This window comes from Tympanuchus pallidicinctus, unplaced genomic scaffold (assembly GCF_026119805.1).
Source record: "Tympanuchus pallidicinctus isolate F22 unplaced genomic scaffold, pur_lepc_1.0 scaffold3, whole genome shotgun sequence".
Taxonomy (NCBI): domain Eukaryota; kingdom Metazoa; phylum Chordata; class Aves; order Galliformes; family Phasianidae; genus Tympanuchus; species Tympanuchus pallidicinctus.
The window spans coordinates 44883279-44944226 of NW_026294747.1; the positions used below are offsets into that span (position 1 = coordinate 44883279).

Below are 60948 nucleotides of genomic sequence, written 5' to 3' on the forward strand. Positions count from 1 at the left end.
GCGTGGACTCAATTTTATTTACAGTTATCAAAATACACAACACGTCCTAACGATAATTTCAAATCCTACTTCAAGAAAAATTCTAAATCTTAGCAAGAGCTGACTAAAGTAACTATTGCAAAAGAATCACAAATAGAAGGATGTCACTCACTGCACAAGAACAGGAATGGCATGCAACAGCAATACATAACTGGAAAGGGATTATGTCAATGAAAGGAACAACCCAGCTATACAGCTTAACTATGGGTACTGCTGCTGTCTGAGTATCTTCAAATGCGTACAGTTTCTATAACATTAAGAACCCAGCTACCTGAATATTGAGTGATCTATCAGTTTAGCGTGTAGGTATAGTATGTTAAATAGTGTGCTTTAAGAATTGACCCGAGTCTTCCATGAAACAGATTTTTCAAAATGAATAGGAAAACATCAATCATACTGCTATTTTAGAAATAAATACTTAAATGAAGAGAGAAGAAACAGCAAGACTTAGGTTATCTTTGGAAGAACATATGTCTCTCCCTTAATTTTCAATCAAAATCCCTTTTGGCAGCAGTGTGTCGTTTAGGTGGATCAACTATTCTTTTATTCGGGGAAATAAATGACCTCCTGTTATGATGGTAAAAATGACAGAAGATACTTGCATTTCACTTCATCATAGTGTGCACTGTTAGATTGTGCATTTGTTTTAATAAAGAATTTCATTTCAAAACCTCCTTCCACATACAGGACATGGTGTCGGCTGTGGATTTCTTAATGCACATGGCTAACAACCATTTAAAAATTCCCTTGTTCACTAGTCCATGCAAGCTTCAATTCAGAGCTCTAAATGTATCCCTATTAAGGAAAAGTACTTAAGCATGTGTTTAATTCCCAAAGTCCCAGGCTCAAATGCTTTCTGCAGTAGAGTTGTTGTAACTGTAATTGTCTAAAGAGACTGTTTTCCAGAACAGAGGTGTTTTTTCTGAATAAAGGCCACAGCTCATTTTAGAAATATGTGCCTGTCTTACTGAAATAAATGGCACACTGTTAGAGCCAATGCTCCCACACTTGTGCAAAGTGAGTACGCTTCAGCAGCACAGTTAGTCCTTGTGCTTGCTTCTTGCAGCAACACAGTAATGAGGGATTGTTCATGAGTTGAGAATCTTTGTTTTTTTTTTCATGTCATCTTTCATCTTGATTGCACAATTTTGAAATAGAAAAAACTCTACATTCCCAGCTCTCAGATTTCATTGGATTTCAGTGTATCTGGGAAGAAGTACGTTTTTATGGAATGGCAATAGTCACTCTTAATTTAAAATGAATATAAAAACATATTTTACAGCTAAATTACCTTTTTCAGAACAAATGTTGCATCATTTTCTAACTATAATTTATACAATTTCAGATTACAACTCGGGGACCTGGAAGCCAATTTTTTTATTATTATTCTTTAAGTTACAGTAAAAAAACTCTGCATTAACAGCATAGTTTCTGCTCATCAAAGTTCTAATTTCCATTGGTTTTTTTGGTTTTCAACTCTATAAATCCTAAATGTGCCTTTCATTTAATTTTTCCACACTTTAAGTACATCTGTTCAACATTTGGTTCATGAAATACTAGGAAGTATGCTCTGAAGAAATACTCACTTTACTTGTCATCCTACAAAGAAAATGCAACAAATCTGTACAAAAGCTTTTCTTTTCAGTAGCTCACACTTAACCAGCTAACTCCCACACTTACTAAAAACACATCTGTAATTCACTTGGCACGAGGATAGTTCTAAGGCTGTAACATCACTAAAATGGAAAATGGATTCCCCTTTCTAGAATCTTAAAAATTATAGAAGGGAATAAAATAAAAATTATATCTACTTATTTGAATAGAAATTGCTATCTTTTCTTAGCACTCTCTGCAACTCTCTCACATAAGCAGTGTAATATTTGCTCTCTGCAGCATCAAGCTCTATCTTGGGAAAAAGGCATTCCTACCTACTTAAAAAAAAATCTTCTCCAAAAATAAAGAAAATTTAAAAATTTATTCCTGTCTCATAAATAGAGACAAAGAAAGTTTGTTTTTTTTTTTTTTTTTTTAAAAAAAAGTGAAATTTACCACTATCACTTTGCTCTGTTAAAATCCAGGGAATAACACTGCAAATGTTCTATATGTTAGTGGGAACCATACTATTTCAAATGAATGAGAATGCAAAATGGCAATAAACATACTGTACACTGCATAACACAAATCATGTCATTTCCTCAGTGATCTACTCCAAATTATACCAAGGGAACAACAAAAAAAAAAAATTGAGCTGTTCTGGTGTAAGTTCTGATTTCAAGTGCTTGTGACATCAGTATAAGCTTTTAGGAGCTGCTTCTCCAGTTACATGACAGAATAGCAAAGTTCAGTGTCTGGTCAAGGCACTGACTTTTCTGCAGGTTGATGATGTAAAATAGACCAGGGTACAAAACTGCAAACCAAATATTTGTACTTCATCCAGGCATCCAGGCTGATAATACTTGCTGACCAACAAAGTACAGAAAAGTTTTTTCCTATAAAATTTGTATACCTTCACTACGGCAAAAATTTAAGACTTCTTTGAAACAAATGCAATGCCTCCCTCCAAATGAAAACTGCCTGCTATCCATAAAAGCCACTGGAGTCTCTGGAGACATTTCTATCCAGTCAGCGAGATGACCCAGTATCTTCTGATAACCTCTTTTTTTACCTCCAAGTTCAGCATCTGCTGGCCTCAGGCTGATTACCTTCATACGTGGGCCTTAGAAATAAGGAGGTGAAGGATGGATAGAACCATATACCTACTTGAAGTTTCAGAAGGGTTCTTCAAATAACTGCACTTACTGGTAGGTGTTACTCAGCTGCTAGACCCCAGCGATAACCGGTTTTCTCACAACAGGAAAGTCTTGTTGAGATTGCAAGTTTTCAGAGGAAGATAGAGTATCTACCAATAAAATAAGGAAACCCTATGTTTTCTGGAAGAACAACTTGAGACCTTACTACTCTTCAAATACCTGAAAGGTGACTGCAGTGAGAGCAGAGCTGGTCTCCTCACTGGTGAGGTGACAAGGGGAAATGGCCTGAAGTTGCTCCAGGGGAGGTTTAGGTTGGATATCAGTGAAAACTTCTTTACAGAAAGGGTTGTTAAGCACTGGAATAGGCTCCCCAGGGAAGTGGATTAGTCACCATCCCTGAATATGTTTGAAAACCACTTGGATGTGATGTTCAGGGACAAGATTTAGTGGTGGGTGGTTAGAATTATGTTAGTATGATTTGGTTACTGTTGGACTTAATGATCTTGAAGGTCTTTTACAACCTGAGCAATGCTAAGATTCTATGATGTTTCAAACACTGAAGGCAAAGACTGCACTCGTGAATTGTCTACTCCTCTCTTGCCTGAAGAGAGTCTCCTTTATCATTACGCTGTGTTTCATTTGCAGCAACTTGTAAGAAGTGGAAAACAGGCAACTATGGATTAGAAACAGCAGAGATTTTCCCAGTGTTCTACATTATATCATTTTATCACTAGATATTGCTGCTTTCTTACTGGAAAAGATGAACCTCATCAAGGAAATAAAAATTGAGGCTGTATGAGTACTTGAGGAAAACATAGTTCTCTTATCAAGAAAAGTACATACTGTACCATTAAATATTAAAATTAGAAGAAAATACATTTCCTTCAAATTCTGAGATTCCAATATTTAAAAAAATTAATTTCTCCCTCCTGGATGCAAAGCTGGAGTAACCAATATATTTTGCACCAATATATTTTGCTTTATTTTGATGTGCATGTGTAAGTGCTTATAGTAATAAGAGTGCATGCTTCAAGCCTGGTATTAAGAAATGCCTGCTGCTAGCACATACCAGAAGCAGAAAGCATCAAAATAAATTTGAATAGTTCTTTCCCAATGATTACTGAGAACTCCATTGGATTGTGGCTACTTGTTCAAAAGGTGGATTCTGAGCATCAAGGTATATTTTCTTCATTGGATTTGGCAACAGTGTGCATTCAAGAGATTGATAGTTTTCCCTAATCTCTTTTTCCACTTATTTTGGCTTCACAGGTTCTCTTATTAAAATTACTCTATCCATTTGCTAGCTTATAGAAAACAGGATTGTTTCTGGATAGAATTGGTAAGAAGTGCTAGAAAGTTGGCAATCTGAACTCTAAATGAAATAAAGTTTGCAGACAGCTATTGATCTTAATATTTCAATATGAAACTATTTTTATAATACGCCACCAAGCATTGCACACTCTGTATCACGGGGTATTCTATTGCCAGGTGCAACCTGGGAAATAATGAAGAACACTCTGAAAAACTCAAAGAAACTGCTCTGGAGAGGTTTCACAAAAGCTCAGGAGCCTATTCATCTGCCTCCTATCTTAAATATATCTTTATTATGTCCCCAAAAGGTTATGCTACTGGCACACACAGTCAAACAGGTCATTCACCTATCTACTTTATGAGAACTGGCTTTATATGCATGAAGGTCTAGAAGAAAGGGTTTATCTACCTTATCACATCCTCAAAGCATACACTTTGGTCTTTATGAATGTCATTGGTTCTTGATAGCAACCTGTGTATTTATATTAAAAAATCCTTGAATTTTCTATACTGACCAAAGTGCCATGCTGTAAAAGCTGCAGGGAAAAAAAAAAAAAAAAAAAAAAAAAAGCTCTCCAGAGGTGTCTGCTCACATGAACCAGCAGTAAAAATGCTGATTTACTTCTTTAAAAAAAAAAAAAAAAAAAAAAAAAGCCATACGGGCAAACAAGCTGCAACCTAGGAACTATTTAGGACTGCTCGACTGCTTTAACTGTTTTCTGGAATAAAAGATTTCTGGATGATATAACATCCTAAGCAGCTCATACTGAAGTCCCGCCTGATGTTTTTCATGCCCACGTCCTTTTCCCTTAGGCCATTCTTTCTTGGTGCCATCTATGGCAGCAAGACCACCTAAGTGGGAGGTCCATTTAATTTATTATTCAAACATTTAGAAAGTTATAGGTACAGTTTGTACTGGTACTTGGTGAGCCAACACTCACACCACTTCACTGAAAACACTAACATTTTAATAGTCAATATTTAGCTCCACAGAAAGTAATCTTAGTAACTTTTGTGTGTTCCTTATTGCTTTAATTTTCTGTTACCATTTAGCCTCCAATACCAAAATTTTCTGGATTACAAATTACTGAAAACCACAACATTTAATGACATTAGATTAAACTTACTAGATTTTTTTTTTTTCCCCTGCAAAGTTAAACATAGCATAAATACTTTTAAAAATTTTTATTGCACATTTTATGCTTTGAGAAGCACTGAAAGTACATGGTTTCCAGCAAACACACGTGACTTAGATGAATAAAAACTGCAGTTAGGCTTGTAAAAAGCATATTATTTTTAAAGCCCTAACCCAATGTAGCGGAAAAGTCTTGTATGTCTTTACCTCTTTTATAGGAGAATATTAAGTGCAACCCCAACCCTTTATAACAATGTATCATCTGTTTCAAATTGGAAGGAAATCAACTCTCTAATACGGTAAAATAACATATAAGTTAATTTTCTAATTGAACTCTCTGGTCTTGAAGTGCTTGCAATAAACCTTGACAATCTGAGACCCAGGTAAGCTCTAGTATTTTGGAGAGCAGATTGAATGTTACTAATTATATATAGTTGACTATTTCCACTAGTATAGAGAGCGAGCAGCTGCCAGCATGCTCAACATTCAGTGCAAAGAAACATATTAATGACACGTTATGGTTGCGAACTAAATCCCACAGTAGTCAGGAAACTCTAAACCCTGGTTCTCCAAGTAATTACAGCTCAGCAGCATCTTCCCATGTAGTATTACAAATGAGCTAAATACTTACCAGGAGCATATGCATGGGACAGGACTTTACAGACACAAACTTTTGGTTTTTCTCCTCCAGATATCCTTAATGGAAAACCATTACAGCATTCAAGTGTTGGTGAACAAGCAAGACTTTGGATGATATTTTGGGAAAGAAGAGTTCACAACACCAATTATAGCCATAGGATTATATTATGGCTATTCAAACATGATCTCCTGAGCAGTGAGGAAGTGCATGACACCTTCCTCTTCCCTGAATATTTTTTTATTATTGGATATTAATAGTTATGGAAACTTCACCATATTGTACAAGAAGCTGTACACAAATATATAGGTATAATTTATGAGGTTTGAAGTCCTGATTTTCAGAGATTCTGACATTAAAATTCTCTCAGAGATAAGGGTTCTTAGTACTCATCATATCTGACAAAAAGGACAGCAGTATTCAAGTCATATAAGGATGAAAACAAACTATTCCTTTCTGGAAGATCATTCCTATCTTCATTCAACAACCACCCAAGCTGTAAACAGCACTACCTCATCTGATGCTCTTATCTGTTCACTGAAACATGTATTCAAGAGAGAACTTCCAGCAATAGAATTAGTCCTATAACTACTGGAAAGAAAAAAAAAAAAAAAAAACCTACACTGAATAAAATAACATATGTATGCAAGTTACCTTTTGTATAGCTGAAAAGAAATAGAAACTTTATTTTACTTCTAACCACAGCATTTAACTCCGATAGTAGCCAAGTATATGTTACCAATTTAAGTCCCTCAGTAAGCAAGAAAGATCTCATTAATATTGTATGTACATATGGAGAGCCTCACACTGGGCTTACTGTAGCCCAAATCTAGGTCTTTTTTTGTGCTTTTTTTTGTTTGTTTTGTTGTTTTTTGTTTTCTGAGATCAGTGATCTATGGTTATATCATGGTCAAGAGCTATTATCACTTTCCATTCCAGCATTAATCTAACAAATCCAGACTTCAATGGTGGCTTTTAACAAGCTTCAACCATGAGAGAATGCCCTTAATAAAATGTGAATGTCAGCTTGTACGATATACAGTTTGGTTTTCCAAAACAAAACTCATGCTTTCTCTACAAAAAAATGAGACCTAGAATTAGTCCAAGAAAAATATGAAAGAGTTCAATGATACAGCTGGTAATCTGCTCCATTCTTCTGAATTTCCTATTGTGGTTCAAAACAATTACCTCTATTTTGCAAGAAATATATACAAAATGTATTACTTCTTCATCCAAGTAAAGAAAAAGATGATCAGATTTTTTTAATAAAAAATAAAATCTCACTGCTCTCTTCAATTCTTCAGAATTAGTCTCCTGAAACCCTAACTTCTCTATATAAAGCTAAGTAAAATAAAGTATGATTTTAGTTGGACAGGCAAGTAGAAATATTCTCTGAAAGTGAAAAGAAGAAAATAAGTATTTCTCAGCATACTACCCCTGAGTTCAATTAACCTTTAAATTTGTATGGCAGACAGCAAAGTTCAACAGCAAGATTGTCCATACTGAGGCTTGAAATACACAAAGAATCAAGCTGTGGTGGTATGGAATGCATGTACTCAGAGATTCGTACTTTTAAGATCATGAGAATATTCAGAAACTATGTTATTATTCACATTTGGTCACAGTTTACCACTGAGATTTATTTAAAAAAATAATAATAATAATAATAAAATCTATAGATATTCTACTCGCAAGCAAAAGCTTGAGGCATTTGAACAAGCAGCTCTAACGCTCTCCAAGCTGGAGTGTGATTGAATTGAATAAACCATCTAGAAAACTTGCATCGTTTCATTAACTCTGAAGCAACTTCTAGCCCCATGGCTGAAGCTACTAAGCTGAATGTGTACAAGGATGAACTCAGCCAATGACACTGGAAAGCACCAAGATAAAAGTAACGTCACTTTCCAGTTATGAATGATGGAACAATCCTCACAATTTCCCCCCCTTCCCCCCACCCCTCACTTTCTTTTTAGAATTTTACATCTTAAAATTCAACACAAATCACAGTCCTCTCCTCAAAATTCAAACTTGAGTTAATAGAGTCACTTCTGAGCTAGTGGATGGGATAATATAGAACAGCGTACTCGCTGTCTTTAAGTATATATATAACTGTATAACTACAGCCAACACAACAGTCTTTACAATCAACATAAACAGCATCCCTGTTTTGAACAGTCAACAATATTGCCGCTCCTCACCTCATTAAAAAAAACAAAAAAAAAAAAACAACAAAAACCATACTTGTATGGAAGTATAGATATTAAAGGGATTCACTAAGGAGTTGAAAACACATTTGCATCATATCATTAGTAACTTCGTGGTTTTCACCAGACCCACAAAAGGGCTCCGAGTGCTCAGCAAGAAGGATCTTCTTTCCAAACCCAGAAATTTCCACAATTTACAAAGAAACCACAGAAATGTCTGTTCTAATGCTTACTGAGAAGGAGTACATAAGCCAAACTCTGTTTTGTTCTTAGAAGGGTAATTTCGTCACCAGTACCAGATTTTGACTATCACAAGATGCAGGTGAATAGTCAAAGCTGTTACTGTCATCAGCAATTTCTGTTAGTGAGGCGCATGGTCAACTTGTTTGTTCACGTGGTGGCACCTGATCTTTAATCTACTGAGACTACAGTTAACAGTCCTTTTACATCTAGTAACCGTAAGCTTAGCCCCCTAGAAGTATAGCGCTAAATTTAACACAGTACAGCATTCAGAAACTGTAACAGCAGTACAGTAGGGAACATCAGCAGGAACTTACAGTTGGAGAAAGGAAAACAAAAAAGCATTATATGGCTTAACATATCAAAAAGATTGAAAACAGAGTTCTTTTTAACTAAGCATTATAATCTGGGAGGTCACCTCTGCATGAAAGTTTCTTTTCTTTTAAATGAGGGAAAACAAATCTGATCCTAGTATATTCATGGCTGCAAACACAAATAAAGTTTAGTTGTGCCAAACTGGAAGGACAAAAAAGTCTAGGTGCATAGCCAGTTGTAACGCACACCAGTTGTGACCTCTGGTGAAGAAAAGCTGCAGTTCAAGAGATCAATTTGCTTTTAAAATTTTATTGCATGAGATTTTCTTTAAAAGCTCTGTTTAACTGGACAATTTTTCTTCAGTGACAACCTTGATATCTATACTAAGTCTGCTGTAGTAATAACCACATACAGAAAACTGAATTTTGAATATACTTTCAATAAAAGCAATTTACAAGGCATCTCGAGGCGAATCTTCAGTGAGCTGTACAGGGTATTAGCCACCTGACTTGCATTAGCATCAACAAGAAACCTCAGCTAAATCTCTGCCCACTGAGCTAAAAAAAAAAAAAAAAAAAATCTGAATGTACTGAATCATGGCATTTCAAGTGTGGCTTGAGGAAAAAAAAGTTCTTACTTGAAAAATGAGAGCTTATAGTGCTTGCAGACAATCTGAACCTAGAAGATCTTGTTAGTACCTCACATATTAGGTACGAATGGCTCAAGAAATGTCCTTAGATTTATGTGTAACAGCAGCAGGACCAAGCATCTATCAGCAGTAACCTCCGCTGTTTACCGTCTGTAAGAATGAGCATTACTCATGAATACTCATGAATAACTTTGACAATGGAGTAAATCTCAGATAAGGCTAAAAGTATTCCTGGTCACAGTAGCTGCTGGTTCTGTTCTGCAGTGACATCTTTTACCCTAAAAGCACATAACCACACTTTCCACATCCCCAAAGCATCTTCAGACCAACCTTCTCAAAACCCTCCCATTTGCAAATACTGCATACTGCTAGCATTTCAGGGGAGAAAAAAAAAAAAAAAAAAAAAAAAAAAAAGGGAAGACACACAGGTCTGCTGATGCAACCATTTTATTCACACTGTAGTAGCCAAGCAGAATTTTTGAGATCTGTACTTCTAATTATACAACCAAAACTTTAGAATGGAAGTCCACACATGGCCATTTCTCAGTAATGAAGTTCAGTCTGAATTTCTGCTATTAGAGACAGTGGGAAAATATCATATTCTACATTCATCCATTTTTGTCTAGATTAGGCATTCTACTGAGGCAAGATGTTCAAATGGAAAGACATTTTAACCTTTATAAACATATTCATCACTGAATTCTTTCTACCTCATAGAACATGGAACTCACAAGTTTTAACTTTCCTTTTAAAGCATTCAAGATACACAAAATACTGAGTTTTTATTATCCTAGGGAGCTTGTGACTTTCTTAACTGATAGATGATCTTACTCAAAGAGGGACTCACAATTAAAAATTTGGAACTGAAATTCAATCAGTATGTTGAAGGAACTAAAACGTCTTGTTCATGGTGTAGAATTCAAACTTCATAAAACATCCTCATTACTGACTTCCTCAGTAATATCTTAATGTCTTATTCTATCTATTTACCTAGATGTCTAAGGTCTAAAGACAACAGACTCTGAGAAAGTTATTGCTTGATTTTTTTTGTGTGTTACAATTACTTACCTTTTTAGTTCGGAATAAGAAATACGTTCTGACCTCTGTGATCAGTTCAAATGATTACTGCTCATTTGAATAGAGGAATGAGAAAAGTACAGAATACAATTGTCAAGGCAAAAAAAAGTTTTGAAACGGTTTGCTAAGAACCAACAAGGGAGAGTGTAGAAAAGAACAAGTCTACCAAGAACAGGTGATTGAGTTGATTCAAGAAAATATTTAGGAAAACTAAAACCAGCTCACAAGAAATCACTTCTGCTATTGGTCAGCACATAACAGACATCCTACAACCTGAATGATCTACCTACCTATAATACATCCACTGTATTTCTAGTTCTTAGTCTGTTTCTCAAAGTTAGAGATTGGAACAAAGATAAGCCTTATTCCCTCCTCCTCTTCCCTCTACATGAGCATTGTTACTTGAAGAGCCGAAGTAGTTCTTACATATTACCATGTTTTCTTCCACTGCATAAAATATATGAACATATATATATATAAATAAATAAATAAATAAAACGTTATTTATTATTTAAATACGTAAGTCGTGCCTTCAACTTCTTGCCTCTCACCAGCTCAACACAAGAAAAAACTTTGTCCATAGGCTGACATGCAGTACTAAACTCAGTTTAGTTTCATCCAGTACAGGGTCAAGGTAGAGACTATAGGAGAACGATCCTTACACACTACCTACTACTCAACACTAACTTAAATAAAGCATTTCTTCCTCCTCTTTTTGATGGTGTGAATGGCTGGATTCTCCACATAAGACAAGAAAATACACCAAGAGAAGTTAAAATACACTTTATCCAATTATTAGAAAATTTCAGCATGCAACTCTTCTAGACCTGTATTTCTAACTTAAATGCTCAGCAACATTTCTCTCTTCACTGATATTCTTCTAATGTCTCCTGAGCCTTGACTACACCAATCCACAGCAGATGACTGCAACGAAACCAGGATTTAGAGGTGGCAAACTGAAGATACAACCTCTATTCCACTTACTACTGATTTTTTTATTTTTTTTTAAATCTACACTGTGCCTTCATGTAGTTAATAAACTCTTCTGTTTATATTTTACTCCTGTTAAGACTTGGAAGGCATTCACCATGCAGTTGCAGCACCTCACAATAAGGAGAAGAAAAAGTAAATTTATACAGTTGTTATAGTGCTAGAGGCCTAGAGATCTCAGCAAAATAAACAGGTTTTGAAGGTACTGTGAATCTTCCACTTGAAAAACAGATTCTCACTGGAGTGTGCAGCTTGCTCAGGGTTAAAAGAACGGACCCACCATCTTGTATCATGGAACGTCTGTATATAAACCAGACATTAAAAAAGGCTATCTAAACAGTGACATCACATAAACCATATCCTGCTCCCATTCAGTTTAGAGAACGATAAATTAATCGTCACCATGAAATATTACTACTTTTTAACACCTTGCTAAAATGGCCTATTAATATTAAGCTTATTTTGGTTGACTGACCACATACACCTTCTCCTATCAGGATTTTCATCTGGCAATTAAAATTAACAATCATAATGCTGTAATGCAATAGAAAGCTCAGCAATGACAGTGTGGTAGTGTTGTCCTAGGTTACAGCAAGTGAGAACATGCACAAATATAACAGCTGTAGACATGGGGCGGGGAGGGAAGGGGAAGAAAAGAATCTGCTTACCTTCAGAAGGCCTCAGATATGCAAAGATCTCTAAACAGGATTCCCTTGCCTCCACTCCCAACCCTTAAATGAAGTGTGGGAAAGGGTGGATCCTGGCTCCACCCTTTCTGCCTTTCTGGTCACTCAGGTGCATTGCATTCTCTGAGCTCCCCTAGGTTGGCCCTGCCTTCCCACCAGGTGCTCAATCACTGGTTCAAGCCATGACTTAATATTTCCACTACAACAATCAATTATTAGAATTATTATTTGGAAACCACAACTAGACGTTTGTAATGGCGTTGGTGAAAGTCACAGTCAGTTTTGCAGGTTTTTTACTCCTTCTTACACAGAAAATGTTGAAAAATAGCCAGAAAATAAACATGATGTATTATTTCTGATCAAGCCTCAAAATTGTAAAATGTTACAATCAACTAGAAAGAAAGTAAATCTAAAAATCACGTAGTAAATAACTTTAAAGTCCCAGTGCAGCTTTTACTACAATACACCAGGTCTGGCATACTGAATGTTAAATACTAATAATTTTAGGAAAACAAAAATAACAATACTATTTCCAGTATATTCCAGGCATAGATTTTTCCTCTTCTCTATGGATTTAAGGCCAGATGAAGCTCCTCACAATAAATAAATAAATAAATAAAATTGCATTTTGAGTTTTATTAGAGCAAATGACAGTTAATTAAGTGATAGATGGGACATAGTAGTAAATTCCTACAGTGAATGGAAACCCATATAGTATCAGTCTTTTTGTCATCCTTGAGTAGATCTAAGTGTTAGAGAAATCTGCATCCAACAGCTCTGGGCACCCTGTAGGAGAATTTGCCATGGATCACGAACACCAATTAGTAACACAGTGGTGAAAGACGACTTGTCACACAGTTGTATTCAGCCTCAGCCTGGCCAACCATGTTGTAAGTATGGCTGAATATTGCTGTTACTCTTTGGAGAAAGACCAGAAAGGGATTGAGTCTTCACATTGAGTCTAGAAGGGTTCTGAAATCAACTAGCCGTATCTGGTCTACCCAAAATACCTCCTTGGGAATATAATGGCCACAAAAGGTGGTTATCCCCACTGTGCATGCCAAAAATGGGTCAGCCAAGAGACTGTGGGATATGTGGCAGCATCCCAAAAGTTTTCAAGAGTCTGCTAGGCCAGTTGTCATGTGCAGCATTTCTGCCTTTCAGACAGTTCAAGGTTGCTAGGTACAGAACATTCCAGTTTCAGTCTGGAGATGCTGGGATTTGCCTGACATTACCAAGCTGTCTGCTTGGTAATGCTCTATAAAAATAACCAATCTCAAGCTTTCTTAAGAACATCTCAGAGCTTATGACAGTAAAACTCTATGCACCATTAGTCGGCACAAGCCAACTGGCATTTCTGCACTTTAAAATGCCTGTTAAGTAGATGAGTTTGAGACTAAGATAGTGCTCTATTGGCTAAGAGGAACAGGTTAGCCCTTTATTTATATTTATTAAGCCAATTTCAGATTCTCCAGGGGACAGAGATTGGGGCTGGGATCGATGGGTTAGGTAAAGCACTTGTTTTAACTAAGTATAAGTTCTCATGCTAATGTAAACCACCTAAATTGCCCTACAGTGGTGGGAAAAGTATTCTGTATTTCAAAGTGCCATATTGTCATAGTCATTTATCTTCTCAATTTATGAGCAAATGTATATTAATATGCAGATTTAATAAATCTAATATTTGAGGATGAAAAGGGAAAGGCAAGGAGGTTAAGAAAGACAGAAATAGATTGTGGCTTAGGTATATGAAACAAGGTCAGAAGAGAACAAGAACTGAGATTACAAGAAGCCAGAAGCTATGATAGAACAAATTAGTAGCAACCAGTATTTCAGAAGGAAGGCATGGCAATGGAAAAATCACTCTCTGAGGAAAAGAACTACACCAACCAAAGGTAAAATTGGGAAGTAGATGCACACAGCAGAAATCACAAGGAAAAACAGAAAGCACAATGTAGAAACATTCGAAAAAATGCAGAATATCTGGTAGGATTCCCTCATATACTCAAGCGTGCGACTGGCACTGTACTGTTTCTTCCACTCACCAGGTCATGCTGCAGGCTTGCTAGCAGAGATGCTGGCTGCTTCCAGCTGCAGCTTTGATGGTCTCAGCACAGCTTGCTAGATATTGCTACGTCAGGTGCTTTTCTGCAAGCAAAGAAATAACTGTTATACCAGGGCTTCCGTCATGCTTGGAATCCCTAGGATCCAAATTATTAGTAACCCATAAATCTTAATAAAAGCAGTAGAGTCTGTAATGTAAGGTCTGTAATATCTTCTTTCACATGATGTCAGAATTATAGTTGCCAGCAGATTCTTAAGGTCTAGCTTTGAGTAGTTTCTTTCTTTATTTTCTTCTAGCAGAAATACTATGAGGCAATCCAAAGCAATGTGCAATTTGAGTGTTCTCACCTGGCAATATAGTGCCAAATTCATAATACTGAAAATGTCAAAACAACAAGCCAACTGTCCTACCTGTAGCAATCAGGACTTGTACTTCATTTATTTCAGAGCAAGTGCATGTGCTGGAAGGCTGAACTCTTCTGTGACATGGCCTAATATTTCCTGTTGTGATCTTATCAAATATGGCCTTTCTGTATTAATCCATATGTATTTATTTTTGCCTCTGTTTAACATGCACAATGCCTTTATTGCTTACAACTTCAAGCACCATTCTGAGTCCCAAGCATCTGAAAGAGTCATTAGTTCGCAGTTATGTTAGCTTTCTGAGTTCTTATTGCATAGACAGACATAGAAACTGAAAGTATAAATAACGGATACACCTCCAAACTGTAGTAAGAACAGGAAAATAAAACAAAACAAACAACAAACCGCTGCTATGATGCAACAGGAATTCCAATAGTCAGCAATACATGAAGTATAAAGTGTTCATTATCTTTCTATTTAGACAGTATTTAAAAGTATGCTCTACAGTTACTTAAAATCATGAAAGAAGGATAACTGCACAGCACACAAGCCCTATCTCCTGCCCACCAGGCCAATCCCATTTGCCTTACTCTCTTTGAATTAGTAAATATTCCTTGCTAGCAAAGGCAGCAGGCAGAAATCCCATAATTCACACAGCCCATCTTGCTGAAGACAGTGAGACATCCAGTACAGGCTGCAAATGGGTAGGTTCTGCCCCACCGTGCCTTGTCAAAGATGGTCATATATATGGTGTGTTAGCTAGATCAATAATGTGCTCCATGAGATAAAGGTTATTAAAATTCACTTCTGAGGTTTTTCAATATTCTTTGTGGACTTCACACCCTATTTGCACCAGAGAAAAACCAGATTAACTCACTTGTAAACATTCCTCTCCTATAGGTAAATGTTATACAGTATATTAATAAGGTCAAAAGCGATAATCTTCTGTAGAAAGGAGGAATGAAAACAACTATCAGCTAATCAGGGAATGCAAGCTGTTTTTCAAAATACTAATATAAAGATTAATAGCTCTTCTTTGGCATCCAAGAGCCTTTGCAAACTCTTCATATTAAAACACTTTGTAAATCACTTTCAGAGAAAAAGTATTCAGGGAGCCCTACTTAATCAAATTAACTACTAGGAAATGTTGATAACATTCAACAAAACTTCACGTCCTTAGAATTCTCATCGTTGTTCCTAGGATATGCAATTATTTATGTTTCTTTATACCATTTTGAATTGCTGTGAAGCCTTAAAATAGAATTAGAAATGGTCAAGATGATTGTTCATTCCCTCATGTCTGCTCATCTTGGATCCTGTCCTGAACCCAGTGAAGTCACATGATTCCCAATGAATCTGTGGCAAAGCTCCCAGACTGCTCTAGGAGTGAGAACAGACATATAAGGATCAATTCAAGCCCCACTAAAGCTGGTGCGGGACCATTTCCTTCTAATAGGCTTTGTATCAGGCCCCACCTGCAAAACGTATTTAGAATCACCATTTCAAACAATACATAAGGAGGCACAGAACAGATTTCTGTCCTGTCCAGATTTCATACTACTGACAGACAGAAATTTCTACTCATGTTCTGTGTGGTTTGCGTCACCTATCACATGCTATGGGTGCAGTAGACAGGCCTTGATGCACTGGGCCAGGAACAAAGCTTGTGCCTAAACCAGTCATACAAACAGCAACAGAGCAGCTCAGCATGGAAGAGAGCTAAGCCTGTAAGGTGCATCACACGCCCAGAGCACACAAGAAGAGGACTGCCATTTTCTCCTCTTGTTCAGCTGTTCTATGAACTCTCCAGCATCAGGAGAACACTAACAGATGCATTCCAAACTACTGCACAGCCCCCAGGCTCTCTAGCATCATTTTCCAAAAAAAGCGTTAGCAGTTCTCCCTCAAGCTCTATGCAGGAGTGAGCCAGAAGCTCAGCAAGTGACCTTCCAGCTGTCTGAAGTCTGCATTGCTGGGATGTAGAATATTTTTCTCATATCCAACTCAGTTTCTCCCATACACTCTCTCTACTTTATTCCCTGTGACTTAAGGATTCAATCTGTAAATTACACCAACAGTCAAACTGACATCTTATTTGAGAATATAATTTACACAAAATGGTTACAACCTCAGTTGTTCCTAAGAATCACAGAGCTATGGAAATCCCAAGCTCTCATAAATTTGCCGCTGACTCATTGTGAAATGCAAGTACACTTTTAGCTTCTCCATGACTCCATTTTTCCAGCTGTAAAATAGGCACGCTACCTAAGCATGTATCAAAGAATTTTCAAGATGACTGAAAAGCTATTTAGAGTATATAAGGTTCTACTCACAAATGCTAGGCTTCAGCTTCAGTCTTTGAACTTAGATCTGGACTGGGATACTGAAGTCCCAAGGCACATTTGTATCTCGAGTTTTGCTTTGGCCAGGACCAAATGCTGGGACACAGAAGTAAAGCTCCACATTGCTGCAGGAGTACTTGGGAAAATACAGCCAAAAATTCAGAAGGATGAAAGGTGACAACAATATTTCACTCTATCGGCAATTTTCACAACTGACATTAAAATATGCAGTGATGTATTCTTTACCAGTACGCACATAATCATTTTGGAGTCTGATGTTCCTCCCACTGAAATACAAGAGAGAAATTATATATCACGTATAGTGAAGATCTTGACATTTGATTCCTCCCACATATTCGAATGGGAGGAAGGCATTAAATGCCAAAACCAAAAATGAGTATACAGGACCTATCCCTCAAAACTGTAATGCATTCCAAGGCACGACACTCATTTTGTGCTTACACTAACCTCCATCCCACACAAAGAAAACCTAGTGGTTACCCCTCAGAAAACAAGACAAATTTTTGCTATTTAGAATAACATCTGCAGAATTGATATTCTAGCACAGCTTCTACAAGCGCATGGAGATTGAAAAATAATTTCCATTGTTTCAATTTCCCTCCAATTCTAGCATTTTTTTGCATATTATTTTAACAGTAGAATCCCTTGTTTCAGGTTCTTATCACAGACAAAAACACTAAAGAACCCCAAAATTACAGATGAGTGAGTATTGATATGGGCTCCTACAATATCTCCAAGTACATTATACAAAGGCAAAAAAACTGCGTATGAAATACATCAGGTACTTCACATCCTACATCTGTAATCTACAAGAGGAAAGCATTTTTATTGGTATGTGTAAATCATTCTAAAGAGTAACAACATGAACAAAAAAAAGCAAGTTTGTATTTTATTGTTTTCAATTATGAGAATCTTGTATGACATTGCCCTCTTCTCTCTCAGGTTTGTAGTCACACAAAGAATATAGAAATGCTATGCACACCAGGTATCCCTTCCATTGTGCTCTCATAACATCCAGTCTCAGAAGCTACATGGAACTGGCAGTCCAGGATATAATTTATAGATCTCCAAGAATTGCCAAATGCAACAACAGTTCTGCAGAAGATTCCTGTTAGGTCATCTGTGAGTTGATGTACACAGCAGTTGTGACACTACTTCAGTTTTAACTCTCTTTCCAAATAACATTTATTCTCTTGGAAGGCTCTTGAAACATTAATACAAGTTCTGAGTATACAAATTTTGCATCAGTTGAATATATTAGTTATGACAGTAGTACCTTTACCACAAAAAGTATCTGAGGAAGGAGCAGTTTGGGTGTTTCAACACCTACTGACCGTGCTGAAACTGGAGCAGAACCTGACTCAAAATGCCATCAACAGGCTTAGAATGATGCTATAATTTGAAAAAACTAGATGGTTTTGACACTCACACTGATCTACACAGATGTTCAGCACTTCTAAACACCACCTCTTACACTGCTAACTAATCATCAACTAAGATGATAAGTCCAAGTTACGTGGATTTAAAAATTTAGCCAGAACTTGAAAAAGTTGGCTATACTTGCTCAAAATATATATATATATTGCTGTATTTCTTGTCTCTTCTAAAATATTAGGCAAAGGGTGTAATTTTCCTTAACATGTCAAAAAAGTCTAAGACACCATTTGTCTTGCAAGTTAGAGTTCTACTAACGATTCTCCCCCACTTCCTCAGTAAAGCTTCCAAACCCCATGAATTTCATAGGTACAGATGTTTATGAAAGGATCACTACACCAGCATGTGTATCTATACAAACACATGTAAGCAGCTGGCTTTCTTAAATCTGCTCCACATCAGAAGTGGGTGAATTTCTCCACCACAGGAATAAAATATCTTGCATGAGTAAACTGAAACTCACTGAAGTGGTTTTGGACAGAAGAAATTTAATGAGCAAAGCACTGCACAAAACATGCTCCTTAGGCCAAATCATACCCATTTCTGGAGTTCTACTGTCTGAGAAAAGAAAAATGTGGATTTGAATCATTTCATAGTTTGGAAGAATTTCTCAGAATGAGTTGAGTTCTGTAACCACAACCAGTGTCCTTTCAGTTTCTTTATAGGAGTAGCTATTGGAGATGTAACCAGAACATCCCATGAAAAGAGCTCATTTATTTATCTGCAATCAGTGCTGGATTTGCAATATTTGTACATGCAACAGAAAAGTGAAAATATAGGCACACATGAATATAAGTTAGCGGAAGAACAATCATTGAAATATATATGCATCTCCATTTCCAAAGGAGGTAAAGTCAGTCATCATTAATTCTGTCCTTTCACTTTCAGATGTCTGGGTATGAGAAGAGCTCAGGCAGTAACTAATCTTACCAAGTGTATGCATACTAAACCACTAATTACTTTTTATTTGTTCCTCTCTTCTCTTTTCAGATTCACACACGAAACAAAGCTTCCTAAGATGACTCAGTAAACAGGTACAGCTGCAAAAACTGAAAATCCAGCACTGTAAAGCTCTGCAGGCAACAAAAAGTAAAGACACTCAGCAAATCTGTGACATTATAGCAAAGGTACAAAAATTCAAAGCCTGCAAATCGGAAACGATCTGAAATGCGATTCAGCCATAATATCCAACTGCACTTAAGCAGGACTGGTAACGAAAGCTTTTAGCACTCTTTGCTTTTTCCAGATTTCCTCTCTTGACAAAAAGATTTTATGGATCATCCATCTTCCACCAGAACATAGTATCTGCCTTGAAATCTCAAAGATATTTTTTCACATGCACTTCTGCCTCACTTCTTTCCCCACCACTTTTCAATTGCTCACGTTTAGAACTGCTGGTAACAGAAGATAAACATTCAATATGTATAAGATGCATTCAGATCAAATTCTGCTATAAAATGTCTTCTATAGATGCATAAGACTATTATTTGTCAAATTGAAACCAACTTTCTGGCCACCAAAAGAACATAAAGTGACAGAATATGTTATTCTTTCCACTGTTTCTCTACGTATACAAGACCTTATGAGAAAAAGCATACTATAAGAGCACCACACAGTGGGAACGTGAAGAGTTCAGAAAATTATTTACCTCCTAAAGAGCAGCAGAGTTTCAAAAATAAGTTTCCTCACTGTATTGGAATTTGGAGATTTAAGTTACTACATAAACTCAAATAGCAATTGTAAGTACTAATCGTTTTTGCCTCTTAACTTCATGTGGGCTCATACCTATGAACAAATGTTTATAAATCTTATCTTCAATTTTTATAGCTTATAATCTCAGAAGTGAAAATTGTGCTAAAAAAGAAAATATCCATACTATTATGGAGAAAAGCAGTATTTTACTTAATTCAATCATTAGTTATAGCATTAGACCATGTATGTTATTGTGAAGCTTGTTTAGTTTAGTTACTTTCATAGGGACTTCTCTGGCTTGGGGAAGTCCCCAAAGGGAATGGGGTTGATCTCCGGCTAGCAGTGTAAAGGAGACAGTAATGGCATAAGCAGGGTCACCAAGTTGTGAATTTTGGCCAAATCCCAACTGTTGGAACTCAGACCTTGTATCAAGAACCCACCTGTTCCAGAGAGCTGTCAGCTGAAAGGTCATGTGCAGCCAGCCTTGCAAGAGCCCACCTTCCTTCTCTTTACCATGTAATCAGTCCAAAGGGGCTTCACTCTTAGATGTTGATCTGCAAGGAGGGAAAGGATGGGGCACATGTTGGTCAGTATTGATCCATCCCTCTAACAAGAATCCTCCTACTTGGACAAAGTGCCCTGTTGATTCTGGGGCAAAGCCTCCTCAATATTTCATATACTAATAGATTAAAACCCAGTGATCCAAATGGTTGCTCCGAGGCTGCAGTAATTTTCAGCTCAGTTCAACACCTGCCATGAAGTGGTTATCCACCTTACCACAGTAGAGCATTACAGCCTTGCAATTTATTTTGATAGAGAGTAAGTGACAAGCCAGAAAATCTTCCATCGTATTAATGAAATTACAATGCATAACGATCACATTTAACTTGCTGTTAATGACTACAAGATCATCTGATAACTGCGCACTGTAAGACCCCTCAAGGGGATACTTACAATATTGAAATAAAAGCTTTCTATTTGAAAACACACAAATATGAAGATGCAATGCATAACCAATCAAAATATCACTCGTAGATACAGATTAAGAAGATGTCAAACTCATTAATCAGTGCCTGCACTGGCAAAGTAGCACAGATCAATGAGGTTAACCTCCAACTTTCTGCCTCTACTCAACTGATTAACCCTTTAGTTCCCATCCCTCTCTTTAACAGTTCATTGGAAACAGTTTGTAAAACAAACTACAGTAAGCTCTCATTGTGACAAAGCCCAAAGATTTATATGCCTCAATTCCCCCCTTATTTTTTCAGTCTTTTGTTCTACAGCTCCTCAGTGTACTTTCTCCTAGAACTGCAGAATGTGGCAGAGAGACAACCTACAGTATTTCTTCCCAGGCATCTCTCACATGTTCAGATGCCTCTATTATGAGTTCCAAAGTCATTTTATTCCTCCTTCAGGATGGATTTTAATATAAGATTTTAGAGGGGAAAGTAAATTTCAATTTACAAGCCCAGTGCTGGTGAGGTCAAGCCAGGTTTTGCAATATTTCATTCTCGATACTCAATTTGATTTGATATTACAGACCCATCAGAACATTTTTATTTTTTGACCTAAATTATGGTTCTAATTATCTGTAGTGAATGGAGGAAAATACACAGAAGATAACCCAATGGAGGTATAATACTTAGTACCTGGTATCTGTATGTATTGTATAGAAAGGCTTCCATATTCCTGATGAAAACATATGTAGCCTAGCTGAGATCATAAGCCTCCACAAGTTTCAAACAATAGCAGAACTACGGATGATGTCTCCTCTATTACTTTCATACTTACATTCCATATACTGAACTGTACTACAGACTCTCAGTTTGTGCTATAAATACTGTCTTTTTTTTTTTTTTTCCTTGAAAAATCTCTGCCTAAAAGTTCTCAGGAAGGCTTTGCCCTGAAATACTGCCCTTCTTGTCCTAAAAAGCTTCCTGAACACTTCATTGTTGTTTCTTATTTTATAAGACACTGCTGTGTCTTATTTTATATGTACTAGGTATGAGTTCAAACTTGCTGAAATAAGTAAAGAACGACTCTAGGCCTTGTAAGTACAATCTAAAATAGTCATGTATAATAAGCTTCAGTAAGATCTTCGATTTTTTGTTTCTTTGCTTTTCGGCTCTTTAATAACAAAGGCAGATTTTGTTTTCCATTTTATAGTAAGCAACATGCCACTCTCTTCAGGTTTTCTGAGCTGCCTGACAAATGACTTGTCTGAATGGAACCCTATCATTTGAACATCACAGGTGCATAATCATGAGATATCAGAAAGCCCTGGAGTTTCTAAAATGCGTCAGAATGTTTCAGTTATTTACAAGCATAAATTCCAGTCTTCACAACGTATGCTGCAGCAACAGTGGAAGGACTTTCAGTAGAGGAAAATAAAAAATGAATAAAACAAAACAAAAACACATGATGACAAACAAAACTGCATTTCATTTTTTTTTTTCTAAAAATAAACATGAAATGCATCTCATATTGTTTAAAAATTCCCAAAACATCAGTTGTACAAATGTACTTTCAAACAAACTTTAAATGGTTTTAATCTTCAGCCAAAATCCACAGTGACTCTATCGGTTTTATCTGCAATCCAAATCCTTATAACAAGAGTCATGCCTGCTCATAGCCACAGTGACTTTAGATCTAGTGATGACTTGGAAATGCAGGGAAGCAGCTCTTACCTGCTCTTCTTTCTTCATCCAGAGCCAAGAGAGATTTGGCAATGCACCCAGCAAGAGTACTTCTTCCAGGTCACATCAAGTCCTTCTTTGTCCAGAAATGTCCTCAGACACTTTTCTAGGACAGCTGTTTCTACTTGTGCTATTGGGATCAGTGGACTAGTTCTAAACTTGCATCTAGTCATTATTTACGTGTCCAGCAGTATTTAACCAAGCTTAGACTTGTAACGAAAAGAACAGAAAAAAAACATGTGGAAATTGTGAAGAAGCAAATTAATGGGCTTTTTAAAAATTTTATTTTTAACATTGGATTTAATATAGAAACTCTTCCTTATTCTGTTTTAGTTCTATATTCACTTGATGTCCATCCAGACAAGACCAAAATTTTCAGAACACAACATAACAGGCTGTGAAACTGCAATGGAAACTGATTCTGTTCCTAAGAAAGAGACTTCAAAAGGGGAGATATGAGAAAGAATTATTCTAATGCACCTAATGTCTTAGCTCTTAGCACTCAACATGAAATCTACCTGCCTCTTAAATGCAATGTGTCTGGCAAATGAATGGTATTCACAGTGATCAGTCAGCCATAGCATTAAAACATCATAAGCAATATGGCCATAATAAGACCCTGTTTCAATGGTTGTTGTTTTTTGTGCTTTTTTTTTTTTTTTTTTTTTTTTTTTTTTCTCTAATGTCAGAATAATTTAGATGCCTGGATATCTGAAGCAGCTGAATATGTGAGCAGTGAAAAACACAGCTGCTTTCCAACTCAGGAACACTGTTCTGGATTATTTCTTCAACATCTGGTAAATCAGATGTTCCTCTGAAGGCAAGTACAATGGGTGTCAATGCACTTTACCTTGCCTTTGTGCAGATCAAGGTTACCCTACCACAAAGTCTAAGAACCTGATATTGATCGTAGATCTTTGGGCTGGGTCCATGTTGTTCTTTCAACTGGGCTGATGGAGAACAGTGAATAAGTTTCCTGTGAAGAGCCGTTTCCTTAGCACTAATGTCAACCAAAAGAAAATGAAGGTATGGTCTAAAAACTTGCACAATAAATAGAAAGAAAAAAAGAAAGAAAGAAAGAAAGAAAGAAAGGAAAAAAAAAAAAAAAAAAAAAAAAAAAAAAAAAAAAAGTTAAACTAATAAGATACTTTTTAAATGACAGGAAGCTCCAAAAAAAGATTCATGTCCTTCTAAACCATTACAGTTTCCACAGAAAACATCAGCCTCCTTGAAACTCTTAGGTTGGGGAGATTTATCATGATAACAACAGCGGTAGTTTGAGACAGTTAATCAAAATTCTAGCACTTACAACCCCTCTGTGGAAACTACAAATTTAAGAAGTTGAAGGCTAAACATTCAAGAGTAAGCTTGCAGTGTACATGCAAACAGTAAATTTTGGTTACGTGTTTCATTATCCTGGTGCCTTATAGCTTTTTAGGGGGTTATAACTTGACTATAATTACACACTATGTGGTAAAATCTGGCATTAAGAGAACTCTTTTCCATTCTCTGTTCTTAACAGAACATTACACACTGCTGGTACCGCATTTCTCACACAGGCAAGATTCTCAGTGAGTTTTTGGTGTGCAAGTGAAGCAGGCCAGGGAACCCATTTTGTAACTTTTAAAAACACTGTATTTCATACCACAAAACCACACTGCCCTTTCCTTCACTTATCTTCCATTAATTCAGCTTTTAGTTTGAGTTCACTCACATGGCAAAAATTGAGTAATTTATTCATGAACCAACAGAAATTATATACATAATTACATAAAGCATGACTATGAATGCTTTATTTCTGCCAGAAAAGCAAAATTTCACCAGAGTAAAAGGGAATCATGGTGACAGCATTAAAATTCATCACCAGAAACATGACATCACTTCCTTTTCTCCACACTGTGCCAAAAAAACTTCCCATGTAACTTTTTGAGGAAGAGGTACGTAAGCTTCTCCAACAGTAAAACAGAGTAATGCTAATAAAGTAGCGCCCAACCTTGGGATCACTCTGAAAAGTCACAGCTCAGTTCTGTGGCAGTTTCCCAAAGGCCTTAGATAAAGGAAATAAATAGTTATATTTACAGTCAAAGTTCACAATTCCAGTTTCCAAAACTCCCATCCTGATTCTTAGCAACTCATTCCAGCACCATAATTTGCTGTTGCAGGATCAATGGTCTGTGATAACACATGGTCATTGTGATATTACATGGTCATAATGTGGCTCTGAATTCTCTTGATATTTATTTTTTCCTGTAGAAAACAATGTATTAAGTCTGCCATGTCCACAAGTCCACCTGCATTGCACAGAAAGAGCAGCCAAAGCCCTGCTGCTTGATGCTGTGCTCAAGAAGATGGTCTAGTGAGGAGAGTGAGGAGAGGGGAATCCATATATACTCTTGCCAAGCTGCAGTCGAGGTCAAAACACAACACACGGTGTTAACAGAGCACTCTGCAGTCACTGGATAGCAACTGCTGACTAAATCCCCTCAAAGACTGAAAACCATGAAGATTTACTGTAGCCACTGTACCTGTATAAATAAACACATGTAGAATCTGGTGGAGATTCACTGCTCAGTTCAGAATTAAAGGGAATGTTCCTTCGCATGGATGTAATGGGAAGAGGCAATTAGAATTTCCAGGTTGGCACATACATTAAGTATGTTTTGAGGTATACTAATTAGGCAAAGCTGCAAATCTCCCAAATTAGAAAGCATGCTCAACAAGGAGTGGAAATGAAATGCAAATACCAGTATTCAGACATCATGTAGAAGACAAGGGTGACTTTCAGCATTCTATTACACAGGCACTTTTAAGCTATACAATGTCTCCTGGCCTTTCTCGTGCTGTAGGTCCATGTTGCATTCAGTTGTGCCATATTCCATACCATTATAGCTCAGATTTGCTTTATGTCCTTGAGGGATATAGTCTGTGCTTCTCTGCAAACATTGATTTTATCTCCACCCCTCCCTACCTCTCCCCCACAACCCCCCCTTAACCCACTCCTCCTACCCAAAAAAAAAGAAAAAAAGATGGTTGGTTGGTTGGCTGTGGTTTAACATTTTCTTTTTCTTCTTCTTTTTTTTTAATTATTACTTTATTTTACCTTTCAATTCTCTCTCTCTCTGGAGAGTTTCAGCACAAAGCAGAGTACTGTAGCGACACAGGGCTCTACATTTGAAGCTATCAGAGTTTAAGCAATTGGCCCTTTAACTTTGTATTAATTGCTTACAAGGTAAAATATTGCAGCTACAGTTATTACCTTTGTATAACAGACTCTGTGTATCAAATCAGGGTAACCGTAACCCCAGAGAAACAATTCAACTGAACTGCTCTGTCTAGATTTAGTCAAGACTCACCAGGTCTCTGAAGTAGGAAAACATAAAGTATAAGTGGAATGAAACCCTAAGGGAGTAGAACACAAAACAAGAACTCTTTGGGTTTTTGTTCCTTTATGCTCCACAGTGTATAACCCCAGAGAACCAATAAATGCAGATGGAGCACAAAAATTATGAACTCAACATTGCCTTTTTTTTTTTTTTTTTTTATAACTTCTACTAATCCAACTGTTTGCTTCACGAGCCATGTAAGAAGGAGTTTGCGTGGTTTATATTCCCAGAGTCCCATTATGGTAAAGCTCAAAACCAGCTCACCAAAGTATTTGTAAAACTGAGGGGGGAAAAAAGTATAGATTTTCAACTGATAATAAATCACTTTGTCAGCCAAAATAATCTGACTCTGCTCTCCAGTATTACTTACTACAAGATGACAGGAATAAATACAATAAACAGGATATTAAATAAAAACATGAGTTAGGGTCATCTAGATACAGATGGCACAAAGGGAGATATGTATCAGACTGCTCAAGCAGACTGCGTGGCAGAATGCATCTGTGCTCCACCTTTACAAGTCTGCTCTTCCTAGCTTCAAATGTCCCACACAAAAGAATTTCATAATCCTAAACCACTTACTGTCAGGAAGATGTGTGTGGTGTATGGTCCTATTGTATAATTATTCAGTTGTTACTCCTATAATGCATAACATTATCTGGAATAATTCTTCACTACAACAGTGAGCCTCTGTAAGTAGCTTATGTTTCTTCTTCCAGTCCACCCTCCACCCTATCTCTCCTGTGAGATCTGAAAGGAATATTATTCATTCTACAAACAAGTTTAGGAAGGAAAGTCCAACATTTCACAGAATGGCACACAAACCAATTACAGCAAGAAATTGAACCAAAGTTCTAAAACCTTGGTAGTATGTCAATATCACAAACCATAGAGCACGTGTATATATATATTTAAAACAAAACAAAACAAAACAAAACAAAACAAAAAAAAAAAAAAAAAAAAAAAAAAAAAAAAAAAAAAAAAAAAAAACAGCAGCACCAAATGAGTTTTTCTGGCTGTAAATTATGGTGGAGATAGAGGAAAAAAAATAAAATAAACTAAATCTGTTTTGGTCTCCTTCTACAAGAATTAACATACAGCACCACAATGAAACCTTTCAAAGTGCTTTTGTTGGAGCTGAACCTGTTAGAACGTAGTGGGTATTCAAATCCCTCACGTTGCTTTTCCCTTAATGCACTAACAGAGAAAATAAGGAAACTGTTTTTGTAGGATTTGCATTTTGGCACATAGGAATTCTCCTAATCTAGAAATTAAATAATAATAATAATAATCCATCTGATAATGTCAATGAAACACAGCAATTTAAAGAGAGATTTTACTACTGCCTTCTTCACACCTTCCACCATTTCTTTTTCTACATTCTTGATACTTCCAATGCTGCCTTCTCACTGCCTTTCAGTTGTTGGTCTATTCCAGACCCAATGGGACCTAATTTCATAGCATCCAAAAGGGAAAGCAAAGCCACTGGGTTTCTGCCACACACTACTGAGAAAAACAATAAGATAGATACTTCTATCAACTAATGGTATAGATGCCATTTTTAGATCCAGATTAAAACTGCTTTTCAATTAGACATAAAATACTAAAATATAACTTTGAACAAAACATTTTTATCTCTAAAAGACCTTCATTTCCATATAGGATTAAGAACACATACCACTGACTGCAGGACCAAGCTCTGGTGATCAAGACTTTAGAGAAAATGCAGATACTAACTCAGGATAGGGCACAACATGATTTAAGAAGCGATCACTGGTGATTTCATCACAATCCTGTGCATAGAAAGTTTGTTTTGGAACACGGTTTTTGGATTCTTATGAAAAATGACATGATTTCACAGAACAAATGTTGTATATAAGGACATGTTCTGTGACCTGGAGCTTCCACAGTACTTGAGCACTTTGCTCCCACTGTAGAAGTCTGAAAATCTCTGAAGCTGTGAACTATAATATTAAGTTAACTGGTGCTGGTTATCAGAAATGTATTCCGATCCCATCTCTTATAGCACCATTCAGTTTAACACTCATATTGAAGTGAACAGGCTGAAATCCTCAATTCCAAAATTCAACTTCCAAAATTACCATTCCACTACACTCACACACATAAAATCCAAACAAAACTCTACCAAGTCCCCAGTATAGCAGTGAGGCTAATTATACATGAGAAATAAAGAAAATATATCCATATTTGCAACACCCTTGACAATATTATCCTTAGACCTACCTTTTTATTTGGCAAATTGAAAACAGGTTTAAAAAGGTAACAATGACTAAATACAAAGAAGATGATGGATTAAATATCCACTCAGTGAGACTTCTTGAATACAACTTGGGAGAAAAAAAAAAAAAAAGGAGAGAGAAAATATTCTTTTGAAAAATAATTTTCAATAATTTGAAATCTAATTTTCTGCTGGATTGCAGTGAATGAAGTCCAGATACGTATCTATAGCAGCAGGGCAGCATCTCCAAAATGCAGTAGTTCCGAAGTGCCAAACCATGGTATGTGTCAAAGAAGAAGAAACTAAGAACTTTGCTATTCACCTTCCTTTCCCTGAAGGAAAAAAAAAAAAAAAAAAGAGACTACAACTCTTCTCTCTGAGAGAGCAGTAGCTATGAAACGATAAGCCCCCTAAAGGACTAACTCATACAAAACCTCAGTTAATTTCTTCCACAGCAGCTATTCCTTCTACCTGGTACAGGGTGAGTTTGCTTGGAGAGAAATACCACATCTACGAAGAAGCACACAAAATGTTAGGAAATGTCACCTGAGCAGACAGCTACCAGGATCCTCCCTGTCCCACTGACACCTACGGTACGCACTATGCTACACTGCCCATAAAAACTGAATGTATCCTGAATGTGAGGAAAAGCATGAGGACAAGAAACACAGTTGTAAACTACTTCTAGCATCACTGGAAACAATGTTTGGAGCATTCCTATATGTCTTGTCTAACCCAGACAAGCTGCTGTATACAGGTGAGCACAGGCATTTAAGGTAATTAAGAAAAATTATGGTAATTAACCTTAACTGCTGATTGAAACACACAGTATGGAGGTTTCCTCATTGACTTCATACCTTCAAGTCATTAGCGTTCAGTTTATAGAACTCTCACAGAGGAGAGGGAAGGCCCTTCTCAGCAAAACAATTTGAGGAAATTGCCATCTCAGAGAAGTAGCTCTGCCTTGAGATTTTGGGAGAGACGAGAAAAAAAGGCCTAAGGAAAAAAGAATACGGATTTTACAGGGAGAATAGATGCTTTTGCTAAGAGGGCCTCCTCGAAGGAAGAGCGAAAGGAGAGCTGCTTTCCTAACAGCGAAGGTGCTGTTAGAGGCCAAACATCAATTTGCAGCTTCTTAGCAAGCATCCCCGAGAGCAACATACCAGGGCTGCGCTTCAAGCTTAACGCAGCTGATAGCGGCTGAAATTTATTAGGAGAGCTTTCAGATGCGGATATAGTGAGATAGCTTTTCTGTCAAAGGCAAACTTGTGGAAACTCAGCGGGACAAAGCTCCAGAAAGCAGAAAAGAGAGTGAAAAGTGCAAGGAAACACAGCAAAAGAACAAACGGGATGCTGGATTTGCGCTGCCTGCAAGTATTCCAGGTTTACGACCAGGGAGTACAAAGGTGGTGAGGGAGCAATAAATGGCATGGGAGAAAATAATAATAATAATAATAATAATAATAATAATAAAAAGGCATTTTGCCGCGGCCCTAATAAATTACCGGATCGTTATGACTGCGGCCTCCGCGCCTCACCTCGGGGAACGCGCAGGCAACCGCTCCACCGCCGCCCCTCGCCCAGGTTCGGCCCCGTCCCCCTCCGCTCGTTTCCGGCCGTGCCCATCCCGCTCGCGGCCACCTGCGGCCCGGCAGCCCTCGCCCGCGGCACGGACCCGGCACCGGCTGCCTGTGCAACACCTCCGCAACACATTTTATTTACACGAAATCGACTAGGGGTATTGTACATTATATACAGATAGTTTTCCCCTCCGACAAGGCAGAGCTTGTGCAAGATAGTAGCATCCTCTGGAGCGTATCCTACAGTCCACGGGGAGCATCCCCCTGCGCGGCATCAGCTGTCGGAGTCCAAATCGCTTTTCCCGTCTTCTTGCCTCTTCTCCGGAGACGTTTTAGATGCTTTATTCCATTTTTGTGCATTTTCCGATTCCTCAGAAGACGACCGCTTTTGCCTCCTCCATTTCGCCCGGCGGTTTTTGAACCAAACCTGTTAAGCGAGGCAACAAAGTTAGAGAAAGGAAAAGGCCCTTCCCCGGCCCTCCGGAGCCCTGGGCCCTGCCCGCCTGGAACCGCACGGACCCGCGGCCGCCCCCGTGTTCGGGGCTGTGCCAGGAACTTCCGCGGTGCGGCCGCCTCCGCGTTCTCTGCCCGCTCGCAGGAACGGAGACGTTCCCCAGCCCCGAACCTGTTCTCTCTCCGCGGCCGGCGGAGCCGAAATCAGGCATCTCCGCGTTTAAAGTGGAAAGGAAGAGAAGGGAAAGAGGGGATCGGAATACCTCCACTTTTTCCTCTCTTAAATGCACCCTCCTCGCTAGCTGTTCCCTGGTGCCCACGTCCGGGTATTTCGTTTCCTGGAAGAGGTTTTCCAGCGCTTCGAGCTGCTCGTCAGTGAAGATAGTCCGGTGCCGTCTTTTCCGCCGGCAGTGCAGCTGGTTGAGTAACTGCAGCTCCGTCCGGGACAAAGTGCCTACGTTCATGTAGGGCAACATCTGATGGGGAACAGGGGACATCAGCACCGACCCAGCGCCCTCGTAACCTACGAACAGACAGACGAGACGACGGGAGGCTTCGTGCGTGAGACCGCCGCTCCCCAACGAAGCGAGTCCGCTCTCCCCCGTCCCCCCCGAGCGCTCCCTTACCTGCTGGGGGAACGCAGGAGCACTGCTGGGCCCCCAGCGGCGGCACGGCCCCGCAACACGACGGGGCCACGGGAGATGCGGGCACATGCAGCTGCCCGTAGTAGTAGTTGTTGTAGCCCAAACGGGAGCCGCCGACCGCCGGCAGCGCCGAGCCGGGAGCCACAGCCCGGGAGTAAAATCCTCCGTAGTCGGAGGCAGCGCCGTAGAGGGAGTCCCCGTGCAGGCTGGGGAAGACGACGGGCGCGGCGCTCGGGGGCAGCAGCACCGAGTCCTTGCAGCGAGGTCTGGCCGCCAGGATGTTGTCGATGCTGAACATGCTCGCAGGCATGCCCCAACGCGGGCCGGGGACCGGCCGGGGGAGGGAGGTGCTGCCGGAGGCTGCGGCGGCAGTGGTGGTGGTGGTGGAGGGGAGGGGGGAAGCGGGAGAGACGCGAAATCGAAACTTTCGGGAGAAATTTTGGAAAGGGATCGGAGAGAAAAGAGCGAAGCCTTTTCCGAGGGCAGCAGTCGGGCAGAGCGTATGTGCATGCGTGTGTGCGTGTGTGTGTGCGCAGGATCCACCCCTGGAACTTTCCCCCCTCGACTCGCGCCTGTTTACTGATCTCAGCCCGGAGGGCTGCACGGAGTATAATCCATCCGAACCTCTTCCCTTTTTTATACCCAGGCGACGTCATCCTGGATTTAGTTCCTGGTAATATGCAGATGACAAACAAAACCAGATTTGATTTTTCACCCACTCCCCCACCCCCCCTCCACCCCCCGCGTTTCAGTCGGGAAAGGATGGGGGGGTTGCACAAAGGAGTGAAAGGAGCCTGGGTCTGTGGATTGAGAATTAATGAAATTAACGTAATCCTTTCCATTAGTGGGCTTTTTTGAAAGGCCCCAGATTTAGGTTTGATCTCTGCTGCGCCGGCTAATTGCCCGGGTTAATCTCATTAATGCCATTGTGCAGAAGTGGTTAGCAGGTCTTCGCCTTGTCTATTATGCACTACTTTACTCGTGTTAGTTCGCATTAGTGGGTGCAATTTCCTCCGTCTGAAGATCAGATTCATTATTTATACTTCGAATTGATCGAGAAACACGTAAAAAAAAAAAAAAAAAAAAAAAAATCGGTATAACCACGCAACTTTTCCCCCTCGAAGTGTTTCTGTACCACGAGGCGAACTTTACTCAGGGAACCGGTGGGGCACTGAGGAGTGCGCTGCTGTCATTTGCATTCTATGCGCTGTGCAATATCTTCTGCTGAGTATGCGATCTATTTTTCTCCCTCTGTTCCTACATCACCTGGAGAGGAAACATTCAGACACTGTAAAATTTAGATTTTATTTTATGTTGTGTGTTCTCATCCACACAGGTATCGTTTTCTGTTTTTTAACGAGCCAGAATGTGGGAATGTCAATGACCGCTGCCATCTCACATCGCCGAGCTGGTAGGTGCTCCGATTTGCTTCTCATCTCCGTTCTGGTGCTTTTTTTCTTTTCACTTTCTAAGCAAAAATAATTTCTTTTCTAACTTCGAAAACGAAACGTATAGAGCTGCGGCGATACGGAGAAACTTCGCCTATTTCATGTTCCGAGAATTTGAAATGGAGCAGTTCAAAAGTCCGTAAAATTCTCAGCTGAGACACTCGGCTCTCCTGGTAGCTGCTCTTGTGATTTGCAGAATACTTCGTCTGTCACGACTGTCACTGGGAATCCACAGGAGGTGAACTCAATCAGATTAGACTATTTACCCCATCAACCCTCCATGACAGAAGGTAGGAAATTGTAGGCAAGGAATGAAAACAAGCTATTAATATCCGTTTACGAGGAACACATTATTTTTCCTCAACAAAGACCATCCTCGTTAGCGCTCACTCGCACTTTGTCCTTCCTTTCCTCGAAATTCCAGATTTTGTTACTGTGTCTGATATTGACCCAAACCGAAGACCTATGCCTATCAAAAGATGCGTAGGAACGTTAAGAAAAAAGGACCCCAGGACTCTTTTCTCACCTTGATACATAGCGATGTGACTAATAGTTACCATCGTTTCTTTTCCTTCATTTATTTACCTATCAATTTCCTTGCGCCTTTGGTATTTAGAGCTGACCTTTGTGCGAATCTTACAAATTTGATGTAAAAGGAAAGAATTTGATGGGTAGTCAGTTTTTTTCTTTTTCTCCTTTTATTTTTTCTTCTTTTCCTTTTCTTCTTCTTACTTTGTATACGTTCTGGGGTGGTTTTTGATTTGCTGTTCTGGTTGGATTTTTTTGATGTGTGTTTGTGTGCTTTGATACTGGGTTTTGGGGGGGTCAGTCGTTCCCTGGCTCCGGCCCTGCCCCGCGTGTTACTTAATTCCCCCCTCGCGATGCTCACTCACGTCCCAGAGGCTCCGCAGCCACGCGCGACCGCACCTCCCTGCTGCCTCCTCAGCTCTCAGCGGTGCGGGGGCTCCGGGTGGCCCCGAGCCCAGGGATACGCCGGGCCGGGCCATGAGGGCACAGCCTCGAGCCTCCGCAGGTGCCCTGAGGGCCTCTGCGGGACGGAGGGAGGGAGGAATGGAGGGCAGCGCGGAGATGTCGCCGAGACTGCAACGCTCACCTTCGTTGCCAATTTAGAAATGATTTTTTATTATGATGATTGTTTTATTTTCTCCAAGTCCTTGTCACTCCCGTCGGGGAACTTCTCGTTTGGTTTTGTTTTAATCTCCGAAGCCTTGCAGCTCGAACTCGGTGTCGATATCCACTTCGCAAAGGCTGCTCCGCAGTTTCTCATCTCGCACCCACTCCTCACTAACTTAGCAGACGTAAAATTGTATTAACCGAACAGTCAGCGCTCACACAATGTCGGGATGAAATTGTAATAACAAATGAAACGCAAGCAAATTGTGCTGCATAGTGTTGCTAAGCAATTGTTTGTTACTGAGGGAGAGTCACAGCATGGGCTGAAAGAAAGACCTAAAGAGGAGTACGGCACCGGGCGGAACAAGCTGTTAGGTGGGAAATACAGTAAACACTGCACTGATTTTCAATATTATTACCCAAACACGATTTCATACAAAGCAATCACCGTACTCAAGTCTATGGAAATGCGCTCGTTGAGAAATCGGCCGGTAGTTTTATTTTGAGGTATTAAGGAATAATTCCGGGGATGCAAAACGCGCCGCCTGCGGGGCGCGGGGGTTCCGCGGCAGAGCAGCACCGCGCAGCTTCCGCGGTCGCCCCGCGGGGCCGCAACGCCGCAGTCGGGGCCTCCCGGCGGGGGCTACAGAGGGGCTTCGGCCGCTATTCGCCCACCGGACCCCGGCTGCGGGGGAAGCTGAGGCGGATCAAAGGGTCTGCTCCAGCGCCGAGAGCCCCTCGGAGCTTTGCAGCACATCCTTCCCGTGCGAATGCCATCACTCTCCAGCTTTTGCATCATTACTTCGGGGGAAAAGGGGGAAAACAACAACAACAACAAAAAACCAACGGTACAATGAGAAATTACGGTAATTTGTTCCCAGAATAAACTTATCTTCAACTGATTAGGAAAGTCAGTCATTTTGAAAACGAGGTAGCGTTTTCAAAACGCATCTCCCCTTTCCCCGCTTAAAGTTTCCCTCTAACAATATCGGCTTCTAAAGTTTTCATTCATATAAACTCTATTAATGAAGATCTTTTATTTAAATGTCAGGGGAATTTGAAATTTAGAGTAAATTATGAAGCATGCATGTCTTGCCAAGTCATGGGTCAAATGCATTTGTGAAAAACTGCTAAAAGAGCATATGGTTTTGAATTTTTCTACAATGACTAGTGTTTAAATAAATTGCTTGTACTGCTTAGCTTCATGTATAATTTTGACAGAAATTGGCCTATAGCCTTTTGATATGTAAACATTTCAGGCTTTTATGCGGTATAAAAAGACACTTGCTTTTTGGGATCAGCTAAAGCAGTCACCCTGTAATTCAGCATGCTGGCACCTACCATTACGTTCTTGCTACATTTCAACTTTCAAGTGGCAGCAGAACGGGAAAAGGAGAAGGGACGTTTCAAAAGCAATGTCCAATTGGAATTAAAAATTGCAAATGAGGTGAGAACGTGCCACTCACTCTCTGATTGAAATGGACAATCCATAGCGTTAGCGCGAACTTTCTGTCTTGTTTTCTAAGAAACAGACACGAATCAATGAAAACACTTCAATACAGTTCAGACCTGACTTGCAAGCACGTCTAGGTAGGAGAAAGGAAAGCCAGACATCCCTCCTGAATGTATTTCTCTGAGTTCTTCCACTTATTCTTGGCTTGTAAAAATTAAAACGGGCTTGTGTGTGTGGAACGTTGCACACGAAGTATATCGGCATGCCACAATCCATGGTTTTGCCGTTCAGCCAGCTGTGCGTCCACTGACATTTCACCAGTTCCCAAGTCTTTTGCAGGTATTACTCTAGTAAATATCTCACTGACTTCAATTCGGGTTGGGTTGGTTTTTTTTTTCTGTTCTCCCACTTTCCCTTTTAGTTGTTTATTTATTTATTTTCCCTTTCTGGTGAAGAGCAGTGTAGAACCATAAGGGCTTCATCACACAGAGCGCACAAATAGTAGGTCACTCAGTTTTAAGTCTCCTTAAACTGAAATGATTTTGTGAATGTATATAAATCCAGCAAGCTACTGAATAAATCCATTTATTGCTAATATATCTGTCTCACATAAATAAACCTCCTAATGTTGATTGGATGGATAAGCCTAGCTCAGTGCGAGACAGAACAGGACCTGGAGAGTTGCTTGGTGCCAGACAGCTCAATGTGTTTATTTCCTGTGTGCTTTAGCTGAGGCTAAGCTGAAGTTGGAAAAAGGTTCAAATGAGCTATATAATTTCAATCTGTTACTGTAGTAAGATCCGTATTTATTGTATATGTCAGTTTGTCATACACTCACTTCTCAAGATACACTGCCCCTTTTGTTAGTGTACAGTGATGATTTTTTTTTTTTTTTCCATAAATGTAATGAGTCAACATAGACACATTCTGTTGTAGGTGGTTTGGATGTTTTAGAAGCTTAATATGTTATGGTTTCAGTCTGATGTGAGGTTTTCTAATGAAGAAAGTATAATCTCTTAAATAAGTTCATGAATGTGAACAAAAGTGAAAGATAGAGTCTTTCTTCCTTTCTTTCTTTCTTCCTTTCTTCCCTTCCTTCTTTCTTTCCTTCTTCCCTTCCTTCTTTCTTCCTTTCTTTCTTCCTTTCTTTCTTCCCTTCCTTCTTTCCTTCTTTCTTTTTTTTTGCGCAGGTTTCTCATGTATTCCAACACATATCATGCTTAGCAAACTAAGGCTTGTATCATTGCTGATAAAGAACAGGAATTATGAGACATCTAAACTGTGCAGGTCATTGCAAGGAAGACTCTTTCAAAATAAAGTATATTTCAGAGTGGACAGTGAGAAAAAAATTCTGGTCCTTGATTGCACTCACAGGAGCCAACGAGAGGGTTCCCTGTTCCATGGTCATTTGCCTTCCACTAGATACAGTCTGGTCATAAACTCAAAGATGCTGTGATCAGTTCTGCTTAGTATCAGTAAAGTGAGATGACATCAACATTAAGAACAACAATCATGCCAAAAGTTGTGATGCAGAGGCTGATGTAGCAGTCTCTTGAATGACTCACAATTTAGAAGTGACTCCCTATCGTAGGACAGACAACAACCAAATTTTTCCCTGAAAACTGAACCATACCATAACAATGTTCTCACAAGCTTCCAAGAGAAGGTGACTTCACTCTAACATTTCAGTACTTTGGTTTGTCTTTGTAAGAATAATTCTAATTCCCTGTACATACAGTCACATATAGCTGTGTATAGGTATGTGCATCTAATCCCTACATACATTGCCTAAATTGTGTTAAACACAGTATCTATTTGGATCTCTTCCTATGCTAGGTTTTTACTAGTATAAATACAGCAATTTAAAAAGAATAATAATGATAACCACACACACACAGAGTAAGCCAAAATAATGCTTTCTTGAGTGACAAACATAAACCAAACTAAGACCTTTGTTGGTGAACTGCCTTTTTCCAGTGATTGAACTAAGTTCTTGGATCATCATGTAGCACACTGGATTTTAAACCACAAGAGATCCTGAGCACACACAACTACAAATCAAGTCAACAGAAATTGTGTGTGGTCAGCGATTATCATTCTACTCAAGTATTATTTCCTTGGCTAAATCTCTTCTTAATGCCACCAGACATAGTTAATGCCACCCGAACCTCTCCCCTCTCCAGAAAGGCCCTGGGAGATTACACCCAAAATAGCCATTTATTTGTAATGCAAAGAGCCTCAAAAGGATTTTCTAGGGAGCTAGAGAAACAAAATCAGCATTAAAAATAAATAAGGGAGCCACAGAAAAGGCAGCTATTGCATTGTTTTCTTTAACATATTCATGAAACATACAGGTTATTTTGGGGATTTTTAGAGTTTATGTGTATCACTCCAGCATAATCTAGTTGCTTTACTCCAGTGGGACTGGAATTACCACCCAATTCTACACTGAGGGAAGCCTGTTTGCTAAGTGCCACTGATTTTAAATGCGAACTGAAAGAGAGAGAGAGGGATCTTCCAGCTAAAAGTTACATTATCATTGCCAAACACCATGTAACTGAAACTTAATAGAAGCCTTGACTGCTTTATTTCTGGAGTGAGTGAGGTGTGCCAGATACTGATCAGGAAGATTCACAATTTTTAAAAAAGAAGAAATTATATTAAAAATGAATTCTTGCAAAGGTCAAAAGTTAAAAAAAAAAAAAAAAAAAAAAGGATAATTACAGTAGAGAAACATAAAATGAAAGGTAATAGTTTTAATGGAAGCAAGACAAATATGCCAGAAGGAATTACAAAATTGCTGCCTTGGTTAGATGTTATTTTGAAATAATGAAATAAACAATATCACCATAATTGGTTGCAGTGACCACTGGTTACACCACACAGATAAAACAGGGTCATCCAGTTAAACAGCTGAGGTAGAAGAATGATTATACTTACCTACTAATGCTCTCGACCTTAACATAGGTCTCTAGATTAAATCACAGCATTCTCAGTCAACTGTATCCCCAGATGAATTCTAATTCATGCATTTAGGGGGAAAAACACAGTCTGTTTACAACAAAGGTCATTTGTGGAATGGAACACAAGACCCAAATCACTGAAGGACAAAAGTATGAAGCTATGTTTATATGACATTCTAAAGCTTGGGTTTGTTTCTTCTTCATATTTATAAAGCTATTTCTATTTGTACTGTTAGTACACACAAGAGTTTTAATACCTTTCTGAAAGTTAACGGAAAATTTTTAAATTAAATAGGATTATCTTTGAAGTCTAGATTAATTGATGGCTTTTCCCTTGGTACTCAACTTTCACCAGTTCAGGACTGAAGTTTCAGATTCCATCAATGTTCCCACAAGTTTGAGAACTTATAGTTAAAACTTTATACTTCGGACCTGATCAAATGAGACAAGGCATTTTTATAATTTGTGATTATAAAGTATTCAGGGGAAACAAGTGTCAGCTACTCCAGTGAACCAGAATGTTATGTCAGTATTTATCTGTTCATAGAGTCATAGAATTTTTTGAGTTGGAAGGGACCCTTAACAGTCACCTAGTCCAACTCCCCTGCAATGAACAGGGACACCTACAGCTCAATCAGGTTGCTCAGAGCCCCATCCAGCCTGACCTTGGATGTTTCCCCCTACATTTTTGGCTGTCCTTAGGATCAGACACTTTGACCTCTGAATACATTTTTTCTACATCTTGTTTCCATGCAGTCTGGTCTTCAATCTTTTGGTTTTGAAGGAAGTTCAGTTCTTTTATGATAATTCTGAGTTTTCTTGGAGGATTTGTTCCAAAGTTACTGAAAAGATATGCAAGACCATGGATTGGGCCCAATGCCTGTTTCAGAAGGCTGTTGCGGTGTGTAGCTAGATATAGCTCTGGATCTGGAACTTAGCTGAGAACATGCAGCAGCCAGAAGACAGGGATAGCTCATGTTTCAGAAGTTTTACCAATTACATCTTCTTGCTTATGTGCTGATGTGGTGTTACATACATTTTTGAGAGTGAGGACTTTCGCCCTTGATAAATTATTTTTTGAGAGGAAATAATGACTCCTTCCTGCTCTGCCTCTTGCAGTATATATCAGCATACATCAGCAACACATTTGGAGATTAAATATGCTCAAAACTTCAACAGATAGACATCAACATTTCCTAGGCCACTTCTTTGTTGTGCATTAACCTCAGGGCAGTAAATACACACTAGGTATACCACACTGTGAAAATCAAAGTGCTCAAGATACTTCAGGACAGACTGATTCATGAAAGTTTGTGCACATCAAAAGTGAATTTATAGTCTATCTTGGTCTACACTAAATCTGCAGTTGGGAAACTTTTTTCATGCCACAAGTACTCTGCACCTTTCAGCTATCACATACCGTGTGTACCAGAAGCATTGCACAATGGGCATTAAGAAAACAGTAAGCTGCAGACCTATATCAGAATCCTACTGCATGCTGTTTAAGAAATCCAAGTTTAACAGACAAGGAGTAACCTTACCTTAAGGCTGTATGGGCTTTTACATCGGAGTACTTCACCTTCAGAAATCACCTAAGGATAAAGAAAAGCACTTCAAGCTTATTGAGGCTATCTTTCCGGGTCTTTTCAGAACCCTTTTAGCACAGTGCCACATGTCATTGCCTGAGCTTCAGTTTTGTTGCTCTAGGCTGTTAAACTTGATGTTTGCAACAAAATCTGCTGTTTGGAACAGGGCATGAAGACAGATTGAAACAGTAGTTGGTGGCAGCAAGGTTTGTCTGTATTCATTGCTGTTTCATGCATCCATCTGAAGTGCTGTCCTTGATAAGTCATTGAAAAACCAATGATGGATGTGTTGTTAAGGTCCAGAGTGCCAACATTCTGTAATGCACATTAGACAAACTGTAAAACAGCTGAAGGAACTTTCAGAATCTTTGCAACCCAAAAAGTTCCCCTATTATGGATGCGCACACTCTTCTGGTTTCTTTTGATTATAAAGTATTTTCTTTACAATGACTTTTGAAGTCATTGATCATCAGATGACTAATGCCATAGTCTAGCAATCAGTTTAAAACCCACTAATTTTAGGTTCTCCTAACCTCAGCCTGCCCTAATTCAACAAAAGAAGTCTGACTCATGTTGAAACATTAGCAGAATTTAGGGAAACCAGAACATAATTATAAATATTTTCTACAAATATCCCCCAGCCTGTACTCTGGCCCCAACAACTGGATTCTTAGTACAAGGACTATTTCAGTATGAACTTCAGGCTCTTTAAAGAGCTTTGCTAATATAAATTTACTTTCTTGTGCATGGCATACACTGACTTCAAAACTGACTATGGCTAGTGTTGGTTCAGCAAGGCATTTGCTCAGACAGCCTTTGAATTGTGTCTTAAAATCCTCTGCACTGCAAAATACACTTTGCTGTATTGTGCATTTTGAGGCATATGGAGAGATGAAAACTGAAGCATCCACTCTACCAAGATAACTGTGGAGTTAGTCTGTGCACAGCAATTCCATCAATAAATTTATTCAAAAATCATTCATTCTAGAGGAACTCCAGCATTTGCAAATTTAACATTAGAAATTCTGAATCTGTGGTTGGATTTTCTGCCTGTTTACTGAATACTGAACAATTATGTGTTGACAGTTCACGAAATGCTAGAAAAATAATAGTCTGTTCCTTTCAATGACCAAACCACACAATTCTAGAAGTGACTGTGATATTAAAGATGCCAGTCAGACGCTATGACAAATGATGGCAAAATGTCACAATTTTTGCATTTCCTCAAGTCACAATAAGTTCCCCCTGCCCCAAATCCCTGGTCACCTTACCTACTGCTCTCCACCCTTTGGTTCAAACTGAGGTCTGATTTCAAATGTTCTCAAGCCAGACCGGTAAAACACATGCTTTTCTCTGATGTGGCATTTGCAGTGTTCACTTAGAGGGATTTAACTGGAGAATTGCTCTTCTTGAAGGTTGAAGGAAAATAAAACTATGAGGAAAGTCAATTACTTTTGCTAAGCATTGCATCACATTGAAAAGAAAAAATAAGTACCACCAGAAACAGCTCTGAGGTTTTTCTATTAAAAGCACTCATTGCTATGTAGCACTGTATAAACAGGGTAGAATAAGAGTCAGTAAAAGCTGTTCAGGTCAGGGAAGAAAAACACATTTAACATTCATGTCTTCCAACACAAGGCTATAATGTATAAACACATAAATACACATACAGAAAAGATCATTACATTTCAGGCAAGAAGCAAATGTCAGTGCATTTGAGTTTATAGCACTAACAATCAGCTCAAGCAGCCACAGATTTCTTCCTTGGATGATGTGGACTTTGTGTAATCATGCTGTGTTTGCAGTGCACCCTGTGAATTAAGTAATTCAGAATGCCAACCAGAGAAACTTTCAGCTGCAGGCAATAATCCTCAAGGGCTACAGCAAGCGATTTGACTCCAGCTAAGATCATTTTCATATCACTGGTCTATAAACTCCACATGCTTCGCAAGATTAAAATATGATTCAGTGCTCCCAGAGGCCGCTGGAAAGTCTGTGCCACTGTCTAGCAAGGGCGAGAACTAAGATCACCCCCACGCTTTGCTGTCACTTCATTCTCTGAGACTTTTCTGGACGGAGCAGAGAAACCTGCTGTGGTATGGGAGAACTCAGCTGTGCACGGAGGAAGCTTGAGCCCCTGAACTACCCGCACTGGCACCACACCGACAGCGAGAGTATTCCAGCAAATCTTCAGCACCTTGGGTTTTAACGGGTGTTGGGTTAGGTTTTAATTCAGATTACATTGCAAATACCTTCCTGTGTGATAAAGGGCTAATTACAGGAATAGATGGAAACCACAGGGCCTCTAGGGGAATTAAAACTCTTAGGAAAGTTGTACTTAGCCATAGGCAAATTATCTTGTTGTTGACACTGGGTGTAAACCACAGGTCCTCCTATTCCTTGTTTGCCAACCTATTTACTGCCCTGTTGAGCATAAAAAGAGCTAAGCACTTTAATACCATTACAGAAAAGTCTGCTAGACGACCTGCTGTGCAGGGTCCAAAGTGTCACTCTTGTTACTGAATTCTTGTTCAGTACTGACCTTTTACACTACAGTTAAAGTTGTGGTGATAGAACAAATTTTCAAGTAATTTGCTCTACCTCAGGCAAGTTGCAGGATATCGACATCAAGTCAGTGTGATTTAATTTAAAATGTTATTTTGAGATAGCCTTTGCACTAGCTGAGCATTAAGAACTACTGATGGATGTTTTTACTGTGTTTATTTTAGCTGAGTTCGGCTGTTTTAAGAATGATTCAAATTAAACCAGAATAAGCCGTTCTAGAACTGAGAAAAGCCAAAAAGAATTTGGCTTCCATGTAATGACTTGTACCAATGTAATTAATTCAGTATCGAGAAAACATAAGAGCATTTTAGTTGTCAGACAAACTGAAAAAAAGTATTCTTGATACAATTTAAAGAAATGCTTTTGGGGATTACTTTCTGCTAATGTATCAAAGGATTATTTCTAAATGCTGAAAGTATCAGAGCTACCTTTTACAAGAAGTGGGCCAAAATTGAAAGAACAGATTTGAACTCTTGAATTTGTGGGTTGGAATGTAATTCTCACACCTATTTATCCAGCCTTGCCAGACTTATTACCACCACTTGAGCCCTAGGAGTGAACTTACTTTTACAGCTTAGTTTCCTGATCAGATGCAAAATTGGAATATGTGTATTTTATGCTTTGGGAGTAGGCAGAGCCAAAACTGTGTAGAGCACCATTCCACTCAAGATCAAGTATTCTCATCAAGATCACTTAATATCTGAGGTCTTCCATTGGAACTTTATTTTGTTGAAGATGCTTGTGGGAATTTAACATGATGTAAGTGAAGCATAGCTTAACACAGATCCAACAGAGTCTTCAAACTCTGTCTCTGCCTATTCCTCCCAGTAGCTGCAACTAGTCTGGAAAACCAGTTGATCTGGCGCCAATTGCTCAAACAAGTGGTTTTAGCAAAATTTAGTTTCTGAGCAATTTTTTAAAGCAAGCTATTCCTCCCACACCCCTCCTAGAAATTAATTTTTAAGGCCACCATATATTTTTTCTTTCCAAAGTAAATGTACACAAGCAAAAGTAATCCTTATAGCATTAAAAACATGGAAATTAGAGAATTTAGGACTTCAAAATGTACCTACTTGAGAGACATTTGGGAAAACAGAATATACATTCACTATGAATAAAAGCCAGTTGTTAACCAGTACAAACAACAGTAACCTAATCTATTTTTCTTTTCAGGAACACTGGTATCCTATCAAACACCTTTGCCTCCTGTTATACAATTCTACCACAGCAATAAAATCAACTGTCTGCAACAGTTCTAGTTCGTTGTATGGTTAATACCAATAATGTACTCAAAATTGATGTTTAACAGAGTGAACTGATTTGTTGGAGTGTTAACAGCCACAGACTTTAACTAATAAACAGATCATTAACTGCTGGTAATAAACAACTTGCCAGGATCATTTATTATTTAAGAACATACTTTGTCTTACAAAAAGATAGCCCCATTTAGGTCTGTGTGTGACACCTTTCTGGCTGTCACTCAATGTGTGAGACAGGCAAAGCTACTAGAAACTATCTGCCACACACTAGATCAAAAGACATTAAAAACCACTGTTTTTCATCAGGAAACAGTAGGAGATAAAAAAATATTAACTCCTTTAATTATGTAATCAACATTTTTACAAAATTCTTTACAATAATGCCTCTAACTGCAACATGAATAATCTAATTTCCAGCACTGATTAAGCATTGTAACTTCTTCACCCTTCTTGCCATATGGAATGCCACTGCTACAAACATTTCCTTCTGGAGGTAGTTCACTGTGGGTTATGCTATTTATGTGTGAAGAGCTTTCATAAAGGAGAAGGAAGACAAGTAGAAAAGCCACAAGGATTTTGTTCTAGGATCAACAAGAGAAAAATAAACTTGAAATTGATTATTTAAAAAAAAAAAAAAAAAAAAAAAAAAGGAACTCCTATGAGGAGTACAGGCAACCCAGCCTTGAGCAGCCTGCTCAAGATGTCTACTCAAACATGGGAAGGATGCAGATGATGTCTATCAAAGGTCCTTTCCAACCTCAACATTTCCACGTTTCTGTTATTTTGCAAAACTAAGGTCCAGGTAACAATTTAACAATTTAGAAATATCATACAATTATTCTATATGATGGCTGCAGATTTACCAGTTACAGTAGAAAATCTTTGTTTTCCTGCCAATCATCCTGAAGCTGTTCTATTTGTAATATAATAAAATTTTTCATATAATAAGATGGACTGCCATTCCAGTTTCCTTTTGATCCTCATCCATGAAAGGAGTGAGGATAGGCATAGTAACTCAGAATACTACAATACTTTGCTGAAAAACAAAGATACCTAAGACTTACTTATTGCTACAAAAATTAAGCTAACAAAACCATCAGATGAAGGTGCCCTAGTCTTTCCCCTGCTTTACTTCAACAACCTCGTTACTCACTCCCAGAAATGTATAACCATATATTCTGAATAAAAGGTAAGAGCATATCAGCAACGCTGTCTGCTATCCAGATTTTAGATGAAGAGTCATGTATTACTATTTATTTTTCTAGTGTCTCCCTAGAGACATCAACAAAAAAATACGAGATTATTTTGCTAAACTACACAAATGCCCCAAAGATATTACAGGTTGTCTGCAAACACAGCTTCAATAGAATGGCAACCCTTAATAATTAACTTCAAATTGCCTCTGAGACACACATAACACTTTAATCATGGACAGCTTACAAAGTTCAAGGAGGCCTTCTTAATTCCAGATCCTTTAAAAGTGAAGAAATGCCCCTTTAAGAAATTTTTTTTGTTTATTTTATTTATTTTTACATCCCTGTGCAAACCAAGGAGAAAGCATTTTAAAGTCATCATTAAAATAATTCTGATCTTAAACTAGGAAAAATGCTTCCATTTAATCGCTTGTTGAAGAAGCACTTTATTTATAGACATACTGTGCAGGAGGAAATTTGTCTCTCCTACCATATAATAAGATGCATGGCTTTCTGCCAGGATGCTGGCTATCCCAGGACTTTTGGTGTTCCATATACCAAGAATGTGGAACTATACTGCCTATAAACAGAAGAGGTTTATTTTTTCCAAGGATACTTTAAGACATGCTTTTTCTTGGATATAAAGTTGAAGAATTAGTGCAGCAGTTATGCAGTTGCAGGAGAAGGAACTTTCTTTTGTATATTCATCACCAGCCACTTTAATTAGCTAAGGGATTGCTAGAATATTTCTTGCCAGTCTTCCTTCTCCCATTTACAGAAGAAAAACCCAACCTCCTGGACTTTCTGGGTTTTTCAGAGCAATTCTCAAGACTCGAGGTATTACTTACACAAGCATTTCCACTTAGCAAGATAACTCACATAAATAAGGATTGCAAGATGGGGATTTGCTAATCTGGGAGAAACAGTGCATCCAATTAATTCCTCTGTTTATTTAGGTAGGAGTTTTAGCTCTTTATTATCTTCAGTATCTCTGACCACAGCAGAGAGGGGTGGAGGTAGAAGGGAGTTAAAGATGGATTTTTGAAGGGAAGCCATAATTAGCTCAATCCTTGGATTCAGCTCAGGAATGTTGTTACTGCTAAATAGTTCCTTAAATGGAGCATTTATAAACCAGAAGCAAAGCTGTAATATTAGAAGAAAACTCAAAACAAAATAATTTTAGATGCAGAAACCGCAAGGTTAATGCCCTGGCACAGTGACATTATCCAGCCTACAGGACAAGGAAGGAAGAAGCGTGTGACAGATGGTAAACCAGTGCATTATACCCAGTTGGAGCCCTGGTAGGACTGAGAGACCCCAGAGGTTGTACCCCTCTGAAACTTCTCAGAATGGTGCCTGGCTCCCACATGGGGTATGCATGGCCCTGCTGCTATCTGCCCCATAGCCATGTTTGGAAACTCGGGTTTCCACCCAGCCACATCCTCTCCTTCTACTTGCCCTCCCCAGCAGCTATCCTGTGAGGGATTCCTGCCCAAATGAATGGATATGAAAATTTTTGGCCTGGGAGCAGCCTGGCTCCTTGTTGCCTCATCTTGCAGCCCTCCCACAGCAGACGTGGGGCTGGAGCCTACCTCAGGGCATGTTCCAGATGCTCTGAAAATAAAACTATGTTTCATGTCCACTCCTACACAATCATGTCCTATCATGCCCTGGACTCAGCCCAGTCTATTCAAAACAGATTTTGGCTTTTATCACACGATCTATAGGCCTGATCCAGCTACCAAGGAAACTATTTGGACTTAAGGACAAGTTCAGGACCACAATTACTTTCCAAGCAAAATAAATCATTAAGCTATGATGCAAAAGATTAATGCCCAGTCTCCATGCAAAACTGAATTTAATCATTGTAGATCAGGGTATTTGGGGGCAACATCTATTTTGTAATTTCATTAAAAACAAACAAACAAACAAAAAAAACAAAAAAAAAACAAGGTATCCACAGCTTGTCCAAAATTTAAAATTATTTTCCACATTTCAGAATATATATTTTTTTTAAACAGACAAACCTTGCTTGTACTGTAATATCCCAAGGAAGCTTGTTAAATGGCTTTCCAAGGCTATATGATCTTTATTAAAAAATTATAGCACTGTCTCTTGGACACAAGGAGAAAAAGAAATAATCTATTTTTCAGATCAAGACTTGCAGTAGTGGAAAATAAATCTTACAAATTCTCTCTCAATTTCCATTTAAAATTTCCTGTTCCGAATGCAGACACAGTTGTCTCCTAAGCGTTCTTCAGTGCATTCATAAATTGCAGGAATACAGTTTTCTCGACAAACCCGTTTCAAATCCAATAAAAAAAGTAATGGGATTAACTGCTTGGAAATTTAGCCAAATATTTTAATTTAATAGAACAAAATAAAGTATATTAATATATTAAGAGTGCAAAATAAAGTTAGTAAGGAGAAACTGAAGGCAAAGAAGTAGAGAAGCCATGGGATTTTCTTGCACTTCAGTATCAGTGGCTGTGCAGGAATTTGTGCAACGCAGTTTCCCATGAGCGGTGACTGCAAGTGATGCTCTGCACAGTGCACAGAGGGAGTGAGGGAGAGGTGGGAGAACACAAAGCTCCATGGTCAGATCCCCACACAGGAAGAGCTTTTTTTGATCACAAACAGAAAATATTACAAAGTTTTGGTCTGTGAAAGTTTGGCCAGACCAGTTTATGGAGAGCTGTGGCAGCACCAGAGGTCAGTGGTGCAGGGAGTTTCCTCCACATCTCACAACACGTTCTATACAGGAGAAACTGGAGACGTAGAAATGTAGCATAGCTTCTCTGAAATTTATACATCTACATATAAATGCATAGCCATGTATATACGCATGCATATAGGAGAAATTTTTACTATATAGATTTTCCCTTCACCACTTTATTTAAGATGTAGAACCCAGGGGGGAGGAGGTAGAGAAGTAGCAAAGTGAGAAAGGCTGCTTCTTAATTGGTGTTTGCGAAACATAACAAGTTTCACAGTGAACACAATGCCTCTGACTAGCCCTGAGGAGTTGTTGTAATAAATACAGTAGATAGGCTTCGTGTGGGCCAGAGAAAGTCATTAAAACGCTGTAGCCAGCTCTGTTTGGTTTGGCATTGCCTATGATACAACTCCAATTTTAACAACAAGCTACAATTGTACCAGTAGAAAAAAACCCTCAGGAAAGAAAAAAAATGTATTTTCTTTGGAGAAAATTGTATTCAGATATCTGAATTTCTCATTTTGCAGCAAGAAATCGTTTTACCTCAATTTGTCTTCACTTCACCTGCTTTATTTTCTTATTTCTTCAAGCAAATCACACACACATACTCACACACAAGGAAAACAGACAAAAGATCCCCACAGAACTGTATGACTGGAATTTACCACAGTACTGTAAAAACTTTGTCTGTTCAGATACTTCAGTATAAGCAGAACATGGCAGCAGCATCAGCTGATTTAAATAACTGATTGTAAAATATAAACATAGATAGATGAGTAGATGTAAAAATAGTAACAAACTGTTATAATTTATGAATTTTTCCAATCAAAGTTATTTCCAAAGTATTTTTGTATTTGAATACAAATATACTTCTGTGTACACGCCATCATTTGTAATCTATGCACTTTTTCCTGCTGGATGCAGTCCATGCCTCATGACAAACCACCTTGGGCATGTGGAACTACTTTTGTTCTCTTCTTGAAGGACAGAAAAATGAGTCCTCCAGGAACAGAGCATCATACTTATAATGTTTTCATTTTGTTTTCGTAAACCCTCTAATTAGCACAAATGATCCCAATTACTTTCTATAGAAAATGAATTAAAATATCTTGCAGGTAGATCTACTATACTCATTCGCCCTCCCTGCACATTCTTATAACATTTCCATGCATTTCTGAGCACATGCCAAAATTAAAAGACTTCTCTTCCATGATATATTTTAAAATAGGAAAATTGTGAAGTCCTCTAAGTGCTGCAAACACAGATTTAGTTCAAAATTATATTGTCAAATGTTCTGGTAATGTTTACATATGTTATATTTATGGATACAGAAATATTTCCAGTCAAATCTCTACTGGACATGCAAATGCCTTGTTCACCTCACTCACCTATGAACGCTATTTTTGAGGCATCTCAAAGCCTTTCAAGTCAATCTTCTCAGACTTCAATCTGGAATAGCAAAGAAAGATTAGAGAAAAAAAAAAAAAAAAAAAAAAAAAAAAACAGTAAATAAATCTGAAATGAATTTAAAAAAAAAAAAAAAAGTAATCCATTAATTTAATAGGAAATCTACTTCCAGCCTCAAACACCCAGCAGTTCTGAATCAGAACCAAAGACTGTAAGATTAATTTACAAACTGGAATTTTACAACTTCTTTGGTCTTTACTTTTTGCTTTAAAGGGTTTGGGGCTAAGATTTGCAAATTTTTCCCAGGAACTGCAAGAGCTAAAATCATTCCTTTTCTATGAAAACTGAGAATCACAGGTAATGAGATGTGTCTAGGAGCTGGCATTCTAAGGAAAAACACCAAATGTTGTTAGACTTGTAATAAAAATCAGGAGTGTTGGAAACACTGTTATAATCTTGCTTTCAGAATGCAATAATTCTTGTAAAACACAAAATAGTGCATGCTAAACCAATCTTTTCCAAATCAATACCTCTACGTTTTAACTTACATTGGTAGGCTGAGGATTATATGGCTGCTATTTTTATACCAGAACAACTTACAGGGCCATGACAACAAATTTTAGTTGCTAAAATACAGTATAAATCAAAGACCAAAGAAGGGAAATGGACTATTTTTCTCTAACATGATCCCTGTTCCTATTTGCTATGGACATGATTAAACTTTTCATTTCATGGCCTTGCCTTACATGACCCTCTCATGGGAAGGACCACGGAACTTCTTCTAAATAGAGAAAAGTGCTTTGTGTGTGGCAATATTTTCCCAGAAAGGGAAAAAGTGACAAGCATCAAGTCAGGAAAGTAAAGGAAAAGACATCACATATTTGGAGCTCTACAAGCAGTAAATTTATTGTCAGTAGTCAAGTTCAAATAGCATCATCTGGAGAAAAAAATTCCCTCTAGAACCACAGCACTGATGAGAAAAGAATTTTGACCACTTGCATTCTGACATTTTTATGAATTTAATTTAAGGTGGCAAGAAGAGATCTAGTAAAAATGTATGAATGCCCACCGAAGGGAAAAAACAAATAACCCAAAAGAAAATGAAACACTTTTTTTTTTTTTTTTCCCTAGAAGAAAAGGTCTCATAGCTGTTGATGTGTTTTTAGGTTCCAAGCCGAAAGTATTTGTATCATCATTTCAATAATGGGACAATAAGAAAAAAAAAACAGGCACAAACTTTTTTGACACACTGACCTGAATTGCTTTGATACAGAGGGTGGCACCTAAAATGAAAACTGAAGTGGTTTGATTAATTTCTTTTGTGATTTCAGACAAGACAAATAATTCAGTATTTACAAGTTTTCAATGCCCACATTTGCAAATATACTTCTGAGAAGCAATGTAACATTTCCAGAGGCACATCTATTGCCTTTTTTCCATAGTATGTTCTTCGAAATCCTTAGAGGAAACAGAACTTTGAAGAAAAAAATCTTGTACTGCCCTGACCTTCTTTCTCCTACCCTACTGATATACATTTAGTAGGATACTGCAGAAATGAAAAGATCTTATGTGATATATTTGAGATAAAAAAAACTCTTCGATAATGAAAGTTAACCATATGCTCTACCTGAGGTGCACAGAACAGGACAAGAGTCAACAAACAGAAGCTGCAGCAAGGGAAATTTCAGTTATAAGAAAAAAAATTCTTCACAGAACTCTGAATCACACTGTCCAGAGAGCCAGATTCGCTTCCACACCTGGAGATCTTCAGAACATCAAGAAAATAAAAATAAAAATAGGCCCTGCATTTAAGTGGGAAGTGATCATGTGTGATTATGGTAAGACTCCTTTTCACTCTGAAGATTGATGTTTGTGAGATCTGCAATTTGCTGAGTTTTTTGTTTTCTTTTTTTTTTTTTTTTAATTCTTTGCCATTAGAGCAATCCAACTTCTACACATTCATTTCCTGTAGAAGCATTACAGTAACAGTCACTCCAAGTGCTACTACTGAACTCAACATACTGGCTTTACTGCATACACACAGCTTAGGTGGGACTGTTCTTCCTTGGATAGAGATAACGCAAGCCTTAATCTACCATCCTCAAAACCAGCTAGAGGAACAGTTGTAACAGTATAGAGCTATTTGATAGCAAAATCTAACACCGTAAATGACAATGTTTTGCACTGCATACTACCAGAACAATACGTAATATCTAAGCTATTTGTTTTGGATATATTTACATAAGGTTGTAATCACGTCACTGGTTGAAAGATGCTAGCAAAATGAGGATGGAAATAACCTGAGTAAAGATGCCCCAGGAGAGTTCTTATTGAATTAAGTCCCTGTGTCTTTATCAAGAAGCAGATTCTTAGGCACCAGGAAAAAAAATACGTCAGTACTATTTGTAAAGCAGTACAGTGCCTTTCCATGCAGTCTTCAGTTTTGCTTGTTAACAGGGTACTTAATCAACTGCAGCCTTCTTATTGCTCTACTGTCCTGCCTTTTTGGAGTTATCAAAAGGTATCAAAGGTATCTTCACAGCCACTTTGGGAAGCTTGGAAGCTTTCGGAAGCCCAGGAACTGTTGGTGAAGATACTCAATACTCACTCAGGAACAAAATATATGCTATTCTCCAGTTAAACTTTTGACAGCCATCAAGAAGCATGTCTTTAAAAACAAAACAAAACTAAAAATAAAAAAAGCATTCAGAGAACTTGAGATATACTCAAAGCACATGAGATTATTTCAGAGTAGTACAGGGGCTCCTTGCTCTGAACTACATGATCTAGCCAGCTTGTTATTATTGCTGAAATAATGTGCAGCCCCTAGATATGAGTCTAATCCTTGGGTTTCCACAGGATGGAGCACCGGATTTGCATTGGGACAACAGCTGCAGCAAGTGAGGCCTCCTGAGCAGCTCTTGAGATCCTGAGTAAGTAAACAAACAGCAGTTTTCTATGAGGATATATTGACCTTCTTGTGCCTTCTGCAGTGAACATTCTTGTGAGGTACCATACCATAAAAGATGACAGCATTCCTCCAGTTGCAACAGAGTGACTATCTAATGATGTGCAAATCCCCAGCTAGAAAGAGAGGGTCTTGTCAACCAGATGCAGCTTGTGTCATTCTGTTGTCAAAGTCAGCTATATGTCTCAATTAATTGCTAAGTATAATGGCAAATTGGATTTCCCTGTTCCAAATTTGTGCATGCAAATGCCATTAGAAATGTTTTGCAGAAGTGGGTTCAGAGAATTCTCAGACAAATGAGCTGCAAGTGTTTGTTGTACAGGGAAGCATCACTAAATGCTATTATGGTCTCATGTGAGCAGGTACTATATCTGCGAGGAGAGCCCAGTCCCATGGAAGATGTTTTAACTAGCATGATTTCACACTGGTCTTACTAAAAGTGGTTGAGAATTGATTTTTTAACTGTGGGTCATTTTTGGATGGGGGACTTGCAGTGCATTGAAAGTATATGAGGCAGATCAAAACATGGTTAGGGCATCAAGTTTCTTTAAGTTATAGACAACCTGTGTTACTCTTGATCAGACTGGATTTTGTCTGTTTTTCTGACTAGCTGTCCAGAATTTCCTGAGTGAATGAATAGACAGCCATTTTCTCAAGTGAATAAGCCAAAGCAAATTCTAAGATGCTACACTTTAGAAATTACTATGATCACTGGATATAAAAAAAACTCTTTCCTTGGTAAATAGTGGCTTTTCTTAAAGGTATAATTCTGAGTATCATTTTACTGTTGGTGATGATTAAATTTTCAGATTTCGACACCTTAACAATTGACCTTGATCAAGGTTTTGAATTGCCCGTCAGATGAAAAAGCTTTAGACACCAAGCAATTATTTAGCGATAGCCATCAGGATAAATATTCACCAAAAAGGAAAATAGAATGAGTGCACATCTCAAATAGAAAGTGAAAAAAAATATAATCAAAGTCAAAACTTAATTTGCATGTGTCCGCAACTCTGCTCTATAACTTTTCCCTCCTCAATTTCCATTTATCAGAGTATGCCAAAGGTAAAATTTAAGACTTCAAAATAAAATTACATCTTTTCAGTAGCTATCATGAAAAGATGAGGAGTAGAAATCTAACGTCAAATCAAATTAAAGCACATTATAGTGTAAATTCTATGTGCATTTTGCACATTATTATATCTTGACATATCATGAGCTGAAGTGACAACATTTCATGCATGCATTGTACTTCTGAAATCAGAGAAAGAGCACAACTAGCTTGCTTTGCTCCACAAACAACTATGATATACTCAGAATCAGGATATTGCTAAATTTATTACATTAGAAGAATTAATAGTTTAGAAGAATGCTTCTAATGCTTCTTCTAATGATACAGATATCCTGTCCTTCTATTAAAGAAAGTTGTATCCAATTCCAGAGGTAAACTATTCAAGTTGAAACAAGAATTCTGAAAAGTAAGAAAGAAACAATTCACTCACAGAAGCCCTGCCCACTTGTCAAAAGAGCTTTACATATTTCTCATTATGTACATTCTCATACAGGAAAACAAAGTAAATACTGCTTGCTAGTCACTACAGATCAGAACAATATCTTTTTATGGATGAGTGAAGAGCATCCTCCTCTTACAAATGTCTTTTTACTATAAGCCCTTTTTCCTTCACAATAATTTTGGTTAATCTAAGGCTACTTCACAAAGACACATAGACCTAGCATTTGCCAGGGACTCTCAAGATGTCTTCCCAAGTTTTTTTTGTCATTCCCCTTAGTCTAAAGGCCAGGTCAAGACACCCATAGTCCTCTTGTGAAATTGCAATATCTTTACTGCAGCCTGTCATCCTGACATAACTGGATTCATAAAGTGAGCACTTCCACAAATATTTTTAATGTTACACAGACTAATGCCTTTTATTCTTTGCATTTTCTAGTCCTGATGTACTCTATTACTGATCCAGATTGTTAAGAAGCTCTTTCAATCATTTCTTCAGTAATTTCACTCATAAGTCCTTTCTCCTTGTCACCCACCTTCCCCTAACAGGGAAGCTTCCTCTTCATTTCTTTGGTAAAAACAAATAAATTCTTCTGAGTTCTTGCTTTTGCCTAGGATCCAACAGGTAGAGAAAAGATAATATCAACTTGCACCTCTTTAACTTTTTCAAGCCAAAAAAGTGGCTTACCTCTTCTGATCCTTCCCCCAAGACCAAACAAACTGGATGCTACAAAGAAAGTGCAGCAAACTTTTTATTACAGATACACTATAGTCACAACAATTTTTTTTTTTTTTTTTTTTAAACCAAGCTTTTTGGGGACTTAAAATTAAACTTATCAACCCTCTTTCATTTAAATCTGTAGTCAATATAACTACAGATACTGTCCCTTCGTTAGCAACTTGGAGGTACAGTTTTCAAAACCACACATCTGACGTACCATTTCTGAGTTTACTTTGAAATAGGGAGGTTTACTGATTAGAAGCTATTGCAAATTAATACTAAGATGCTTGGAGAGCTGCACTATCGGAGCTATGGAGAATAGCACTAGCTTTCCAGAGGAGAGAGGCATAATACCACCAAGATGAACACACAAGTATTTCTTCCCCCTTCTCCTTTGGGATCCAACTGATCTGAGAAGAACAAGGACTTATTTTGAAATGAAGGATGAGAAGGTTTGACAATAATACCTTTTCTTTAGAGCCTCACCATAACGAACTACAAAATAAATGTAACTTATGGCTGTTAGATCCCACACAAGTTCTCTTTCTTTAACAATGACTTGCTTGCTTTCAGCTGAACTTTCCTTTGCAACAGGCTGTCTCACTGGTCACAAACAAAAACATTTAGCAAGGCTTCACAAAAAAATTTAGCAAGGCTTTTTGTGGGGCAGTATACAACAAAATACACAAATTCATATTTATACTTTGCATACTATTTTTTTCTAGCTATATCTATTATCAATTTTCCATTTTGATTGCCTGGATTGGTAGCTCTAATTCACTTAATTTCTGTCTGCCTCAGTGTCTGAGATTATAAAATAAAGTCATATGAGTAGAAACACAACATGCACAGTCTATAGGGACTATGGCCAATTCTTGATAACAGTGGAAATTTTGCCACAGGAAAAAAAAAAAATAAAAACAGGAAAAAAACCAGAATCTGCTTGTGGCGTTTAGCTGGACCATCCACTCAGGTAAAACTCAGTAAAGTTACACCATTGTAGAATTTGTCTTCCTAAACTGATTTGTTAGGGGCTGTTTTTGTTTCATTTTCACCAGTCACAAACATTGTTTCTGAACATTAAATAGTGTATAAACCAACTTTTAATTTAAAACACTCCTGCAGAAAAAAAAGGCACCAGGAAAACAGCTGTTCTATGCACAATAGTGACACAGTGACTTACAATGACTAATTAATGAGAACACCTGGAGTATCTTTCAGAGCTAAACTGGAAACAAAATACTGGAGATTAGGTTTTCAAGCTACTGGTGGTCCCCACTAATCTCTTTCAGGTGTAAACCATAGTGTACATGGAAAGCAAAATCTGACTCATTCCTGCAAGACAGGAGGTCTTCAGGCTAATAATTGCAGCATGTAGTTTCCATAAAATTTACAAGGTTGGCTTTAAATTTTAGTAGTGGCAGGCTTGCAATAAATGCCAATGAGGTCCATCAAAATGAGTATTTGTGTGTGTCCTCATAAAAATAGATCAATCTTTTTAACAGACTCCATGCAGAGGAATTTGTATAATTACAGCACATATCTACAGCTTTAGAGTCCTTTCCACACCAAAAACAACATGCTAAGTCATAAATACAGCGGAAAAATAAACACAGGAACATAATAAAAGAGATTTGGTTGAGCTAAGTTGTTCTGTCTCAGCTAGCACGCTGTAGCTAACAGTTTCCACTAGGGGTGGGCAAAGGGATTATTTTCCTTGTTTGTCAGCTTCCTTCTCACCTTTGCCTCCTGCACTCTTGGGACAGCAAGCAAGTCTGCTCACATAAAGAAATGGAAAGGGAGAATTAGAAAGGAGGAACGGTTCCACCACACACACATACATTCATTCCCAGGCTACCCATTAACTCTTATCATGCTGGTCTTGATGGAAACACTCAGCAAGGAGTGAGAGAAGAAAAGCAGCCCAAAAGAAAGAAGAAATTAAGTTCGCACTCTCTGCGTTGTGCCTGTAACTTTCTAGTTCCACAGTCACAGCTGAATTGTCAACTCCAAGCAATAAAATACAGTTTATGTACAAGACTCTCTACCATGCCAAGTTTCCACACACTTCAACTGAATGGGAGGGAAGGCTGTGATTAAGTGATTCTCTTCCTAGCCCTGCCACAGCTCTCATCCTAATGAATTATCTACCAGCAGGGGAGAGTTGCAGTGTTGTGTGCCACGCATGCTCTTCTTCCAAGCTTACCTCTGCCAGGAGCGAGAAATGTGGTACACAGAAGCAGGGGCACAAAACTAGGAAAAACAGCACTTGAAGAGCAAGATTCATTTCAGTGTAGTGCCCTCCCTAATGAGACTAGGACAGAGCTAGGTGTTTAAATACCTCAACACACAGGTGACCATTTAGTGAGATTTTCAATTACTCATCTCATAATGAGCCAAGAGGTAAGCAATTGAAAATCTCACTGAGGATAAGGAGATTTTAAAAGCTCAAGAAGCATCTTTTTATTCCTTTACATTCCTAAGTATCTGCTCTAAAAGTCAGTCATTGCTTTCCAAGTTGACTTTGTTTTCTTTGTGTAATGTGAATAGCCATAGTATTGTATTGTTTTTAATTAGCTTAATGGATTCAATTTTTGTGCAACAGACAGAAAAGAGAGACCAAGTATGGGATTCAATTTTACTGATTTTAGGCACCTGAAAGTAAGGCATATGGATCTTAGCTAACTGATCAATCTTCCTGTAGACACTGGATGGAGCAGACATCTCTGAGAGGGATGGGTCAGTCCCTAGAGGTTCCTGTTCCACTCCATTTACTACAAAGGGAGCATAGACAACAAGCTAATCTGGATGCCTAATTTGTAACAGCTGAAGCCAGATGAGATGAATTCCTCCTCCAGTGATTTAGCCAAAGGCAGAAAGAAAACAATAGGAGTGCAACACACTGATTTCAGTCTCACAAATCTCCAGCCAGTTGTTTAACCAATGAAGTGAACTTCCCACTTGAGAGGAGGTGTCAAAGGCTCTTGCCAAAGCAGTCCCAATTTTAACACAACAGAACACAATAGAAGTTGTGCTGACTAATAAGTACAGAGTTAGAAGCGGGAGGGAACAAAAGGGAGATACAAGCCCAAAGCCTTTCCTCCAAACCAGCCAGTTCACAAGAGAAATGTTACAGCAAATACATACACGTTGTATCCACCCAAGTGAAGAGTGCTGCTAATGAAAGAGCTGTGGGTCCCAACAGAAGGAGTAACATATCCAAAAGTAAAATCAGTTCCAGTTTTGCATTATGCACATTTTGGTTTTACTTGTACCTCTTTATGACTTCGTGCTTCCTAATGCTGTTAGTCACTGCAGTGCCTGAACCACTCTAACTCAGCTAAACAAAGCTCCAGCTTTCTTTTTCATAAAATTCATTAAGTATTTCTTTGATGGACCTGAGGAACCTGTACAGAAGTCATGCTTTGGAGGCCAGAAATTCAGGATTCAGTTTTCAAGTCTGTTGCACAATTAATTCTTATCTGAAAACCTCACCTTCTCAGTTTCTCACAAACCTGACCCCATACTGGTAAAACCCTGGGCTTTAACACTTGTAAGTTATTTTCCCTGCTTCTTGTTCCCATACACAGAAGGTGACTGTCAGAATCCTAGCCATGCCCTCTCCTTCACATGAGCTTTGCCCAAGTGTTTTTTCATCAAACTTGGTCTGTTATTAAAGGGAGGTTTCCGTTTCTCCCACCATTCATTTCCAGAAGGAGCTTAGCTCATCACAGAACAGGATTTTAACCTCGAAGACCATTACTTACAAGACAATACTCTGACACTTGCCTTTAGCCTGATGGATTGGCATGTGAGGGTGACTTCTCTCTAATTTCACTCTTTTCCTACAATTTAATCATTTACAGGATAAATAACACCAGGGCAATGGGGCACGTTGTATGTTTGTGTAAACAACAGTATCCATTTTAATAGCTTTGAACCAAAAACAGATTTGGCTTAATTAAATAACTGCATCAAATCTACTTAGCTGCACTGCTCTACCACTTGCAATCTGCAGAGGTTGCTGTAGATGCAAAATCATCAAATTCCAGTATGGTTGCATCTTTGAGGCAAATGGGATTTGTTTTCCAACATGTTCTAAATCTTCTTTATAGTCCAGTAGAGTAGCTTTCTCTCTGCCCACACCCTGAATTCTTCTCTTGAATATTTTTACAAGCAACTTAATCTTAAGCTGATATATTATTATTGCTTTATTTATGCTTGCTGCTTTTCAGGAGATTTGAAAGCTTTTCCAAAATGACTGAAGACATGCCCAACAAGCAGATGTTTTGTCTTGGTAGACTAATGGAATGAGGTCCAGACATCAGGACAATGAGACAAACTGGGGAAAGAAGACAAATGCCCACATCCCAACAGTAGTATATTTCCCCTGGAACTGCCAATGCAGTGCCAAGAAGTATAGTCCTTTTTAGTCACATGGGCTTTGGATATGAAATACTGTTATGGGGGAAGGAGGAGGAGAGCAGACCTGGTGTCATGTCAGACAAGTTGTACACACAAAGTCATCAGCATTTATCTCTCACAGCCTAGGCTGCATCTTAACAAGGGAGTTAAAGATGAAAAGATTTCTGTTTCCATTGCAGATCCTTAGAGCCATCCATTTGCCCTATCATATGCTTACTATCAGAAACTGCTCTTCAAAGCAACAAAAACTACTGTACTGCATAAAATTGACAAAGTTAATTGTATGCAGCATGTTTCCTCTACCATAAGTATTCCCAAGCACCATTTGTTTCTGGATTTCACTCTTCTCTTAACTAAAGAACAGCTACATTATTGTTTCATCTGTAGCCCAACTGTTTTCTTTACATTTTTACCACTAAATTGAATCTACTGCCAGTAATCTAATTTACATTTAAAATGCACAATATGCCAACATGACCAGACTTCAATAAAATTTTTACTAAAACTCATAAATGCCTTGATTCTGGTGTTTATAGAAATTTTAGACTGTTCATTCCCCAAATGTTATGTCGCTAGCATCCCAAAATCATTTCCATATGAAATAAGAAACATTCTTAGATTCATGCTGCGTCAGGAAATACAAAATGTACTGTCACATCGCTCCCAAAATCAAAGATTTATCAGTTCTTAACAAAATAATTTGAATTGCATGTCCGGACTGCAGGTCTGCAGTAGCATGGGATATTAGCTTCACTCACCTGCTACGATTTCTTCCTGCCACACATCCTGGTCCCTGCATTTCAGATTACAAATGTTTTTTTAACACTTTTACTTCATTTATTTTTTCTTCCTTTGCACGAAAACTGCTTGATTTTGAAATATTACAGAATCCCCTAGGACCCTTGTGAGCACTTCCCATCGTGACAGAATCTGCCCAGAGATATCTTTCCTGCAGAGCTACTTGACTATACCAGGAATATCATTCACTAGAAGTTTGGATTACATTTCTCTACTGGAAACTAATCACCAAATTTGTAATTTTGGTGAAAACTTGCAAGAAATTCAGATACAATTGGGACAGAGTTTTCGTGGTGATCTTATTTTCCTTCTAATGTGGAAATGAAGTGGTAGACACAGCTCATTACTGTTCTTTCTAAGTATTTTGGCTTTGTTTTTAAAAAGAATATTTTCAGGGAGTACTAACTAAATAGAGAGTTAAAGTAAGACATGTTTGCTTTCAATTAATTGACTTCCTATGTTATTTTGAAACAAAGTTAGTGAGATGTGTACAGGCATGCACATGTTCATTCACAGGGTTGGTCTGAGTCAAGCACTCAACTTTTTTGTTTGCTTGCTTCAGAAATCAAGCCTACTATGAATTACTCCAAAAGTTCTTCAACTCACAGTATTTATTTATATCCTCCAGACAATCTTTGATCGTGAAGAAACTTTTTTTCTGCCTGCATGTATCAGAATGCATACAAACTACAGCAACAGGATCAATGGTCAACTAGTAAATACAGTCATAGTTTCAGCCATACGCTGCCCTACAGTATGAGCAATCTGATTCCATAAATAGCTGCTGGTATTTGGTATTTACTTGCCCCCCACTATCATCTATATAAAGTTATGCTTTGAAATTAGGGTCAGAGATTGATACGTGTTTCTTGATCCAAGAGGCTGAGAGAGCACCCTGGGCCATACTTTACATCTCATTTTGAGAATTCAAGTTTTATATGCTGGCATTGCGGAGCGAGGTTTCTCTTCATTCATCTTTGTTGTAAGTTTCTGCACAATTAATGAATATAAATATGTTATAATTATGAAATAAACAAGAGAGTTAGGCAAAGCAGATTATAATAACAAAAAGAGAATAGATAGAATGCTTACCTGCATCCTGGGCTCACTATAAAACTCCAGAGGAGGGATCTCCAGAAAAGAACCTTCTCACTGGCAGTCAGCTCTTAGATGGGTGTAGGAGAGGTGCAGCCAGGCTCCACCCCTTCCTGCAGCACAGGTCAATTGCCTTCACCTGTTCTGCCATGGCTGACTCATTGCTCGCCTCAGGTGATCAATCAGAGGTTCAGGCTGTGATTCAGCAGTTCTCATACAGTTTCTTTACAGCAGAAAAATGCTGAAGAGAGATAAAATGAGACAGAAGCTCTCTCTTGCTTAGATACCGGACCACACTTGTTTTGGGTTGAAGACAGATAGCAGCTGTGTCTTTCAGAGATGAATCAAATACCTTTGGGTAGTTTTTTACATCATGTCTAAATGCATGTAATCAGACTCCAGGACAAGAGAAAAAAAGAAAAAAAGAAAAAAAAAATAGACAGAAATATATTATATTGCTTAGAAATATCCCTAGTTCAGTTATGAATGCATTTTCCTATATTGAACTCGAGGACAGAATTCTAAGGGATCAATTCTGTATTTGGGTGCATACCTCTAAATGCATGGTTTGGCTCTGAAGGAAGAAAGAAGTGAGAAGGTCTGGTTTTATGCGTAACAGACCATTGCTCAAAGTAGTTCTCTGAAAATTTTAATAGGATTTTTGTGTACAATAGGATTGTTGTACTCCAGGGTGCAACTATTTATGTAAATATAATCATGCTATTTATGTAAGAAATTGAAAGGTTTACAGTAAGAATCAAGT

General features: G+C 38.3%; 1 protein-coding gene and 2 long non-coding RNA genes across 6 annotated transcripts; 1 reads left to right on the forward strand and 2 right to left on the reverse strand.

Annotated features, from left to right (window-relative positions):
- Window positions 1–26946: 26946 nt before the first annotated feature.
- Window positions 26947–31351, reverse strand: GSC (goosecoid homeobox). Its single transcript, XM_052694905.1, has 3 exons — window positions 30927–31351; window positions 30564–30823; window positions 26947–30274 (listed from the first exon to the last, which is right to left on the reverse strand). Exons 1-3 carry the CDS (start codon window positions 31252–31254, stop codon window positions 30122–30124), a joined length of 741 nt encoding a protein of 246 aa, XP_052550865.1. The 5' UTR covers window positions 31255–31351; the 3' UTR covers window positions 26947–30121.
- LOC128086350 (uncharacterized) lies at window positions 31109–36074 on the forward strand. 3 transcript variants are annotated; one of them, XR_008209339.1, is made up of 3 exons: window positions 31109–31208; window positions 32281–32355; window positions 32460–36074. It is a non-coding gene; the product is annotated as an uncharacterized LOC128086350 (long non-coding RNA). The 3 variants fall into 3 exon arrangements; XR_008209340.1 differs by lacking the exon at window positions 31109–31208 and adding an exon at window positions 31374–31617 and having other exon boundaries at window positions 32460–33678; XR_008209338.1 differs by lacking the exon at window positions 31109–31208 and adding an exon at window positions 31651–32172.
- A 1664-nt stretch (window positions 36075–37738) lies between these two features.
- Window positions 37739–60286, reverse strand: LOC128086351 (uncharacterized). Of its 2 annotated transcripts, none has more exons than XR_008209342.1 (4): window positions 60183–60286; window positions 48650–48710; window positions 39484–39534; window positions 37739–37998 (listed from the first exon to the last, which is right to left on the reverse strand). It is a non-coding gene; the product is annotated as an uncharacterized LOC128086351 (long non-coding RNA). The 2 variants fall into 2 exon arrangements; XR_008209341.1 differs by lacking the exon at window positions 60183–60286 and adding an exon at window positions 49923–50128.
- Between the last annotated feature and the right edge of the window lie 662 nt (window positions 60287–60948).

Coding starts and splice junctions, on each gene's coding strand:
- GSC (XM_052694905.1), bottom strand. CDS start 31,254: ATGCCTGCGAGCATGTTCAGCATCGACAACATCCTGGCGGCCAGACCT. Junction 30,824..30,926: donor CTCCTGCGTTCCCCCAGCAG/GTAAGGGAGCGC, acceptor GTCTGTTCGTAG/GTTACGAGGGCGCTGGGTCG. Junction 30,275..30,563: donor TAAGAGAGGAAAAAGTGGAG/GTATTCCGATCC, acceptor CTCGCTTAACAG/GTTTGGTTCAAAAACCGCCG.